Source organism: Cricetulus griseus, chromosome 2 (genome assembly GCF_003668045.3).
Source record: "Cricetulus griseus strain 17A/GY chromosome 2, alternate assembly CriGri-PICRH-1.0, whole genome shotgun sequence".
NCBI classification, from domain to species: Eukaryota; Metazoa; Chordata; class Mammalia; order Rodentia; family Cricetidae; genus Cricetulus; species Cricetulus griseus.
Genome location: NC_048595.1, coordinates 153,035,997 through 153,108,085, shown reverse-complemented (window position 1 = coordinate 153,108,085; position 72,089 = coordinate 153,035,997). Strand labels below are relative to the sequence as shown.

General features: G+C 37.1%; 1 long non-coding RNA gene across 8 annotated transcripts; it reads left to right on the top strand.

Moving 5' to 3' along the window:
- The first annotated feature begins 14,850 nt into the window (after positions 1-14,850).
- LOC103163356 lies at positions 14,851-45,411 on the top strand. 8 transcript variants are annotated; one of them, XR_004768307.1, is made up of 4 exons: positions 14,851-16,420; positions 27,603-27,721; positions 39,155-39,485; positions 42,575-45,411. It is a non-coding gene; the product is annotated as an uncharacterized LOC103163356 (long non-coding RNA). The 8 variants fall into 8 exon arrangements; XR_004768306.1 differs by having other exon boundaries at positions 37,247-39,485; XR_004768308.1 differs by lacking the exon at positions 14,851-16,420 and adding an exon at positions 16,431-21,495.
- The last annotated feature ends 26,678 nt before the right edge of the window (positions 45,412-72,089 follow it).

Genomic DNA, 72,089 nt, shown 5'->3' with positions numbered 1-72,089 from the left:
CTGCATATAAAAATCTTGATAGAAAAATATGATGGTACAAAAAGTCCCTGAGAGTTTTTAGTATTTAGACAATTAAAGAAAAGAATCATTAAAACGTTTTAATAAAATGTAATTAGTAATGGCAAAATATTTCGCTAATGATTGCCATATGATAACTGATGCAGAAGTACTGGGGCATATATTTTGAGAACAAAAACAGAGAAGGTAAATGAATAGTGTTAACACATGAAGCAGAAAAAAGACAGACATGGAAAAATATGCATCAGTGGCTAAGAACGATTTTAATGCTCAGATAAACCACACGACTATAACTTAGTAAATATGAAAGTCTTCCTAAGTAAACCATCTCATATTAAAATGCACTCTGATATTCCAAGAACTCAGCTATGGCTGAGAAAACTTTAGTGATATGTTACTGTTGCTGCTGTCAGGTGAGCTTTTAAAATGCTGAACTAAAATCATTTGTTTCTGACTCCAATTTTCCTGCTGTATGTATAGCTATAACGATGTCAGTGTGGTGATCTGAAAACCATACTTCACAGTATTAAAATTTCCAGGACAATATTAAAATGATAAAAAAGATCAATTCATTTACTAAAATATATACAAAAGCTAAAGTAGAAAATTGGACTTACCATCTATTAAAAATGAATAATAAAAAGTCACGATCTAGTAGAGCTTGTGATAAATCAAGAAGACATTAAATATAAGACATCTACTAGTAAAATTAATCATTTTAGTCCCAGCCTGGCCTTAAACTTGTGGTCTTTCTGCCCCAGCCTACCAAGTAGCTGGGATTACAAACACATACCAAAATACATGGCTTCTAGTAAACTATCATTTCTTACTATGTCATTATACTTCCTGAATATATTAAGTACTACTTTTCAAATCAATGATTTATCACAGAGTTAAATTTATATGTATCCTATTAAAGTAACATGATTGCATTTGATAGTCTTTAAAAGATTTGAAAGTATAAAAAGAAAATATGAAGATATACAAGTAAAAATATAACATGAGGAACAATAAAAGGGTAGAAACATAAAAGACCAAGGCTACTCCAAACAAGTACAAATATTTAGTGTTCAGAAAATGAAAAGTAAAAAATAGCAGACATGTTTGCTGGTAGTTTTAGGCCAATTTAACACAAACTACAGTCATTTTGGAAGAGGGAAGCTCAGTTGGAGAAAACGTCCTAACTAGATTGGCCTATGAGCAAGTCTGTGATATGATTTTTGATTCATTAAAAGTCAATGTGATATTGCTTTGCTCACTGTGGGTGACTCCACTCCTCGGCCGGTGGTCCTGGCAGTATAAGAAAGCAGACTAAGCAAGCCATGAGGAGTAAGCAAGTAATCAGCACTCCTCTATGGCAGTGTTCTCAACCATCTTAAAGTTGTGACAACCCTTTAATACAGTGCCTCATGTTGTGGTGACCCCCAACCCTAAAATTATTTTTTGTTGCTACTTCATAACTCTAATTTTGCTTCTGTTATGAATTGTATTGTAAACATTTGTGTTTTCTGATGGTTTTAGATGACCCCTGTGAATGGGTCATCCTACCCTTCAAGGGGTCATGATTGAGAAAGACTGCTCTTTGGCTTCTCCTTCAGTTCCTGTCTCCAGGCTCCCCTGCCTACCTTTGATGATGGGATTTGAATGTGGACATTTAATTAAAATAAATATTTTTCTTCTCATATTGCCTTTGAGCATGGTGTCTTATAGATGCAAATTGAAGCCCAATGAACACAATGTTACTGTTTTAAAAAACGGGAAATGCTATTGAAAAAATGCAATTCATAAGAGAAATGCAAGTATTCACTGCACTGTGTAAAGATACACAACTCAAGTAGTTACCCAAAACATACAAAAACAATAATTATTTTTACTTATAGTTTGAGTGAGAAATTAAAATAGAGAACAGGTCTACAATGTAAGTCTGGATACAGCTTCTCTGTAAGGCAGTGACCCAAATTCGAAGAATTTATTCTGAGAAAGTTTCATGAATCTAGGCAAGGATTTATCCAGAATTATTTTCTTAATTATTTAATCAAGAAGATGCAATGAGGTCTCACATGTGAGGCACAAGTAGGTTCAGTTCCATCAGCTACATTTTTTGTCTTGTTTTCTTTTGCTTTGCTTTTTGAAACAGGATTTCTCTATGTGTAGCCCTAGTTGTCCTGGAACTCACTCTGTAGACCTGGCTGGCTTCAAACTCACAGAAATCTGTCTGCCTCTGTCTTCCCAGTGCTAGGATTACGGGTGTGAGCCACCACTGTCTGGACTGTCTGGATTCCATCTGCCATGATTTTTTTTGCATTTTTTATTAAATTATTAATATTTTCACATATACTTTCCCTCTCCCTCTCCCTCCCCCCACCCCCATTCCTTCCGGGTGGATGGGGTGGGGGGTAGGTTGGAGCTGCCATGATTTTTTAATCCTCAGCCTTAACTATACCTTACTGCTTTGGCCACCTTTAGGTAGGAGTGGCATTGGTTTCAATAGCCTAATCAGCCACTTCCAGTTAGTTGGGATTTAACCCACAAAACAGACTACATTTGGAATGATAGCCAGTGTTTACTGTGTTAAGTGTTATGTGATAGGCACATATACTTCTGACACACTATAAGATTTAATAGGTAAAAATAACTCTATATGGGGCTACAGAGATGGCTCAGTGGTTAAAGTAAAAAGTAATAGTTTAAAATGACTGTATGGTATGTATTCCATTGGGGTGTGTGTGTGTGTGTGTGTGTGTGTGTGTGTGTGTGTGTGTAAGCAGAGGGCATCTTATTGCCTAGAGCAGGATCTCCAGGTGGTTATGACCTGCTTGACATGGGTACTGAGAACCAAACTCTGGTCCTGTGAAAGAGCAGTGAGTACTCTTAAGTGCTGAACCCTGTCTCCAGCCCTGGTAGGGATTTTTGTTATCCCTCAATTTGAAGATAGATAAGTCAGTAACTGTTCAAAGAGTACCTAGAAACCACAGCCCAGTCCATGCTGCTCCAATTCATCTTCTCAGGCAAAGGCACGTGTGGTTACTATTAGTGTACACAGTTTATCAAAGGATTTAAAAGTTTAAGGTCACACAGTGTGTTCTAAGCTAACCCAGAGCCCCCATACAAACACTTAATAGTTCTTGAAAAAAAAACATAAACAGAAAACCTCAGTAGGGACCATCATAAACCACCTGGCCTAATAATATTTACAGACAATATACAACATTTTCTTCCCAAGTGCACATACAACATTGACATCGTTTGGATCACAAGATAGATCTCACGTCAGTTAAAATCACGTCAAATTTATTTTCTCCAAATTCTTATAGAAGTATCTGGAAATTAAATTAATATTTGCAAACTTTTTTTAAAAAATTACTGGAAAACTTCAAAATATGAAAATTAAAAAATATATATTTCTAAATAATACCCACAGGTACAAGAACATCATTGTTAACAAAAATGAGTATGTGGTATACCGGCTGGTTTTCTGTCAACTTGACACAAACTAGTCTTCAGAGGAAGGAGCCACAGTTGAGGAAATGTCTCCAGGAGATACAGCTTTAAGACCTTTTCTCAATTAGTGATCAATTCAGGAGGTCCCAGCCCATGGAGGGCTGCTAGTCATAGGTTCCATACAAAGGCAGGTTGAGCAAGCCAGTGGAAGTAAGCCAGTAAGCGTCATCTCCATGGCCTCTGCCTTAGCTCCTGTATCCTGCATCCTGCCCTGTTTGAGTTCCTGTCCTGACTTCCTTCAATAATGAACAGATTTATGGAAGCATAAGCTGAATAAACCTCTTCCTCCCCCACTTGTTTTTTGATTACAGTGTTTCATAGCAGCAATAGAAATCCTAAGTAAGATATGTGTTATGGTGCTATATGGCTGTATTCACACCGATGAGTAGATAGCAGAAGGATGTTGAGTTCTAGACCACCTATCACTTAGTGGGACTTATCATAAAAAGGTGCAAAGCAGATCCTGAGGATATAGCCTAGATAGCAGATAACTTACTTAACTGTGCACCTGTGTTATATTCCCAGATTATCATCATCCCAGCACTTGATTGTCAGGAGGATGAGAAGTTCAAGGTCATCCTGGCTAATGAGTTCAGTGCCAGCCTCTGACACATGGGGCCATGTCTTGAGGGAAAAAATAAAAAGGAAAGGAAAGAGGATCACACCAAGAGATCTTGGCAAGGAGTAATATAATGTATTTCTTGGGCTATATGCCCTTCAAACAGTTCTTCTGAAGCACCTAAAGCCTTTCAAAACATAGTTTACTGATTCCCATGATTCCTTGGCACCCTGAGGAGTCCTGCAGGGATAATACCTTTGATATAGGTTTCCCCCCATTTTCCTGACATATTTCTGCTTAGAGGATATCCAGCCTTGACAATTTCAGCTGTCAAAAGAGATACCACAGAGGATGAGTAACAATTAAAATTTTTATGTCATTTGACACAGTACTGTAGAATTTACATATTCTAGACTCAACCAAGGCAGGAATTCCCTTAGCTCTACTGTAGCTTGCTGACTTATCAAGGCCTTCAACTTTGGTGAGTTTCATTTTTAAACCTATGAATTGGAATTTGTAAAATCTCATACTTTTCCTAAAGTCATAAGTACCCTATGAATCAAGTATAAGCTATAGATCATCTTGTGGTATCTGGCAAGCTATTTTTAGCAGCTATGAACTGACTCAACAGAGCTTAGTCTTAGTCTGTGTGAATCTGAGTAAGAATGGGAGAGACTGCCTCTGTCTGTACAACAATTTTCTTAGAGGTAAGAATTTCTCCCAACTTACATTTTTGTCCTGTGGGACTTGCTGACTCCACATTGTGCTAGATTCCAAATTTTCCTTCATAAAAAAAAAAAAAAACACCAAAAAGAGAGCAGGGTCTGGACTGGGGCCCTTTATTTACCTTCTGCTTGTGATTTTTAATGTCAATCTGTGCACAAGAGCCACATTTACTTCTTAGATCTAACTCTCTCTTGTTTCACCTTTTAACTGCTTTTTCCATAGAATGATTTTCTGGGGAGAGCTTTAGGTACATAAAACCACATGTAACTGATTTTATACATTTGCTTTTCAGACTAAAACAATAGTGCACGATGGGGGAAAAGGCAAATTAACAAATACAAACCCAGGGAGAATATGGAAGCGGATCACATAACTTTTAATGCAGCCTCACATAGACTTCCATTACTGTAATGGAAATTCCTTCAGAAATGTTAGTTTAGTTTGTTTAGATTATGTTATTTAAGAGTTTGAGGACAGTTCTAGTTTCATTTCAACTTAGAGCAGTGTTTATAAAATGTCTTTAGGCCTTAAAGAAACAACTGATGCATTTCCAGGACAGCCAATTTGGAATTAAAGACAGACCAGGCCCCTCACATCATTTGAGTAGATATTCTCCCCATGGGCAGAATCTCAGTAAGGATAGGCACATGGCTGTTATATATATATATATATATATATATATATATATATATATATATATATATCACCAAACACACCAAACAATATCACACACACATTAAAAAAAAACTGTGACAATTAAAATAGTAATTTTTTGGATCATAGAATGGGCCTAAGTAAAGGATTGATTTAACCTCCTTAAATCCCTCTTGGAACAATTAACAAAGGGACTTAGCCATTTCCTAGTAGAAGTAAGTTTCTTTTGGATTTTGGAAAAATTTTAAGTTCTTCAGCCAAAAACTTTTAAGTCCCTGGGTGCCACTGAGGAAATTATTGTAGTAGTTTCCTTAGTGACACCCTAAAGCCTAGAAGATTTAATGAGCCTTCAAAAGGCAAAGTTACTTTTGAGGAGGAACTGAAAACTGAATGAATTTAGCTAAGTACACTGGAAAGCTTCTCTACTGATCAGGGGCAGTTAAGAAGGGTGGGGTCTAAAAGGCGGAATGGCTGCTTCCTTAGAGGAGCATAGCTTTGTCTGAGGACGACAAACACGTAAGTGTCTTCTTGATGATTATCAGATGATTATTTTAGATTCTGGGAGGGGGAAAAAGAAAGCAATTTAAGTCATTCTGTTAATAAACTAGTATTTTGGTACTGAGAAATTAATGACATATTCCTTCGCTCTTTACAGCCTCTTCAGGACCTGTGTGTGCACCTGTGTCTTCTGTTTGTAGACCTGTCATCTGCAGTTAATACAAGCATCATCACTTTTTAAAAATTCCAAATCTGCACCCTTGGGCAGTGACTGCTAATCACATGGAAATCCTCAACACTTCCTCTAAACTATTCCTTTATAGTTCCATGTCAAATTATCAAAAAGAGCAATTTTGACTTACAATACATTCCTCTACAGCTTTCCTCAGCCCATCTCACTTTTTAAAATTGAAAATGGATTTTTATATGATACATTCTAATTGTGGTTTCCCTTCACCCAGCTTTTCCAAGATCCTTTCCTCCTTCCTCGCCCATCCAAATTCTTACCCTAGCTTTCTCTTCTCTTTCCTTAGGATATAAACAGGTAACTGAAATAGTAGCAATAATAAAATAAGTAAAATAAAAGCAAACAAACTAAAATAGGACAAAACAAGCTAACAAGAAACAAAAAAATGAGCCAAAGAAAAAGCAAAGGAAAGGCATAGACTCTCAGACACACAAGTTTGTACCTACAGAAAACCCATAAGAACAAAATCAGAAACCATAATGTTTGAGCAAAGATTTGGAAGGGAAAAAATGCCATGACGAAGGACTGTGAGACAAAGAACACCAAACAACTCCAGTGAGTTCCTTTGTGTTGGTTGTCTACTGCTGGGCATAGAGCCTGCACTTATGTGTACCTTGTGAGACTCCTTTGGTGAAAACTTATTTCCCTTTCTGAGAAATTGTCAATTCAAGATTGTTTCTGGGTTTTATTTATTTTTTAATTTTCTATTTGTTATTATATTCCTTTATTGAAAATAAATTTTGTTCTCACATAATATATCCTGATTGCAGTTTCTCCTCCATCTGCCCCTCCCAGTTCCTCCCCACCTTTCTTTGCTCCCATCAGGAGTCATCCTCTTTCTGTCTCTCATTAGAAAACAAATGGGATTCTGAGTCTGTGTTGTTAGGGGCTTCCCAGGAGCTAACATCTCAATTAGATGTAACCCAGTCGGTACTGGAAGCTTCATTTGGTGCCATCACCTTCGTGCTTGGGTGTATTTTAGGAAGCTTCGACTGTACTAGGCTTCCATCCTACCACTCAAATGTGCCTTAGTTTTATCTGTCCCTGCCTGTATGCCCCATCTCATGCCCACTCTGTCCTCCTCACCATTTGATCCTCACATTCCAGTCCCCCTGAATTCATCCATAACTATTTATTATATTTCCATTTTTAGAGAGATCTATCTGCCTCTCCCCACTGTTCCTTACTCTTTACCTAACCTCTGTGGTTTTTGCCTTTTGATTTGTTTATACAGTAAATTTCATTTATTGATTTACATATATAAAACAAATGGGCAATGTTTTCTCCATTTCTATTTTATGGAATAATTTGAGGAATATTGGCATTAATTCTTCTTCGAAAGTCTGATATAATTCTGCCGTATAACCATCTGTTCATCAGTCACTATACTTTTTGGGGGGGGGGCGCTTTTAATGAGTGCTTCCATTTCACTGGGTGTTAGAGGTCTGTTTAAATAGCTTATCTGTGGATTTAACATTGGTAAGTGGTATGAATCAAAAAATGACTCATTTCTTTTAGATTTCCCCATTAGGCGAGGTACAAAAACATAAAGCTTTTATGATTCTCTGGATTTCCTCAGTGTCTGATGTTATGTCCTCCATTTCATCTCTAGTTTTCTTTTTTTCCCACCTTTTTAATTTAAATTAGAAACAAGATTGTTTTACATGTCAATCCCAGTTCAATCTCCCTCCCATTCTCCCCTGCCTCCATTAACACTCTACTGATCCCATAACCTTTCTGCTCCCCAGGGAGGGAGAGGCTTTTCATGGGGGATTTTTCACAGTCTGTCATATCCTTTGGGATAGGGCCTAGGACCTCCCTGTGTGTCTAGGCTGAGGCAGTATCCCTGTGTATGGAATGGACTCCATTCCTATGTTAAGGGCCCCATAGATTTCCAAGGTCTCCTCACTGACACCTTACATTCATGGGGTCTGGATCTGTCCTATGCTGGTTTCCCAGCTATCAGTCTGGGAACCATGAGCTCCTCCCTGTTCAGGTCAGCTGTTTCTGTGGGTTTCACCAGCCTGGTCTTGACCCCTTTGTTCATCACTCCTCCCTCTCTACAACTGGATTCCAGTCCAGTTCAATGTTTAGCTGTGAGTGTCTATTTCTACTTCCATCAGCTACTGGATGAATACTCTAGGATAGCATATAAGGTAGTCATAAATATCATCTCATATATGGATTTTATATATAGAACAAAGGATTACAAGCCTGCAATACACACTGCCAGAAAAGCTTGGAAACAAGGAGGACCCTAAGAGAGACATACATGTTCCGCCAGAGAAGGGGAATGGGACAAGATCTCCTGAGCAAATTGGGAGCATGTTGGGAGGGGAGAGGGACCTAGGAGAATGAGGAGGGGAGAAGAGGAGGGGTGAGGAGGTCATGAGGGAGCAGGAAGGTGGAGTCAGGAGAAGAATAGAGGAGAGCAAGATAATAGATACCATAATAGAGGGAGCCATTATAGGTTTAAAGAGAAATCAAGCACTAAGGAAATGTCCAGAGATCTACAATGATGACAACAACTAACAATCTAAGCAACAGTTGGGAGGCTACCTTAAATGCCCTCCTCATATCTTGTTTTCTTACTCTGGAAATTGTCTTTCGACACTTCAGTTAATTTGGATAAGCTTTTGTCAATCAGTGATTTTCCAAAGAACCAGGTCTTAGTATTCAAGTCTCCCACTATCAGTGGGTGAGCGTCAGTATGCGATTGAATCTGTTTTAGTGTTTCATTTACGAACTTGGATGCCCTTGTTTTTGGTGCGTAGATGTTAAGAATTGCAATGCCCTCCTGGTGAATTTTTCCTTTTGATGAGCAAGTATTATACTTACATATCTCTTCTAATTATTTTTAATTTGAAGTCTATTTTGTTACATATTAAAATGTCCACACCAGCTTGCTTCTTAGATCCATTTGCTTAGAATATCTTTCTCCATGCTTTACACAGAGGTTGTATCTATTCTTGATGTTAAAGTATGTTTCTTGAATGTAGCAGAAGGATGGATCCTGTCTTCCCATCCACTCTGTTAGTCTGTGTCCTTTTGGGGGGGTGAGACCATTGATGTTCAGAGATATCAATGAGAAGTGTTTTCTGATTACTCTTATTTGTTTGTTGTTGATGGTGTTGGTGGTGTTGTGTGTTTCCCCTCCTTTGGTTGCTGGTCTGGATTATTTATTACTTATGGTTTCCTGGGTTTGGTTAATCACACTTGGCTGGAATGGAGCACTTTCTATAAGGCTAGACTTATAGATAGATATTGCTTAAATTTTGTTTTAACAAGGAATGTCTCATTTTCCCCATTTAATGTGATTGAAAGTTTTACTGTTTATAGTATTTTGGGGTGGCATCAGAATCTCTTAAGAGTTTGTAGAACATCTATTCATGGCCTTCTGGCTTTTAGAGTTTCCATTGAAAAGTCAGGTGTAATTTTAACAGGTCTGTATCTATAAGCTACATTTTCCCCTTGTAGTTTTTAATATCTCTTTGTTCTATATGTTTAGTGTTTTGATTATCCTGTGCTGAGGAACTTTCTTTTCTGGTCCAGTCTATTGGGTGTTCTGATGATTGTTGTACCCTGATAGGTGTCTCCTTTTTAAGTTAGGCAAGTTTTCTTCTATGATTTTGTTAAAAATATTTCTGAGCCTTTGACTTGGGTTTCTTCCTCCTCCTCCTTCTCCTCCTCCTCCTCTCCTCCTCCTCCTCCTCCTCTTCTTCTCCTCCTCCTCCTCCTCCTCCTCCTTCTCCTCCTCCTCCTCCTCCTCCTCCTCCTCCTCCTCCTCCTCCTCCTCCTCCTTCTATTAATATTATTCTTAGATTTGGTCTTTTCATAGGGCCCCAGATTTCCTGGATGTTTTGTGCCAGGTGTTTTGTTTGTTTGTTTGTTTGTTTGTTTTTTGTTGTTTTTTTTTAACAGAGGTATCCACTTTCCTCATTGTGTCTTTAATGACTGACATTCTTTCTTCCATCTCTTATATTCTGTTCACTTGTATCTGAGGTTTTTATTTCCAGATTACACTCAGTTTGGTTTTTCTTTTTTGATTCTATTTCCACTTTAGGGTCTTAAACTGTTTCATTCATTTCCTTTCACTGTTTACTTTTTCATAGATTTCTTCATCTTTTCTTTAATGAGGTTTATTATTTTCATAAAGTTTATTTTAAGGTCTGCTTCAGTTATACTATAATTCTCAGGGCCTACTGTTGTAAGAATGTTGGACTCTAGTGGATTCATATTTTCCCAAATGTTATTGTATTATTATGCTGTTGTCTAGGCATCTAGGCTTGGGAACTTTGTAATTCTAAGTGATGAATCCTGATCTTGTCTTTGTTGGGTAGGTGCTTTGTCTGTTAGCTTCTGTTGCCCTCTCTGGTTCTTAGGAGAATGTGGTGGCTGTGTGTTGCTTGGCAGCGGATTCTGGTGGTATTCTGCTAGATGTGGCTGCTGGGGGGTTCAAGGTATTATGTGTTTCTATGTATTGAGGGATAAAAGGAATAGAGATGGGCTTGAGGGGGACCACATGAGTTAAGAAAGCAGTCTTTCTCCTGGATCTGCTTAGTCCCCTGGGAATAGGGACAGAAAGGGAGGAGAGACCACAGCATGTAATCTGCTACAGAGCTGGGGATGAAATTGGGGGAGTGTGATGATATACATTTAGCCTATCTGCCTTCCTACCCAAAGTCTTAACATGACTTTTAAAATCAAAGTCAGTTGTCACTTGTCAGCAGCCTGCATGCCTCTAAAGTCTGGGCCTGAAGCACAGTGAAAACAATTTTTTCCATCTAACCATGCATTAAACATGTCATCAATATTCCATTGTGCTTATCACATATCTGAAGCAAGAAGCCCAAACTCTGAAGTTCTCCAGTATTCTCACACATTTCCAGCACCATTGGCAGTGGTCCCTGACCTTGACCCATCATGCTCCTAGAGATACTCTTTGATTCTCCAATGCCATGTATTCCTGTTTAAATACAGGGTGTATATTCTGTAGAAAGAAAGAAGCTTTAATTTCCTAAGAGTACAATTTCCTCCACATATGTTCATTTCAAGCTCATTTTCCATTAAATGAGGGAGAAAAGTCTAATTTATTTGTAATTTTAATTAGTATGTCAAATATTTGGAGGATTTATAGTTACTAAGTAAAATTGCTTCTCTAATATAAATTCAAGGCAATTTCTTCAGCATTTCCTGTATTAATGCTTCTAAAGCCTTAATATGCAACCAGATTACCTAGGAATTTTCCTAAAATAATGACCCTGATTAAATTTTGCATCTATCTGTATGGGGTATTCAGGGGACTCTGCTTTTCTTATGTAACCCCAAATGAAAGAATAGCCTGTGGTATAAACTCCCCTCAAAGACTACCCACAATCATCCTGTAAAATCTTCACTTTTATTGTGTAGATTAAATAATTTTATGGTTAAGTATAGGAAGCAATAGCCTGTATCAATGATGGTTATATTAACAGAGATAAATGGCTACCTACTTTTGTAATAAATTAATATTTATTATGAGTCCAGTGAGACTGGTAAGAGGACAGGAGGATAATCTTTTTTGTTGTTTTAATACAAAAAGCAATTTCAAACTATGAAAGATGAGTTTGGAGTGATTTATGACTTAAGACTTGAGGCAGTATAAGAGAACTAAAGAAGAGGATAGTCATGCCATGGGACACAGAACAAGATCTTATTTATATTTCTAGTCAGAGCTAAAATGTAAAGCATGATTGTAGAGGCACTTATAGCTTGGGATTGATGCATGGGCACCTAGTTGATGAAAACTGAAGCAGAGGCAGGATCAGGCCAGACATACGACAGATATACTGAGCCAGATGAAAGAGCCCTCCCGACTAAGGTTAAAGTGGATCACAAGGAGTCAGAACTAGTTTGAAAACAAATGGTTTATTAGGAAAGTACTCACACAACGGATCCAGTCCTTTTCAGCCAGGTGGGAGAGAGCATGCATGAGTCCCTGATATTTGAAGCCTTGCTACTTCACTCTGACCACTCCCAGTCGTGCATGGTCAGCAACACCTGTGCCAGCCCCCAAGTGGGCGTGGTTAGCATTTCCCACTACACACAGTGGCAACAAGTTTGACTCGGTAGGGAAATGGAGGGTTTGAGCTGTGATAGTTACAATCACAGAAATGGGAGCAGAAAGATGTCTCTCTCATTTTTTTTCAGTTTTCATTATTTATTTATTTTCTTTTTTAATTTAAATTAGAAACAAGCTTCTTTTACATGTCAAACTCAGTTCCCTCTCCATCCCCTGCCCCCCACTAATGCCCTGTCCCAACCCCTTTCTGCCCCCCAAGGACAGGAGGCCTTCTATGGGGGGGTCTTCAAAGTTTGTTATGTCATTTGGAGCAGGGCCTAGATCCTCCCAGGCTGAGAGACTATCCCAGACCAGGCTGGAGAAACCCACAGAAACAGCAGACCTGAACAAGGGGTTGCTCATGGACCCCAGACTGATAGCTGGGAAACCAGCATAGGACTGTTCCAGATCCCCTGAATAAGGAGGTCGGTTTGGAGGTCTGGAAAATCTATGGAGACTCTAGTAGTGGATCAGTATTTACCTCTAGTACACAAATGGACTTTGGGAGCCCTCTCCACAAACATGTCTCTTAAGCTTGGCTGTGGAAGATTGTTTAGAAAACCAGAATTTCAGCCCTGTCCTTATGTGTCAGTCACCTTTTGGAAGCATGTTCCTACCAGGAGTCTACCCTGAAAAGTCTGAGGTAATTGACCTGTGGTAAGGCTCCAGCAAAAGTTGTTTCAAGTTCCCAGGGTGATTACATCATGCACAGGGATCATATGCCATATGTTAAGCACCCCCAGGATAAAATTTCTCTTTGCAGACTTGGCAGAATGACTCCTTCCACAGCTGGGCCTCTTAATTCCAGTGTGCAGGTTTAGACAAATCCCTTTCTATATCATGATGATTGTTAAGTTCCATGGGCATCAGAGGTACGCTTAGAGCTTGTACAAACTTCAACTGTTGGAACTACATTTCATCCTCACCAATTCTGTGAAACAGGGGTGGTGAGCCAGTATGCAAGGATTCAGAAAGTCCTAAGGCACTGCTCATGTTGCTCTTCTGGGATCTGGTGTTTAAAGACCAGGGTAAATCTTACTCCTGTCAGAATGGCTAAAATAAAAAACATCAATGACAGTTTATGCTGGAGAGGATGTGGAGAAAGGGGAACACTTCTCCACTGCTGGTGCCAACTTGTATAGCAACTTTGGAAATCAGTAAGGCGACTCCTCAAGAAAATGGGAATGAGTTTACCACAAGATCCAGCAATTCCCCTCCTAGGCATATACCCAAAAGAAGTACATTTATACAACAAGGACATCTGTTCAAAGATGTTCATAGCAGCACTATTTGTAATAGCCAGAAACTGGAAGCAGCCTAGATGCCCCTAAACAGAAGAATGGATAGAGAAAATGTGGTACATTTACACAATGGAGCACTACTCAGCAGAAAAAAAAAACAACAGAATCTTGAAATTTGCAGGGGAAGAAACCATTTTGAGAGAGGTAACCCAATCACAAAAAGAAAAATATGGTATGTACTCACTCATATGTGGATTTTAGACATAGAGTAAAGGATTACCATCCTACAATCCACAATTCCAGAGAAACTAGTAGACAAGGAGGACCCTAAAAGAGACATCCATGGTCTCCTGGAGAGGGGGAAAGGGTCACGATCCCCTGAGAAAATTGAGAGCATGGAAAGAGGAGGGAGGGAGCTACGAAAATGAGAAGGGAAGAAGAGGAAGGATATAGGTCATGAGGGAGCAGAAAGTTTGATTCAGGTGTAGATTAGAAGAAAGGATATGTGATAGGCAGGGTTTTAGGAGGTGGTAGGGGAGGAAGGGAGGGAGAAGAGACCTGGGATTGTTATGTAATTCTTGTCTCTAATTCAAATAAAAAATGATAAAAAAAAAAGACCAGGGTAAGGTTGGAATCTGAATCTTAATACCACAGTAGTGTACAACTGAATTTGATTCTTTTATCTTCAGGATTTAGATACTAATTATGGCATCCAGACTTAGTTAACTCTATGACTCAGTCTGAAATTGTGTGCCAGTTTAAAGGACTGACTTTTTCGTATCTTCTTATTGTTTCCTAAGTTGGTGGTCCAAATGTGGTACTTTCTAATTCAGAAGAAGTCAGCTCATTTATTTCTCAAGGATGCTAAACAATGGATTAAGATAGATGTCATTTAGAAAAGCATCTTTGTTCCAATACTGAGTATGGAAAAGGGAATATGAAGGGTGATTGCAAAGCCTGGAGTCAGAGTATAAATAAAGAACAGCAGTGACATGATGGGGAATGTACTTCTTTGTATGTTTATCTTATTGATTGTTGAATAAAATACTGTTTGGCCAATGAGACAGCAAGTTAGACGGGACTAGAAGTCAAAGAGGATTCTGGGAAATGTAGTAGAGAAGTGCTGATCTAGGCAGGAAGTGACATAGCAAGGAGACTCTTTTAAGCGAAGGAGAAACAGGAAGGGGCCTCTTTTCCCCTCTGCTCCTGCTCTAGCAGCATGATGTGTTCCACCAGCAAGGAGGGATGCCAATAAGGAGTCCAATAAGATAAGTCTTATAAAATATGTGTTTATGATAGTTAAGACTGAGCTAACAGATGAGAATCCTAGTCATTGGCCAAGCAGCACTGTAACTAATATAAGTTTCTGTGTATTCATTTGGGCTCTAACTCAGGTGGGTGGCTGGCGTAAAGCTCACATGTGGTGGTGGGACTCAGGTGGCATTTGGCGGAAGGATTTATTGTAACAGTGGCATTTCACTGGAACTAAGAAAGTTTTAACATATTTACTAACCTATGGTTCTACACTAAGCTGAGGGGAAAATCAAAGTTTTCAGAACCTTTAACTTACTGGCATGGTAACAATGCAAAACTCCTATCACTAGTCTTGGATCAATAAGACATGTCCAATGCCTAAGCACTGGGAGTCATGGCAAGTGAGTCAAGTGTCTAAGCTTGATCCTGTCCCATTTTATCTTTGTGTAAAGGAACAGCTAGAAGCACAGATGGTTATCTAAGATTCCTCCATGTTCCTCAGCAGTCACTGTTATCACATTATAGCAAGTTAAATTTCTTGGGGGAAGTGCAGTAATTCTTCCATGACATGAAGGGACTTCTATGCACCTGAGATTAGAAAGCTATCAGCCCTCAGAGGAGAATTGCAGAGGGTTTCAGCAATGCATTCCAGAAGCCTAGGAGCTTATTTTAGGACAAGGTGATTTCTCACTTTTAGCAGTCCCTCCTAGCAAAATTTCAGACTGTCTTATTATTTTACATCTTGGAAATGAATTCAATAAAATAGGAAATATGCTTAGTGAGCCAAATAAAACATTGAAATTCAATTTTATGTTATTGGGCCTTCTTTCTTTGTTTTAATTGCTACCTGACTTCTTTGCCTTTAAAAATGAGATTGGTATTAAATTAATAGAATGATCTAATCTAGTATCCTTTGATAAGAGTTCAGAGTATGTTAAGCAATGAGTAGGCAGGGTTACAGTTGAGTTTTTTTGTTTTTTTGTTTTTTTTTACATGGCATGTATCATTGTAATTTCCTTTATGTTTTCTGGCCAGAAAAATAATACATGCCCAATAGCAACCCAAACTGAGGTGTCAAGGAAAAACAGGAGCATGAAAGTATGTAAAGTTTTATGGAGCAGTTTAGAAATCAAAGTTGTTTGTATAACTCTGAAGAAGTAATCTGACCTAGGATTCCTGAAATTCCTTAAGCTATACAGCCAGAAAGCAGCAGATTCAGCTGACATCTTGAAATACTTAATGTCTCATATGGCTATGCAGCCTCCAAGCCATGATCTGGACTGAAGCTCCATGAGAGTAAACGGATAACAGTTGGTGAAAAATAACAAGATAGGATGTACAGGACAGAAATACTCACCTTAAAACCCCACATGTCCAGAAGTCACTTGAAACTTCAGCAGTTATTATTAAATCTTGAGTTTAATTTTTCTCAATTTCTTAGAGTCATAAATGGCTGAGTGTTGTAAATGTTCTTAATAATAACTGCTTTCATGTTTCAGATGTGAAAGGCAAACATGAGAGGCTACGGGGAAGAGAAAGGGTGATTTCCATATAACTGCTATGATGACCTCTGAAGTATTTGTGTTTTTAAGATAGTTGCACTAAACTCTGGAAATTCAGAGGTCAGTGTCTATATCATGTAGCTTAGAGTTGAGGCTCTAAAATTGTGGTTTTCTTCTGTTGTTATTTATTTGCTTATTTATTTGAAACAAGGCATTGCAGTGTAGCCCAGATTGGCTCTGTACTTACAACTATCCTCCTGACTCAGCCTCTTGAGTGCTGGGCTCATAAGCATTCACAACTCTGCAAGGTTTAGGAGTTACAGGGTTTATAAAATTCATTTTAGCTATGTTTTTATTATTTAAAATAATTTTAAAATCAAATACATTTTATCATATTTTCTGCTTCCCAAGTCCTTCTAGATTTCTCTCCCTGTCTCTAACCAATCAACTTTAAATTCATTCTTTAAAAAACAAAAACCCAAAACAACAACAAACTTCTGAAAACCAAAAAAAAAAAAAAACAAAGTAAAATAACACCACCCCACCACCACCAAACTGTAGCTAAATAAAAGCACCACATAAGAAAACTCTGGCGTCCATTGTATATTGGTCAATTACTTTTGAACTTGAGTCCTGCTCTGGAGTTGTTGATATATCAAGTGTCACTCCATTGAAGAAAACTGGTTTTTCCTCTTACAACAGGTATAAATGACAGTTGAGTTGTTAAACTTTACCATATTGTCTAGGTTTTCTTCTATTCATTTTTCAAAAACTATATCAAAATAAAATTTAATAAGGTAAAACAAAACTATCACACCAAAGTTGGCCAGGATAAATCAACACAAGGAAAAGAGAACAAGAGAAGGCACAAAATCAGAGACCCACTCAGTCACACATTTAGGAATATACTAAAAACACTACACTGGAAACCATTATATAGATACAGAGGACATTGCACAGACCCTGGTAGACCGTGTGCATTCTGAAATATACAGGATTTGCAACAGATACTTACCTGCACAATTTTGAACTTTTGTAGGAAATTTTAATATAGGTTGAAGACTCCCTGATCTAAAATTTAAAAGTACATCATGTTCCAAAAATTTTAAAAGCGTGGCTTACTTAATCCACAGATGAAAAATTCCATCCCTGTTGGCTTCCAGTCACCATGCAAAAACACACAAGCTATGTGTACAAAATGATTATAAAAACCCTAATGAATTTCTTGTTAAGCCCTGGGCCCTAAAAAGATGCCTCAATGTAAATATTCAAATGCTCCAAAACCCTCAAATTTCAAATTCCAAAATGTTTTTGTCCTAAGCATTTCAAATAAGGAATTCTTATCCCACACCAGAAATCAGCTTCAAATGAATTTACATTATTTAGCTTTTTTCTTCATGAATAATGCACAAAATGAAATAGAGATGTGTTGAGATCAGAGCTAAAAATGGAGGCAACCACCTCAGTTTTCTTGGTAATAGTCATATGGGCTACAATGGTAACTCATAATGCTTACATTCACAGTCCACATCTTTATTACTATGGTTCCAGAAAGTCATGATTCTGCTTTGGGGCTGGTCAATGAAAACACTGACTTGAAAGTATTGTAAGATTCCCTGTCATTAAGAGTAATCACACATTGATGGAATTCAACTCACATCATTCCATCACATATTTTAGATGAATGAAACTGATAAATCTTTTGGCAAACAGGTTGTAAGTAAATCAGATATCTCAGAGTATTAATTACAGATGTTTCAGCATAGTGAATTATGCCTAAATCTCTCCAGGGATGTATAATATTCTAAAGAATAGATTCCCCAACACAAAGGGTGGGTGCAGATAGAAACTGGAGGAAAACACGAGATTTGAATATACATACTTAGAATGAAAGTTGGACCAAAGCTTATGAAATAATAACAATGGTTTCTCAGAAAATCTTTAAATATTTTCTGGCTAGTAAAGTAGAAAGCTTACCATCATAAAAAAGGAATGAAATCCTGTCACTCACAGCAACACACATAAAAACAGAGTACCTTTAATAAAATGGGCCAAACACACAAGGACAAGTGCAACACATTCTCTTTTGTAGAGGGAAGTGTTGAACTCACATGGATGGAGAGACAGAGAGGAGACAGGGTGGAGGAACCAAAGGAGGTTGATAAGACAGGAGTCAGATGTGTGGTGCAACAGAAATCAAAATCCCTTCCCTGGCTAGACTAAGTTCTAGTGTTTTATATTATAGATCAATAACCAGAGAAGATAAGTTTTAAGGATTTCAACCCAAAGATATGAGAATGTGGAAAGAGGGAAATAGTAATTTCTTTAACCATTAGACATGATGTCCTAAAAATATATGCAATTACAACTTGCAAGTTAAGGAAAAGCATATAAAATAATAAGAATATGAAAGGCAAAAAGAAAGCATGCAGGAAGCCTCCACTTGAATTGCAAGTTCCCTTTAACACAAGCCACAGCACACAGAATGACAATGAGACTCGGGAAATCACTGGGTCTCACTCTTAACTAGATGCATCTCCAGGTACCAGTTTCCACTGTTACAATTTTGGTTGCAGACTAAGAGATCACTTTATTTTCACATTCTTCAGCATGACTCATTTCTTATAATAACATTGTAATGAAGGATCATTACTTGAAGAGTTGCATTTCTGCTGGGTGTGTTTATTGTTATGCCTCATAGGATTTCATAGGCCCAAACCAGAAACTCTTATCTCTAAAATGAGACACCTTAGCTTTATTGATGATGTTGAAGTTCTATGACTTTCAGTGGTTCACACTCCTTGGCCACACAATTAGAAGGAGGATGACTGGGGCAAAAACAAAATGAAAACTGAGCACATTTTCGGAAAACAAACACACACACAATTACTTTGTAACTCTGTACATGTTTTGAGACAAGTGATTTCATTTTGAATTAATGGGCTGCCTTGGGTCTAAGTCATAAGATACACATATGTTGACATATGCACAAAGATCTGTGTCTACATGATAAAATACACAGGTTAGTGGGAATGGAAGCCTCACACCTGGGAACTGTTATGGAGAAAGAGAAAATATCATGAAACCAGCTTAAAGACAATTTAAGCAATTTTTATGACACTTTTATACAACCAATCAGAACTAAAGTCAACTATAAACCTGAAACTCTTAACAGAGAATAATTTTAGAAAAAAAAACAAAACAAGAAAACACCCTGCCCATTTGAACACAACATTCACATGTACTGAAACAAGATCATCTATGCCTTGTTCCAGTCAATTTCTTTTCTTCTTTTCTCCCTTTTGATTTTAGTGAACTGTAATATGAAGGATTAGGGTTATTGCTCTTTAGATACTAAATAAAGAACATCCCAGCAGTGCAGTTTTGTGAGTTACATACAATGGCATAACTATATATCAAAGCAATTCAAGCTAAGAAACACATTACTTCCTAGTACAGGACACTCTCTTACGATTATAGATAAAGAATTCTCTCTGGAGGGAAGAATTAAGGCCAACTTGACTTTGAACAATGGCAAGGATTCTTCCATAGGCTTTGAACATCCCCTCGATCTCAGACAAACCTATAGCTTTCTCTTTTCTGGACTTGGACCTTCCATTCCTTATTGTTTTAACAACCTTGTGTATATTTCAAGTTCCTCAACTCTGCTTTGGAAATAGCTTCCTGAGTGCTTGTCACTAATAAATGAGATGAATAACTGAGAGCATGAGATTCTTTGGCCCTGTGCTGAAAAAAATTATCATTTTCAATATAACAAACTTATGGTCTAGAGGAATTCCTTTCCTAGGCTAAATTTAAGGAATACTCTAAACAGTTGGTATACTTTAACAAAGGTGGCCCTCCTAGAGATAAACTCACTAGTGACTACTTGCTCAAGCAAGCATGTCCCACATGACTGTCACTTAGTGATCCACAGTCTACTTTGGGATAGAAATTCAATGCTACCAACCATGAAGTGTTCAGGTTGGATTATAGTTAATGCACAATACAATCTTATTTTTACACTGCTAAAATAATAATTTTGTAAATAATAACTGGAAAGAGTTCATGCATAAGCAATCTTTTTTAGGCTGTTTGTCTGATAGACAGTATCCTCTGGTTGAAGGGCAGGTGCAAACCCTGCCTTCTTTATTTCTTTGCCTCCCCACTTTACAAGCTCAGCCAGAGTTCTTGATGGCCCTTTATGTTCTCAACAGCTAAAGGTACCTGGAGGCTCATGGTAGGTGTGTCTTTGTTATTATATTGGACTGCTGCTAACTCTATAATGGGCATAAGTTCACATTGCATTCTTGCTTCCTGATCAAGAGGAAAAGGAAGTCACTTAAGACTTCTATTTCTAAATCCACAGACCTTACTTGTCCATAAACATTTAGAACAGATAACAGGAGCTCAGAACTGTAACATCGTCCATCTTGACATGGGGTTTTGTGCCTAGTCTTATTGTAATTTGTTATGCAATGTTCTTTTGCTATTCTTGGGAGACCTGCTCATTTCTAAAGGGAAATGAGGAGGAGTGGATCTGGAGAAGAGGGAGGTGAGAGTAAGAATTGGGGGGAGTAGAGGGAGAGGAAACTGCCCTCTGGATGTATTGTATGAGAGAATAAATTAAAAAGATAAAGAAGGGCTTCTGGAGTTCTAAAGTCTTTGCTTTGTGTTCTAACGTTAGAACTCTGACTAGACTGTGGCCTCATATTTCACCCATATAAACTTTTATAGCAGTCTAACTAAACCCAATTCTCTTAAAATGAAAAATACTGTAGGGGACAAATGAATAGTTGAAGGGGGGGCTTATCCTTGATGAATGGATGAAGGGGAGGGGTTATCCTTGAAAATTCTTTGTAGTCTTTGTATATTTCTAGAGAAACTGCCAGTGAACTCAAAACTTCCCTGATCATTGAAACTATCCAGTGAAGCAGAGTCAAGATTTTTAGTGTCTCACTTGATTTTCTGCAATCTCCTAATGAGGACTTTACAGGACTTCAATACATGTCAAGGTTGCAGATTCATATGATTGCTTGTGTTTTGGGATATCTTTCCTTTGAGACAAAGCCTATGGTAGTGGATTCTGTCATGTGTTTCCTTTACAGTTAAAAGAAAAGCTCATGAAAGATGTTAAGTCTGCATAATGATGGTCACGGCTGTCTCATGGTGGTGAATGATAACTTTTACACCATGTATGTGTCCTTTTGTGGTATTAGATAATTAAAGGTTTTCTTATCCAATTGATTACATGTAAACTCTTCATTTCTAATGCCATTTCATTGTTAATCTATCTTTGGCTATACCTTCAAAAAATGTTATCTTAAAATGTTCACACAGCGAGTTCTTAGGGCCATACACTCTAAATATTTTTCCAAACTATTTGAAAAGCAACTATGGTTTTAATTTTCTGTAACCATTTATCTTTTAGTTGTGCATAGTATTTCCTGCAGGTAGTTGATACTCTATCCAGATGAAGGGAGTTGCCAAATGCTGCGTCAAGAATGAACTTTGAAAAAGCTTAGCAAACAGACCGCTTGGAAAATATTCATTCGACCTTCAATGACAAAGCTTATGCCTTGCAAATTGATTAATACAGATACAATATCAAATCATTTTTCATACAATTTTTTAATGTTTGTTAAGTGCTGGTGCAGTATGTAAACAGAGTATTTGGCATTTTTATTAGACTGCGGAACTCAGTCATTTCCTTTGCAACAACATCTCATAAACTATTTTGACAGTCTAATAAACTATAAAAAGCTGTGGTAAAAACTGGCTCTGAATGTTATAACCGTACAAAATGGAAAGAGCAAGAGAAAACATCTATCACTGGGATTATTATCACTGTTGCTATGGCAACCTGGTTGCAATGGCAATATCTCCACGGTTCTGCTGTTTGTTATCATCTTTCTTGATTTTACATCATTGAAATTGTAGTAATTACACTGTGCCTGATGAAAAATGCATGCTGTCATGGCAACTAAGTCAAATATTCTTAATCATTTCACCTCTTCAATCTAAAATGTAATTGTTTGTCAGTAAAATAGGTTATACAGAAGGCTTCCATGGACTTACGATTGCTTTAAGTGTTTTGCAAAAAAAATAGAGCTTTTAGTCTCAAGACCTTAAGCTAAACTAATAGCCTGAGATGGTAAACAATGACTCACTAGAATAAGTAAGCATTATTAATTGAGGTATAGGGCAATTACAAAATGTAGTGACTTTAGTATTTAAAATTGAAGATATAAGATTTTTCAATTGCTCTGATAGCATCACAAAATCATTATATCAGATGTATTCATTCAGTAGGTGTCTTCTGGTGAATATGTTTCAGAATATTTTCTTCTCCTTGGATGTAACTAAGGTGGAAATAATCCTTTGAAAATGTGAAAATAAAATAATAAGAGAAATAATGTACTTTAAAATGGAACAGTTGGTTATGAGCCTACCAGCTATTCTTCAAACTAAATATTTTATAAGTACATACCATTATTATCATCAGTACTATTTTTTATTGTTGTTTATATTTTATCTTATATATCTGAATATGTGCATCCTATAAGAGCAGAATGTCAGAATCAATGTACAAATTTGTTCTACAAAATGACAAATTTATCTGAGTAGGAATCCAAACAATAATTATAAAATCCCAGTATTAACATAGTAACTGTGTTATACATTTATATAATTTCCTAAGACTTCTCCTTCCCCCAGAGGATGGAAATTTTGCTTGAATGGGAAAAGAAAACTGAATCAAAGTCCTTAGTTTTGCTAAGAACAGAATCTTCATGGACCAGTTCCTCCTTTCTTTTACTTTCTATTATAATGATGCTATACAAGAAAGCAGAAAAATATGTTATTTTATGCTTTGTCAAGAACATGAGTGGTATAATTACTTCATCAGTGTTCTTGGCTTTGTGTACTTTGCCTTTGGAACCCCAGGACAAGCTAAATGTCAGAAATTCTAGATTTTAGATCCATGAGAAAATTATATACCTCCTCCTCCTCAAGCAGACAGCCACAATTACCTATCACGGCCCTTATAGTTTTCATTTTTTGTTATCATTTTCATTATTTTTCCATGAGAAACAGGTATGTGCTGACTCTAATATGATTAATTTATTTCTGCCAAAACAGATGTCTTTGCTATTGTAAGCCTAGACTTTATCACTATGAGGCAGGGTTGAAACAACAAAAAGCAGGAATGTATTTTCAGGGAGCTCATGGACCAAAGTATTTATGAGGATTATAGTAATTTGAGTGTCATAGGGAAGGACTGATTGATTGCTCTTTAATATATTTAATAACAAAATTGCCTTAAAATTATTAATTACCAAACAGGAAAACAAAACATCACACAAATAAAATGAATATAAAGCATGGAAATAGAATTGCCACTAACATACTTTTGGCTAAATGTGTGTTTTTAGACAAAATATGAGAAATGTGCATGAAATGATAGAAGCTGAACATTTCTCCCATCTGTCCGAAGTTAACAAGGTTACACAGCCAGTCATTGCTAATGCGTGCTGTATTGTATAACTGAAAATAAGCAGTAGGCAATTATAGACCTTACGGATATTAAATACAGCATAATCAGAACACTTGAAATTATTAAGAATCGGTCATTTAAAAAGATATGATATGAAAATCTCTGTTCAGCTTATTGATTCTGAAGGTAGCTAGAGAGAAAAGCTTTGGTTGAGAATCCTAGTACTGATCCTAGTAAATATCATAAGGTGCCCCCACAGATACCCCTGTACTCTAGCTTCATGGAGAATATATCTGTGTCAGGGTGGATGGCAACTCATACATAACTGCCACAGTGGTCACATCCCCTGTCCTCTCTGCTACCTCCTTAGAGAGATGATACTAAAAACAAAAGAGAAAGAGAACAGAATGGGGAAAATGTTCTGGAGACTGTATTAACTTAAGGCACTTCTTAGACTTCTTTTCATATTGAGTCCACCCATATTATGAATCAATTCTTTATTTTCTAATTAAAATTCTTGTGGGAAATGATTTATCTCATCCTTGTGTCACATTTCCTGATGGCCTCCCTAACAGCTTCTTGACTGCTTCAGAACTTTCTGTACAGGGACAGATCATTGATTTAGTCCATCCTGTCCTGGCTAATGAGGGTAGGGTCATAGGAACAAAGTAGGATGACTGAGCAGTGGCTTTGCAGAAGGAAATAGATTATCAGGCTCTATCAAACCCATGTGCTCAGTGGTTGCCCTTCAGTGTTTGTGGCACTTATATCAGTGAACAAAAAGCCTCAGGCCCTGCTCAGAGAGGGCTGCCCCCCCACCACCACAGCACAGCTGTTTTCCTGTGGAGAAGCCAGGCCCTGTCAAATACCATTTGCTTTCCTAATGTATACAATTCTCTATCTGCCTCGTAGTGGTGGGGACTGACTTAGTGAAGAGAAACCAAATCACATTGCGAATGCTGAAGTGGTGTAGGAATACGAGTGATCATTATTATTTAATCTAATTTCTCCTTCCCTTCAGGAACATTTCTCCATTCTTCTCACTGTCAGTTGAGAGCTCAGGGAATTCAAATTAATTTAAAGATTAGACTGAGTAAAACATAATTAGGAAGGTAAATGTTCTAGGGGGGAAAGGACAGCAGAAAATGTATTCCAGACATAAATATAAATGATGTTGGTGTTATCTGCCACTTCTACATTGCCTTTTCCTTGGCATGGCTGATCTGAGGCCGAGAAACTTACAGGAGAAATCATGCTACATAAATGATAACAATAAGATATGAGGCTATCCAGAAAAAAATTCAGAACTGCCTGACATGGGGGGTATTTAAAAAGCATGTTGAATGTAGCTTCAGTGTTATACTAGATGTATTTGACTGAGTAGAGTCTTTTTTTTCTGGAAATAGAAATGCACTTTAAATTTCAGATACTTCTCAGGACCAGAGCTTCTTCCAATTGTTTTCTTAAAATATGTCAATACAGCCAGGTGATGTAAAATAAGATTTAGAAGCATTAAATAATTTAAATTGGGCACTTAATCTGTAACCATTCCTACTTTAAAAATCTCCATGTGATAATAAATTTCAAATGTCCTTTGATACCTCAAGGAAAAACTCCAAAGACAGTTTTCTATAAACTCCAGGGATGTCCCATTAGAATTCTAATTGGCCAATCTTTTAATTCCCCCTTTGAAACAATTAAAATAGACACAGTTAAAGAAAAATGAACTAGAAATGAGTTTCCAATATGCTGTTCATATTCTGCACATTTCTTACGAATACTTTCACAGAGTAATAGAGGTACCTGGAAAAAAGCAAAGGCCTTTGTGAATCATAAGTTAAATATTAAATATTTCTTATAACCTCTAAGACAAAAGACTGCCAAGGTATTGGAAATCTGAGCATCCCATCTTGCTACATTTAAACTTTACTGATGGAGCTTTTGTATCAAAACAAAATATGAAGATATTGTAATATGAATGTTAATGTGTAAGGTTCTTAGAACTGTCAAAAGGCTGAGACCAATAATATTTCTAATAAGAGACATATTTTATAAATGTATGAACTCAAATCCAGCATTTATTTTGAGAGTATGAAAACAAAATCTCATAGTTTTCTTAAACGTTTATACTTACTTATCTATATATTATATGAAAACAAAAAAATACTATGTAAACTTTCTTGCAAAATATTGAAGTTTACTTGGCTTTTAAAATAATATAAATGTTAGTAAATGACCACTCATAAATCAGTGAGCCAAGTTAGGAGTCTTGTGATTAATATCATTTCTAATAAATTATCACATTTGTCCCACTAAATAGAGCTAATGCTGTCAGGTGTTTTGTCAACAAAGCACAAAAAACATGGCTTCACTTAGCAAAGGGATTGACTCGATAAAAGCACCTGTCTCTAGAGAAGTATGAATCTCATCTTACACATAGAAGGAGTGGCAGTGTGGCTCAGCAGGGGAAAGTGCTTGTTGCCAAGCTTGGTGACACAAATCCCATTTTTTGGTACATGTAAGCTATAAAGAGAGAAAAGGCAAGCTGTCTTCTTCTTGACACACATATGTGTGGAGACAACATACTCATGTCCACTCATACATAATAAAAAGAAAAGAAAGGCAGGGTTTCTTTGGAAGGCACACATATTCATCACAGGAAATCAGTAAATGACTTTAAAATTAAAATGTAAAACAAGGAGAAGCCAGTCTATGTTTGCCATCTTGTATATCTTCACTTAGAAGAGTATTAGGGGACTAGTGGTGTTTTAATTGGAGGACCTTCTGTGCAGAAGATTTAGGGAAAAGCCAAAGCTGAGCACACAGAGAGGCACAGAAACAGGGTTCAGAGCACCTTTATAAAAAAATCAAAGTCAAAATGAATTTCTCTTCCTCTGACATGAAATGCCCTTCTTAAGCTGCCATTTTATGAGGTCAATGATTTGAACCCGATTGGGTCTTGTGTGGATGTGAAGAGTGACTAGGTGAGTGAGATCATAGCTTCAGGTTGTGTCCAAAAAAAATGATTAAGAAACAAAGCCTTCTAGGTTGACTGCCCTCTTCAGTGTCAACAGTCAACCAAGGAATGTTTCCATAAGCAATATTTGTCTTGGTAGAGGGAAGATTTCTTAACTTGAATGGGAAGAGTACATGATTCTCTCTCTTCTGAGTCTGTTATAAATATCTTCAACATACTATGTTGTCTGTGGTCTTTCTAGTTTTAAGTGTCTAGAAATAAAACCTAAAATAAATTAATGGAACAAAGGGAAATTAATTGTCAGGTCCCAGACATACAGTCTCTGGGCTTTAAGATGTCAGGCCTCTACTTCTAGCTTGCCTTGGATCTCAGTTTGGTCCAGTGGCCAAATGGCTGTCAACCTCAGCCTCAGTTTTCACTCCAGTAGAAGAGTAATTCTATCACTGGAAATTTTTTCCAGAAGGAGGAAGAAAGTTTTGAAATTCATTCTGCCTTTTTATTCTAAAGCTGCTTGTATCTCTGGACTGAAAGGAAACTGTTAGACTGATTTGGGTGTGAATGCCATTTCTGGATTCTAGTGCTATAACTGTCCTCAAATATGAGCATTAATCTGAGTCTTGTAGGAAATCTCTATCCCAGAATAAAAATTGGTCTGTTCCTAGAAGTATGGAAACACATGGGGGGAGTCACTGTGCATCTCCAACTTCACTACAAACAATTGCATTTGCCTTTCTCAATTCTTTGTTTTCTACCACAATGATATTCACACTCAGGAAAACACTGACTCCTTCTTTAAGACTGTATTCCACAAATGATTCTGTTTTGTGCAGAATCACCTGCTCTGAGGTTTAATGAAGCAAGTTAACTGTAAACGGATGGACTTCACAGGTCTGCCACAGGAAGGAAGGTATCATGCTCGCCAGCCCTCGGGTGTGCAGTATTCTCAAAGGTAATAATAGTAGAAGGGCTGTGGGTAGCTTCAAATTACATTTTCTTTCTAATTGGCAATTAGTTCTAATTAACTTTTAATTAATATTCAATGTTTTCTTTAACAAATGGAACCCTGGTGAGATCACATCTGTTAATACCACTTTGTTTCTATTTTGGTGTTCTACAATTTTCCATTATGACTACATGGAATACAATTTCAGGACGAAGTGGACACCATTCAACTAGGATGAGATGGTGCCTGACTTAACACCAATGCACTTTAAATGTAATTTTATCAAAAAAAAGAATGAAAAGAAAAAACTTTATGAAATTGAATTTTGCTGTACGGTCTTAAGAGATAGCACCAGAAATTAGAAGTTACAGCCTCTTGTTTTTTTGTGTGGTGAGTGAAAACTGTTCAAGAATTGAGAAGTCTCTGGAAATCTTCCTTTTCCAGTGACTAACACATGTAATTTAAGGAATAGAAAGATACTTAAAGATCACATCCATGTAGCTGGTTTAGCAATGACCTGCACAAATAATATTAATAATAATAAAAAACCTAGAAAGCTCTCTAGATTGGTTAAGGAAAGGTTAATTTTGCTGGCGAGGGTGTCTCATACCACTTTCCTGTGGGTTTAGCCCAGGTTCTGCCTCTCTAGGAATGCTGATGTGATTATGATTTCAGTTCAGTGTGTGTGTTTGTACTTTACTGTTTAGCCCAGCCCACACTCTGTACTATGCTTTGACAATATCCCATAATTATTACTCTTTTTTAGTAAATATTGGTCATGTCCTTTTGAATGATTTCACTCTTGCCTTTGCCAAACAGGGTAATTTTCAAATATCCTTCTGCAGTTGCTTATTATTAAACAAACCTGGAACCACTATTTAACATGATGAAGAGACTGAGCAGAATGACTGGGGTCCATCAAGTCATATCTCAATTTTATCCAAAGATCAGAGTGAACAAATCCGGATTAGCAGTTTATTAACACAAGACTTGAACATCCAGTTTCATTTTCCTTGATGAGAAGGCAATATGCAAAACTTTAGTTTAAAGAAACAAAATTTGAATGGGCTTCCCGTTCTCAATGTTTGATGCAGAGCTGTGGTTTAAGGACCAAATTATTTGAAGGATATTTTAGCCCCTTTGAAGTAACAGCTCAGATGTCGGTTTGGGTAAATAGACTATATTTATTGTTTTAAAATGAAAAATCATCCACCAAATTCCCTTTTCTTCAACTATCTTCTTACTTTGATAATTGAAAGTATTTTTCTTTAGCAAATAAATTACAATCATAAGACACAAATAATCTCTTAAGATTTAACAAAATAATAGTTTATGAGAATTGGTTCTTCCTTTGTACATACCTGCTTTGTCACTGTATTTCTTGGAAGACATTTGGTGCTGGGATAGACTCTCTTTTATCTATTTGAAAGACCAGATGCAGTTCCTGACTTGTTGTGTTTCACTACAAAATTCTAATAGAAATTTCTGTTGTGTCCTATATGACAAAATTGAGAAACCTGTCACCATGAGCTCTTCCAAGCTCCATTCTTCTGAGTATCCAGGATCAGTTTATAACTGTTTTGGATGTTCTCAATAATGTTACTGACATTTTATGTTGAATTTTTAAAGAAATCATTTTTATTGTTGTTGTTTATCCATACGCAGGCACTTGCAGTTCTTAGTGTCATGAACATAAAACATGGTACCAGTCCATTTTCAGTAGCTTATGACATAATCATTGTGAAACTTATTTTAAGTGGCCCAAGTGTGAAGTGTCTGAAGAGGGCTTTAGAGAACACATAGCCTTGATGGTAAACACAAAGTACCAAGAGTAAGAAGCCACTGTGAAAATAACCAAAGCTAGCAAATGTACATTTTGCAAATGTTAAAACCAGAAAATGATTTTAAATTGTGTCAGTCACACCAGCAAAGGAAAAAAGTCTTTTTCATAAACTATTTAAATCAAGCACAAGCTCATTTCAATCAAAGTGAAATTATATAAGTAAATGGAATTCAATATCAGAAAAATTTTAATTTCATTAGAAAATTAAAGTGAATGTCAAGATATTAAACATCACAAATAAAATGAAATGAAAACTCAAATCAAGGGACAATCCATTCACTTCTTTGCAACTTCTCAGATGGATACCATTAAATAAAACCTTACACGTAGAAGAATATCTATGGACTAGTTACTTATAGCAGCAACCTAGGAAGATGAGCCAGTCAACTGACAATGCAGAATGCAAAAGAAGATAATAGGGCTTCATTTCAGGGATCATCCTGCAGTTACTAGAGCTGCTAGCCAAAATTATATGTAACTGAGCTGTCATGTATGCATATGTGAACATTCAATAAAAATGAAATGAAATAAATTGAAGAGAAGTAAAAAAAAAAAAAAGTGGTTTAATTGTTCCAAAATAGCCTGATGTATACTCCTTTACTTCCTTAAGTAAATAATAGTCTTGAAAATATAATTTGATTGACAGACTTCAAAATGAAGTAGGTGTGTGTGTGTGTGTGTGTGTGTGTGTGTGTGTGTGTGTGTCTGTGTGTGTGTATATGTATGTCTGCACATGCAAGTGCCAACAGAGACCAGAAGAGGGCATTGGATCCCAGAAGCTGGACTCAGAGGTGAACGTGAGCCACCTGACATGGGTGCTGGGAACTATATTTCAGTTCTTTGCAAGAGCATTCTGAATCATTTCTCCAGACCTCTGGCCCAGAAGTTCCTATACAAGCTATTACATATTACAACAACCACATAATTTCAGATCAGAAGGTATTCTTGAAATCCATTTGTGAAACTTGTTTGAAATGAAAACAAACAAAAAAACCTGTGTTCCCTTAGGAAATATTTAATAATTAAAATACTGTACATGGGCCAGGCATTGGCAGTGAATGCCTTTAATTCCAGCACTCCAGAGGCAGAGGCAGGCAGATCTCTGTGAGTTTGAGGCCAGCCTGGTCTACAGAGCAAGTTCCAGTACAGACTCCAAAGCTATACAAAGAAACCCTGTCTCAAAAACAAAAACAAAAAAAGTCCTGTACATGAACTCTAAAAATTAATACTGTTGCAAATGTAATTAAAATAGACTATACTATGAGAAAAGATTTTTCTTTTGCCCTAAAGGCTGGGTTACTTATTTTAGTAGACAAAAATGAATGGGGTGAACAAAGCCTGAGCAACCTTCTACGTAGCATGCCATCAGACACATGCAAATCAGAACAAGACACTGCTACATCCTCTCAGAACGGGCAAAATCCCAGAGCCCCGACGACACTACATGCTGGCAAGGGTGCAGAAGAGCAGGAGCTTGCTTTTAAAGCCTAAGCGGAGGAACCAAACAGCCACTTTGTGTGACAGTTTGGCAGGTTCTTCAAAAGTTAAAATGATTGTCCCATATGATATATCCGTGGTGGGCCTAGATATTTACTAAAATGAGATAAAATCCTGCTTCCATATCCTCACAAAAACTTTTACACAAATGTTCAGATTAATTTTTTTCAATTACCAAAAATTTGGAAGCAAAACGGACATTCTTCAAGAGACTAGATAAACTGTAATACATCCAGGCGATAGAATAGTATTCATTGGTAAAATAAATAAATAGTATCAAAGGAAAACCACAGAAGAAATATTACAATGTGGAAGAAGCCAATGTGAAAAAACTTAAATTCAGTATGATTCTTACTTTATTAAGTTGTGGATGAGGCAGAGCTATCGAGTCTGTAATGAGATTACTGGTTGGAAGTGGTTAGATAAGAGGGAAAGGCAAAAGGCATGTGCAGGGCTTCTGGGGTAGCAGGACTCTATGCCATAGGTGGCTATTGAGGTGGTATGTTCGTCCCACCCACTGAATGCATCTACCATGAATGAACCATCTTTCCAGATGTAGACTTCAGTGATGATGGCCTGAAAACATCAGCTGATCAATGGTGACAGCACCAGATGTTTCACACTGGTGAAGATACCAAGGATGGGAGACTCTGTGTGGCTATCGGAGGCACTTGGGGAAACCCTTGGGCCTTTCAGTCAAGTTTGCTGTCCACCTAAAATTCTCTGAAAACAAAAAAAAATCTACAAAATTGGAGAAGATAGCCTAGTTTGGGATTTAATAAAAACTGTTATGATGGTATTGTTGATGATAAAGAAACCTTTCCAAGTCTCTCAAGTATTAAAATTTTTCTTTTAAATGTTTACTTTGTCTCTACAGGCACTGCTTTCTTATTTAGTGACATACATACATACATGGATACATACATACATACATACATACATATATACATACATACATACACACTCACAAGCATACATATATGAAAGAAGTCATTTAAGAATTCAGCATTATCATGTCTAGGGACTATGGGGGCATGCAGTCTTTGTATGTTTTGGAGGTCAGTACCTACTAAGATTGTTATTTTCCAGATAAATTGCTTCTCACACCAATCCATCTTGTGTTGGAAGTTGGCAGAGAGATATCTTTACTTGAAATAAATATTAAACTAAACATTTTCTTTTAATTCCAGAAATTCCTATTTTACCCTGAAAGCCATGCCAAGTGCAAGTGACCTCAGGGCAAACCCTGGCTAAGGATCAAGTACCATCTTGTTATTTCCTACAGATTTTTCCCACTAAAAAATGCTCATCTTTGCCAGCAAGTTCCAATGTATGGAAGAGGAAAATTAGGATTTATGTTCAACTGATTTATAATTGAAGGAGAATCATATTGCAAATTCCCTTTTGGATCAGTTCCCATTTTGTTAGGCAAACACAGATGAGCTGTCACTAACACACATTCAGGAAGTGATTTGATCTGTTTTGTGTCTATAAATCGAAGGTATTATATTCTCTAAATTTAAATGAAATTGTACATTATTCTATGTAATAAGCTACCTAATATAACCAATTTTGAGCCTGGAACCTCTCTTACCAATTGTCTGTGCAATGAAAAATAAGACATCTCTTTTATATTTGCCTGATTAAGGCAAAACATTCTTGTAAACATAACAAGCAAAAAAAAGTATGAGCTTTAAAATTCCCTTGGCAATACAAATTGAAGCTATATCTTGTTCATTAAACATGATATCACATTGCAATGTTAGTTGCATGGGTGTAGAAATGCATTTCTTTTTAAGTGTTGATACCATGCACCTCAGAAAACTTCTTAAATCACTGTTTTACAGAAGAGCCAAGTAATCAACAATTTCATAATTATTAGAGAAAAATCCACATTGGGTTCTAAAACACTTGGATATCAATAGATGACCTCAACCACAGCAGACTTTTGCTTATTTCCTGATTCTGTTTTTTACACTTACAGGCATTAGTATTTATTATCTTTTGTATTTTATATGCACACCTTTTAGTGTATATGTTCAATCACTGGAAAATGAAAAACCAAATGCTTAGGAAGAAAGACCCTTAGCTGAATTCTTCTGGGCATTGATTACATCAGCATCTCCATTGGTAAAGACAAAACAAATTATAAAATGAAATCAATATACTAAAGGAGCCCTCCTGTAAAAATAACCAGTGAGCCAATTGGCTTCAAAACTACATCCTCAAGAAGACTTTTAACATCTCTCTCTGTGTGACTTCTTCAGCATGTCACCAGTGCTGAGAAGTGCCCCTCCTCTTTGCCATCAGGACTGTTGATCATTGGCTCACTCTGCCACTATGTTTTGCATGTAACAAGGTCACCATTTCTTTTTCTTTCAACATAAAATCTCTACTGTGTTTATCACTGTTTTATTTACATTAAATACCAAGACAGGGTAGAATCATTAAAAGGTCAGATATAGAAAACATTCAAGACTTTTCTTTTGGGGATTTCCCCATTAGCCTGTACTTTTAATTTTAATGAAATGTCATCCCTGGAACCAGTAGGTGAAAAGACTGCAGTCCCATAGGTAATGTGCCAGAAGCTTTGCTTACTTGCCTTGAACTCATTCTTCTAACCTTGACTCTACCCTTGACCTCTCTGTGGGTTAATCTTGGTGCAGGGCCAAAGCCTTCATGGGAAATGTTAGGGCTGCAGCCCTCTCTACAGTTTTGCAGCTGTCATTGTGGCTATCTTTGGAATATCACATAGCTACGAACAAGGTGTTCCTATTGATCTCACTGGTCTATCTGGGGATTCTGATGCATCCTCAGGAAAATAAAACAGTCTGTTTTGGGCCAGATGTTTGACAAGCTCTGATCAGTGTATTCTGACATGGTAGCCTTGGTGCTTGGCTTGTTAGATCCCTGGGATCTACTAAAGTAGATGGAGACAGCAAAACCTTAATATTCTCCTGTGGAAGCTGTGAGGAGCTTCGTTCATGATGGTTCCTACAATCCTCAATCGATATTATCCTGCTGGAGTTAGTGTGACAATGAAAAGGAGCCGTCATTACTGTTTAATGGAATATTCTCTCTCTCTCTCTCTCTCTCTCTCTCTCTCTCTCTCTCTCTCTCTTTCTCTCTCTCTCTCTCTCTCTCTCTCTCTCTGTGTGTGGTGTGTGTGTGTGTGTGTGTGTGTGTGTGTGTGTGTAAATTATAAATATTACTTCCTCCCCACCTTCGGTTTTTAAAATGTGGTTTCACATTTCATTTAATGCTAAATGGTTCATTGCATAGAGTTGCAACTCAGTTCTCTTATTACAGTGTTATCTTTCACTTTGTCAAAATATGTCTACTTGATAAGAAATCTGACAGAAGTTGCTTATGATGGGATCACTAACAGCCATCAGTTTCTCTCTAGCAAATGAAACTGTAACCATGGTGACGGCCTTTTTTTTTTGCCAGAATGAAAATGAGACAGCACTCTGCTGCAGCCATTAGCAGAATACACAAATGTCCCTCAAGGCAAACATCTAAAGCAAATGGACTGCAAAGGAAGGAGCACTAATTTCTATTTATTTAGGATTTGTAAACCTAGCAGAGCAAGATATTAACAAAGGAACAAACAAAGACAGCTTTAAAACTCCCTGCTGCTTGCGTTTTCCTTTTGGTTTGTGAAACTCCTTGTTTCAAACCTAGAGTCCTTCAGTCTGCTTCTCCTACTCTGGTGCTGAATAATACCAACAATGTGCCTTTGATGCCACCCCTGGATATTTTGTGGGCTTTCATTCCCCCCTTGCATGAAGAGGGGAAGGGAACTTAATCAAGTAGAAAAAGTTCTCTAAATGATAAGGAGTTTCTCTTCTCTTTTTTTAAAGGTGCATTTTAAGGCAAACTATCAAAAAGTGAAATACAAGATGTCCTTTTTCATATACTTTAATTTTCAAAGAGGCATGTTCATTCTGATAAGGTGCATAGAAGCTGATAATAAGTCTATTCTAACGCTATCAGCAATCAGCCACAGACTGTCAGACCTTTCAAGTGTCACAGTCCTCTCACTGTCTTTTTATTCACCATTAGCCCATCTCACTCGAAACTCCACAGGGCACACAGATATTCTCCTGACAGGCCCAGGGTCGGTGAAGACGCTGCAGCCATCTGCAAGACCAGAATACCCTTTTTGGCTCTCTACCATCTAAAACAAAATATTACCTTAAAACAATGTTTAGTCTCTCTCTTGTTCTCTTCCTTAAGTTGTCTCTCCTCTTCAGCATTCTTGCCTTCTTTCCTCCTGAAATTATTTTAATGATAGACCAAAATTAGTGTTTTTCAATATTCAACTTAGTAAGCTTACTGATTCTGCTAAAATATTTTTACAATTTTAAAATCCTGCTTTGATCTACAGAACAATGCATGTTTTACAGAGTGGGAAAAGCTTCACAAAGGCCCGTTTGTGTAGATATTAGTCCAGAATCCCTGCTGCCACCCCAAGAGGGAACAAAGTACTAAGATCATAGGAAGCCATTTCTATCAGGTTCTCAGTGGCAATCAGAGGCAGCCATGCACTGAGATGGTGCAGTTGAAATCTGTATCCGCAGTTATGTAATTCACTTATGGAATTCACCTGGAGAATTGTCCTTCATCAACAGCAGTGTAGATTCTCATGAACCCATTCTTGGAACACCTAGTCCTTTGTGTTCAAGTTGTTAAAGCAGGTCTTGCCTGTAAATAGCTTGTCATGCTGAATTTGAGTATTTTCCTCAAGTCACTGTGAATTGAAGTTGAGATGTTCTAGACATACTTCTGGACATTCTGTAGACTCCAACATATGAAAGATGGTATGGTTTCTATAATATATAAATAGCTATGGTACCATAATAACTTCAGTTAGTATTTCTTAGGAGTTTTGCAGATGTCGGACATTGTGCTGTGGGAGAGGAACATTTAGGAACCTAGCGCAATTATCCAGAAGATGAATAATACTTGAGTAATGACAATAGGGACAGAAAAGACCAGCTGGAAGCTAGACATATCTAAAGAGTAAGAATAAAGAATCATTAAAAATAAGGGAGCAGAAAAATCAGATATGTTTGTTTTTTTCTGAATTAAACCTAAATTGCAATTAGTGACCTAGCTTTTGCTTTAGACATGCCCACATGGTGATCTGTCACCAAACATAGGCCTGCAATTCTGCCATGTAAGGATTTGTCTGCAGACACAGGCCTGCACAGGCAACATCCTGATCAGAGTGTTAGATCAACTCCTTGAGAATGTAGGTCTAGTTTAAACCAACTCATGGAAAAAAATAAAATTCCCAGTAATTCTTTGTGCCCCTTATTGTTAATGCGGGCATTAAAATTCCTGGCTGCTCATTTGAACCCACTGATATATAAAGTCTGTGTCTGATAGGACAAAGCTGTCTGGTGAAGATGAAAGACAGGAGGCCTTGTAGGCTGTTCTTCAAGTGTTCATGTTGCATCAGGGCACTTTTGAAGTGTTGTTGTAATAGGTGGCCTTGTAAGAAAGGTGGATAAGCCGGGAGTTGGTGTCGCATGCCTTTAATCCCAGCACTTGGGAGGCAGAGGCAGGCGGATCTCTGTGAGTTCAAGGCCAGCCTGGTCTACAAGAGCTAGTTCCAGGACAGCCTCCAAAGCAACAGAGAAACCCTGTCTCAAAAAAACCAAAAAAAAAAAAGAAAGGTGGATAAACATTAAAATGATTCAACCCATTCCAAAGTTCTTAAAGAATGTGATGTACTTTCTGAGAACGATCTAGTCCTTGGCTTCAGTGTGGGAAATTTCTAGAAGACCTCTCCTTGGAGGTTTTTCCTCCCAAGAGCCAACTTATGTGAAATTTTAAGTCAGCAACATTGTTTCAACCACACACCAATTTGCCCTTTATGTTACTTGCCCAGATTTTTGGCAACTCTGCCTGCTGGAACTACTTTCTTTAGACAGAACCTGAAGGTCATTTTACACATAAGTGTAACCGTTATACCTTATAGCACTCATTTAACTTATAACATTTATAGCTTACAGCATCAATAGAAATGATTTATTTTCTTTAAAAAACAAAAGAGTAACTACTAGGAGGAAGAAATAAAGATCTGAAGATGTTTCTGTATGTCCCACCATTAAAATATTTAAGACACAATCAATAAGTCAGTATCCCTAAAGAACTGTCTGTTTTTCCAAAACACAATACAGAGCTGACAATGTACATGCTGGAACTTCTCAGCCAAGCCAGATGCGTACAGAGAAGATAAACAGAAGCAGCAAATGTCTCAATGTATGCACTCGGTGAGCACTTGCTGATTTCTACTGTACCAAATTGACTAGCCATGCAAAAAATAGGATTAGCCGTCTAATTAGGAATTCAAGCATTTTTAAAATATCATTAAGACTGCCTTACAAGGAAGTTATTAATAAAATGAGTCATTAAATTCAAAATAGACAGTAGTTAAGTTGGAGACTTCCTTGTTCATAAAATCACATTTAACTCATTTAAAAGTGACACCAAGCTTGAAGATTCCAACATAAATTAGGGCTACTAAAGAAATGCCTAACACCCATGAAAATCTGAGCCAGGAGAGTGTTATTTTAAGCTGGTATTTATCCAAGGGGTACAGTTTTATAGGAAGCACATGAGAAACATGAGTGAGTTTCGATGCATATCATATTTATTAAAATATTTGTAGCATTCTCATGTTTTTCTTGGCAGCTTAAAAATTCATCCATCAAACCAATGAAGTTATAGTACTAAATCAATGCATGTTTAGTTTATTTAGTTTTATTAGTTTATTAGTTTATTAGTTTATTTTCTAATAGTGAATATTCTCTGTCAACAAATTATAATTCTTTATCATTTTTAACTATTTTTCTTTAATCCTAAAAGACTTACAACCTTTACCTCTGCATATTGTTTCACTAGTTGCAAATAGGCAGACAATGAGAATTTTAATGATCTCAATGAAGACAATGTGAGCCAAGATTTTTCAGGAAGCTTATGAGGCAGACCTTGGAGGCTTATGTTCTCCCTCTTTCTGACAGGTGTGAATCTTCTGAGTCACAAGGAAGATTAGAAATGTCTATATTTGTGGTGAAGTTCCAACCTCATCTTTCTACTTCCCACTACCATAGCTACAAGATTGCAACCAAGACTCCTCACTGGAGTTAATTTATATTTATTCCAGCCTATATTGGGCTTTGGTACTACCAAACATGAATTGTCTCAGCTGTGGAAGGATGGTCTCTACCCTTCAGCACTACTCATTTTAATGACTGAGGCTGAACAACATGCTCTTTAGAACTTTTCATAATCCTGTCACAGTGTCATTCAAAATGAATTCAAATTACACACAAAATATTTTATTTGGATTTAGAATTAATACAGTATGTCCTTATAATTTTAAAGACTCGTCGAGGATGCCATTGGTTTGAATCCATGAAATGCTTTAAATAGTAACAGAGGTCCCAGATGTGTGTATTTTGCTGATCCTCCTGTATATTTAGACACTTAGCATGAGAGGGCTTGACAGATGAAAATTAGATTGTTAAAATGTTCTTTTTCACTATAACAGGATTCAGTGTCAACTTGAGGCCACTATGCAGTTACCTATGTGAGCATGTTGCCCATCACAGGAATCCCAGTCAAGTCATCCTCTTCTATATGTTTCGTGCAACCTTGAAATAATTTTAAAAACAATGCAACAAACTGCAACTCTATTTGATCTGCTTCAGGCATTCTGAAGAAATTTGCTCTAGTGAAGAAGAAAAGTAATAAAAACAACTTTTGTCCATCAATATTCTTACCTGATAGCTATTCCTTGAGTGTTTTCTAGAGTATGCCATGACTATAACAATATAGGTAGCATATAATAAAAAGTATATATACATATCTCTGTATTTTCTTTAAACTGGTGCTTCTTGTGGGGAGTGGAAGAAAACCTGTGTAATGAGCTGATGAAATACTAAATGAATGAATGCTGTTGACATGAGCACAGGCACACAGAGGATGTCAATGCTCACAGCTATGGGAATGGCAAAGCCTTCCCTTGGTCTGTGTGTAGATGTTGACAGTATGCAGAAATGTTAACTGCAGCTTTCTCTTTCCAGATGTTACAGCCCAAGACTACACCTCCACAGAAGACCCTTCCTGAGATTTCCTTGTTCAGCTGTATATAATGAGCCTGACTCCTCATCCAGTTATATAAAATAACACCGTCTCTCCATTTAGCTATATACAAGAAGCCTGCCTCCTCAATTCAAATAAATAAAAAAACTTACCAAGTTTCTAGGTTGTTGATTGTATGTCTCTATCTCTCTATCACAGCATGAAGCCCATCTGATTCCAACTTTTCTGTATGTGTCTCCGAAATTTCTTCATTTCTGGTCACCCCAGTTAGGTCAGCCCTAAAGTTGTGCAGGTTGTGTCAATCTCTAAAAGGTAAGTGTTTTAATATCTAGATATGTGGGGCCAATAATTTGTTTCATGGACTTAAATTGTGAATATATATGATATATAATAGATAACAATATAAAATTTATACCACATAGAAATATATACTTATACAACACAATATATATGAATGCATATATAATTCCAATTTACCAAAAGCATTTCTAAAATATTAGTAACAAATGAATCAATAAATAATGAATGTACTTGCTTTAGAATTTAATGCATTAGTTTGTTATGGTAATAACCAGCCACTCTGTTATGGGATTTAAGGTCTACTTTACAAGTAGAAACTCATGTCTATTATTGTAAGTCTGGCCAAGAACTTGTGACTGAAAAACTCATAATAGGGTTAAACCACCTATTATTGTTTTTCTATGTGGAAATAGAGACAAACTGCCTTCTAAATAAAAGACTTATTTATGTTTATTTTATGCTCATTGTTTGCTGGTCTTTGTGTATGTCTGTATGAAGGTGTCGGATTCCTTTGGAACTGGAGTTATAGACTGTTGTGAGCTGCCTTGTGGGTACTGGGAACTGAGGTAGGGTCTTCTTGAAGGGCAACAAGCACTCTTAACCACTAAGCAGTCTCTCCAGCCCCCTAAAAAAAGCATCTTCATATCCATACACTCTTGTAGCTCTACCCTAATTAGGAAAGCATTTTTTGGTGCAGTGGACAGCAGTTAAAACAGTGACTAGTAACTGGTCAAAGTGCAGAGAATAAATGTGTATTCAGTGTTCACTCATAAATGAGACATCTGTATAATAAATACTCCTCCCCTTAAGGATCAAGGAACATTTTAAAACAGTGAGATTGTTGTATTTGGAGACCAGAAAGAATGAAGACAAATTAATGTCTCTCCAACAGGATAGACTGTTGCAGTCATGAATTCACCAGCAGCTGTGGTCACCTGCAAAAGACATACACAAGATCAGTCCAGTCAACACTCCAATATATATGAACAACAGGGACCTCTTGGTCCCATTACTGATAGCTGGGATACCAGCATGGGACTGATCCAGACCCCAGTAATGTGGGTTTCAGTAAGGAGACCTAGGAAATCTACTGGACCTCCTGTAGTAGTTCAGTATTTATCCCTAGCATAGGTGTAGACTTTGGAAGCCCAATCCACATAGAGGGATACTCCCTGAGCCAAGACACATAGGGGAGGGCCTAGTCCCTATCCCAAAGGATATGAAAGACTCTGATGACCCCCTTTGGAAGGCTTCACCCTCCCTTGGGAGCAGAAAGATTATGTGGTAGGTAGGGTTTTAGGTGGGGGGGTGGTAGGGGAGGAGAGGAGGGAGTGGGAACTGGTATTGACATGTAAAACAAACTTTTTTTCTAATTCAAATAAAAAATAATAGCAAAAAAAGAATAAGCCAAATAAAGATGAGAAACACCATAACACACACACACACACACACACACACACACACACACACACACACACACAATGTATGGGGAGAAAGGCTCCATGGAGATTAAAAAGAAGTAAAAGAAACCTATTTTGGAAAATGCAAATTATATGATGGTAATATATAATCTAATTTTTATCATATTTTCAGAATATTTTACACACATTTATGTGTAGGGTGTAGGGTGGGTGTAGAAGTATACATTCACATTTCATATAGCAAATGTAGAAGTCAATTTGCAGAGTCAGTTCTCTCCATGTGTGTCCTGGAGATGAAATTCTGGTACTAGAGCATGGGGACAAGTACTTCAGTTGTCTTTACCAACCAAGCCATCTTATCAGCTCCCTTTTCCTTACTCTTTAAAATCATTTAGTTACATTTACTTCCTTATTGTTGGTGGGCTTGCTCTCTCTGTCTCTCACACATGTGCATGAGTGTGTGTGTGTGTGTGTACATGTATGTATGTGTCTATACAGGTGTGTATGTGTGTTCATGCATACCAGCATGATTGCTCCAATCTATTTGTATAGGGCAGAAGATGACATGTGGGAATTTGTTCTCTTCTCCCACCAATCTGGTCTCATGGCTCAAGCTCAGATTGTCAGTCTCAGAGTGTGCCTTTACCCACTGAGGCATCTTTCAAGCTTAGTAGTAATAATTTAATAAAATGGAGTGGATGTAATGAGTTCATCAAATTTATTAATTTGTATTACTTTCTTTCAAAGGCATTTTCTAAGTGCTAGCTAGGTATTCCAGGAAGGTTTTTATTGTTCTGTCTTTGATTTCGTTAAAAACTGAAGGCAAATCTGTTACTTAAAATGCATTGCTTCAGAAAATGCCCTGAATTTCATCCTCCCCTGAGCTCCTTATTCACAATGATATAGCAGCAAACTTCTCCTCAACCAGCAACTCATTTTTGTTTCAATTTATCTACGTGTTTTTCTTAAAATGGGCTTTTCACAAAACTCTCAACTTTAGCATAATTGATGAAGATGCTGCTGTACTTGTATGGCAATCTGAATCAAGTGAGGTCTCTGGGCAAAGTTTACAAGTGATCCTTTCCTACCAGAAGAACGAAATGGCTCTGCATCACATAGTGTATCGAATATGTGTCACAAATCTTTAAAATGTAAGCACTTAGAAATTATTCTAGCTATTCTGATGCTCCTTAGCTTCTTTAGATAAAATGTGATCATCCACCTACAGTGTAGATTAAAATATCTGCATTCATGGTTAGTGATTCCATATTCTCCCCCTAGTAAATGGAAGAAAATGCACCAGTTACCTGATACTAAAATGTTGTATTTGATTTCACCAGGCTCACATAATGATAAATTCCTGTTAAAGGTTTTGAGCATTAAAATATTCCCATTGACCTTGCCCTGAGGGTCTTGGAGACTAGCCACTGTCCTTAGAGATGAAAAAGAGTTCTCTATTATGTTTTCTAATTCTGCCTACCTCTCTTCAAGGTAGATTTCTGTAGTATTTTAAATAAAAAATAGAGGGCCATGCATCTGAACACTTGGTCCCCAATTGGTGGCACTGCTTGGAGAGGTTATGAAATGGAACCTTTGTTACTAGAGGAAACAAGCCACTGGGGTGAGCTTTAATGACATAGCTAAGTCCTAATTCTTAACTCCTCTCTTTTCTTGTGAAAGGATGAACTCCTTGTGAATGCATCTATCTACTCCTGTGGCCATGTCATGCTTTCTCAGTTGTTATGGATGCTAGTCCTCTGGAATTTCAAACCAAAATACTCTTTCTTCTATACACTAATTTTTGTCATATTATTTCATCATGGCAATTCAAAAAAAACTTACCTACATGCTGGTAAAAGATTGGCAATGTTGCTGTAAATGGCCTGACGTTGCTCTTTCTTAAAGAATACTGAGGACCTTGGAAGTTTACTGATAAAAGCAGTTGGATGCCATAAGCAAGGTCTGGAAGTCTGGAAGACTTGACTCCTGAGATTGCAGAGAACAAAAATGTGATTGCCAACTGGGCTAGTGGCCATTCCTATGAGATATCAAAGAATACTACAGCTTCATTCTGCTTGTGTTCAAGAATTTGCTTTAGGTGAAATTTTTAAATAATGAACTAATTCCTTTGGTGAAGAAAATTTCATGGAAACATCAATGGATTCTGTGATTGGTTATTTCTGATTACTCCTATGCGGATCTATAAGGAAAAAGAGCAAATTGGTTAGAAAGAAACACAAAATGGGCATTTTGGTGAACAAAGAACACTAAGAAGCTTAAGGATGCCCACAAGGCATGTACTGAAAATGAGTCTATAACTATTAAGGAGATCAGCACCATTTAGTAAGAGCTTCCTGCTCTGCATCGAATGGATAAGAAAGGGAGCCTCAGGTAAAGACCCCATCCAGCTAATCTTCCAACTTGTGAATGAGAGGGCTTAAAATGTTTCTTACTCTTACACAGCAACAACATGAGGAAGGTGTTGCATATGTGATCTAACGGATCAAAGGGCCTTCTTAAGCAGACAGCCAAACTCATCAGAAACAAGAGATAGGAAAGGATATTGGTTGCTTAAACTCCATGGCTTCAGAGAGCCCCTGGTTCCCAGCAACGTGTGTCATGTTTGGAGTCCTGGCAGAGGACTAAAAAGACATTATATGAAGCTGTGAAGAAAAAGCTTGTGTTGAAGTAGAGGACCCCAGATGTTGGAGATGACAGAGTTATGAGACATCTACCAAGGAAAGTTGTACATAGGAAGTATAAACAGCTCCCCAAAATAAATGTATGTTTTAGGTAACAAAGCTGGAAGGGAGGAACCATTTACGTTCTCTCAAACTGAAACCCCTGATTTCAGATGTGGAACTATAGTGTTTGGTGTTTCCCCTGCAAGATTTTGTTCTTACTTTTGCCTAATCTTTCCTTATTATGTCCCTGTTCCTGGGAATGGGAATGTATATTCTGTATCATTATATGTTGGAACCATGTAATTATTTTTCTGATTTTATAGGTGGTCACAGGGATGCCTTTGAGTTTCAGAAGTGACTTTGGCAAAGGCCAAAGACTTAAAGACCATGGGGATTTCCAAAGTTAGACTAAATATATTTTGCATTATGAAATGGCCATGATCTTTTGGAATCTCAAGGTGACTTAAATGAGAATAATTCTCCATAGGCTTATGTTTTGGAATACTTGGTCCCCAGTTGGTGGTTGTTTGGGGAAACTGTGAAACATTTCAGACTTATAGCCTTCCTGAAGAAAATACATCATTGGGCATGGGCTTTATGGTTTCATAGTCTCTTCCCACTTCTGGCCTCTCTTCAGCTTTTTTGTAGATGAGATGTGGTGTGCCAGCTTTCTGATCTTGTGGTATGACATTTCTGCTTCCCTGCTATCTAGGCTAAACCCCTGGAACTGTAGCACCAAATAAACTCTTCTTTCAATTCTTTTTTGTTATGGTATTTCATCCCAGAAACAAGGTAGCTGATACAGTTTCTATGCCTTCCAAACAAAACTCAGCTGTGCTGTTGCCTGTGACTGTAGCTAGTGATCACATTCCCACTCACAATTGGTGCCAGAGACATAGAGAGGACAGAAGAGATTACTGCAGTTGTAATCCTACAGGGCTAGGGATTGCAGTCCCAGTCACAAATGGTTCTAGAGACATAGAGAAAACCTTAAGATATTACTGCAGCTTTCATTCAACAGGTCAAATAACTGAGAATGAATTCATATTTAGACACAAGGACCTATCAAGATTGAATAATAGAGAAATGGATGCTCCCTTTTCTCCTGTTCCTTTACATTGCCTATAGAATGACTTCTACCTTGTTTTCCTTGAAGGACTTGTGAATGTGTAACTGAATTGCTTTAACCTTGGTGGGGTCCTGGTATTGGGAAGCAGTTGTATTTTATTCAGTGTGAAAATGTATAATTGAAGTACTGTATGAACATTATTTGGAAACTAAAGAAATGGTTAACTTCTGGTATAGAAATATATGAAAAAATCTAAGACTTTTGGCAGAAAATTAAATTCCAGCAAATATTAAGTGTCCCTTTAAGAATTATGTAATTCAGTGGCTATCAATGACCAGCAGAACTCTCAAGGTGAATTTTTACTTTTTTATGGTGAGATTTGTAGAACTGTGGTGGTTTATGGTTTTAAATAAGAAAAGGCTTATGAAGTCTCCTGGATGGAAATAAAGTACCTTGAAGGTCATATGTAGTAAAGAAGAACTGAAGCACAGCTCTCCACTCTTGTGATTGCTAATATAGTAGCATGGTTGACCATGAAATCAGGTATGCTTTTGTCTTTCAAATCCCAGGTCACCCCAAACAATGGCTCATTGAAGTCAGTCATGATACAATTCTCTGTTTACCAGTTTCATGAGTACATTGCAATAGTGTTATTGGGTAACATGTAATTATCTTTAACTGTTTTCACTATGAAAATCAGAGATTTTCTCTATATGAAAACAACAATAAAGTGGATTGGCCTTTGAGATTTGGATGGGGCAAAGCACATGCCACTCTTGTTTGAAGATACTTTCTAACTGCTAGCTAGACATCATATTATGTAGATAATTGTGTTCCAGGATATAATTGTTGTTGCTATATTTTTCAAATGCATCAAGAGAAGGCAACAAATCATTATTTTCAATGGATTTCCAAGGGGGGGACAGTGTCTATATATGTATATTACAGTGTTTTTATTATTATCACTACAGATAGAGTGCCAAACTAATCCTAATATAGTATTTTCTTACTGACTTATTTGTATATTTTTCTAAGAGTGGATTTTCTAACAGATTACAACAGAAATATGAAAATTAACTCCAGGCTATGAGATGAATCCTGGGGAAGAAAGGGGATACAGAACCAGCTGAACATATTTGGCAATGTGCACAGGACTCCAGAACCAGCTCAACATGCTGTGCCCACAATCACTTTGGAGGGCAGCACTCACCAGTGTGATCCCCACCTTTCCACCAGGAACTCAGAGGCATTAGGTCACCATTTCTTATGGGATAACATCCATCCTAATCCCTTAGGGGCATTGTGAACACTCAGATTTCTGGGATCAACAGAGTTTCTATTTCTGTGCATTATGGCTCAAGAACTTACATGTTGACCAATTTCCCCAGCTTTGTTGAATGTTCTGGCCCTAGAGCCATAGCCTCATAACCACTGCTTTACATCAGAAGAAACTTCTGATAATGAGCACCTTAATGGAATAAGTATCTCTCAGCTTATTTATTCATTTTCTCCAATGTCCAAAAAGAATAAAACCTTCCAGGCACGGCAATGTCAGTTTTCACTCAGTGTTTATACTCAGCATGACAGAATTCTCTGATTTCCTGGATTAATGTTTCCATATTCTGAGCAGGCCATATCTTTTTTTCTAAGGTTTGAGTTCATGCAGTTTAGTGAGAAAGCTCTGGAAAGAAATGAATAAAAATACCAAATAACACTTTAGTTACCAAAGCATTTATCTACAAGATAAACACTAACAAATTATGATTGAAACCCATTTGTGATTCCACCCAGCATTGTGACATCCAAAACATGAATCAGCTATTTTCTTCTGTGTATGCTTAGCTGTGTAGTCACTGCATGCTTATGTACTAGCATTGTAGCAAAAACATGACAACCCAGAGATTCAGCCACTACACTTGAATCATGAAGCCAACTGATTCAGGTGGGGGGTGGGAGGGTTGTACAGGTTACCACTGAAAGCTATTTAGACAGCTAGCAGTGACAAAGAAGAAGCTGTGACAAACTGCCTTCAAATATTCAAATGTAGCCATACAAAGTATGTTCCCAATTCAGATTCTCCTCTATTTTTCCCAGATTCTGGAATAATTCTAATGCAATTTTAAGAATTAGGAAGTTTAGTTGGAAGGAACAGCAGACATAACCAACCTGAGTGAATGTCTAAATACATGGAGCTTAAATTTCCAGCAAATACACGAGAACAAAACCGAAGAAAGGGCCAAATCCATTCAGGTGAATGATTTTGAGAATGTCTGGGGGCCAATTTTATACAGCCACCAATTGGAAATTGCTAGGCTTGGAGTCAAAGATAAATACTATTGGAAGCACACCTGTACTCCAAGCCCTTTATGCCAACATTTGAGCAATTTCAGTGACCTTTGGCCTTCTGTAGCTGGGACATGTCCCCACAGCCTACTATCCTTCTGCACCCACTTTTCTATGGATAGAAAGGAGCATGAAGACCAGAAGGCCAAAAGAGGAAGCTTTTGGAACTGGCTCCATAGGTGGATGTAGAGGTATATTAGAAGACACCCAGACTGTGGGGTCATGTTACCACTATAGGAAGACACATAGATATATCAGAAGACACCCAGGCTGTGGAATCATGTTACCTCCATTTTTGTTCTTCAGGAGCTGTAATCCCTTAGCCATGTCGATCACTGCGTGCTGGGGCTTCATTAGTTTAAAATAGGAACAAGACTGCTTCCACGTTTTTCAGGTTTCACTGAAGACTGAGTTAATATACACAAGTGCTGGGGACACAGTGAGCACTCAAGGAAACCTAGCCATTACCATTCGGAAAGTCACAGGCGCTTAGAAATGTAGTTTTTGAAGCTATAGCAGAGAGTCTTGGCCTTATTTCCACTCTCCTTTTTAACACTAAAGTTAGCATCCTTCTGAGTCCAGTTCCTGGGTAACTGCTGCCGCTATTCTTGGCCATCTGTGATCTTCAATAGGACCAAGTTTGGCGTTTCCAAACCACAACTAGACTCCGTCACAACTCACAGTGATCTGTTGTCTGTTTATTTGAAGAATTGGTCATAATTTAGTCCTTTCTGTATAAATTGTCTACATTAGCTCTTAAAACTCTGCAGTTGTCTACTGGGGCGCCAGCATTTGGATGGGTGTTATAACACTACATTTTCTCTTCATTACAAGTCCTAAAAATAGGGTGCAACTGACTAACGTTTTCAGCCTTCGCAGCAAGATTTGGTTCGTCAGGAAATGGTGTGGGAGTAGTTCCCGTATTCACTGAAGGTGCAAAGTGCAAAACAAAAATAACTCAACAAGAGTTTAACAGCCCTTCTTTATGTACGTTATTTACAAAGGCCACAATCTGGAGTTCCAGGCACAGCCTTGGGAAGCTCAGAAGACCCTTCTGGAAGGGGAAAATATGCCAATACAGAGTGCAGAAAGGGGAAAACAGATGAAGACAGACAAGGTTGAAGCTGCTGTCTCTGCCCTCTCCATCAGTACTGTCTTCATGCATGTTCAAGTGTCAATAGGACTTTAAATTTAGCTAAATTAGAAGATAGCTTCAATAATGCAATTCATCAACAGATCTCCATTTCCATCCACTTCATCCTTTCTCGTGAGCATCTTCTTTTAGTTGTCTTATTTTCCTCGGCAAAGCAAGACACATTCTATTAGTGAATCTTAATTGCCTTTTCACTTTCTATGGCTTCATAATGTTTAGGAAAAATATTTTGCAAACATGGAGACACTTCAGAATTACCCCTCCTACCCTTCAATGGAAATTCTAAATATAGGCAGAAGAAAACATTTTTCTTCATTAATGTGACTTCCATGGCAAACAGAAAGCACTGATGTTTGCTTTATCTCATTTCCCTGCTCTAACAAACACCATATTCTTCATGTACCAGAATTCTCAGATAAATATAATTAATTTGCTGATTTTTTTGTTTCATATATTTTTCTTACACTGCTGTTACTCTTTCCCTTACAAACTTAGAAGAAAATTCTAGTGTGTAGCATAACATTGGGGATGAATTCTTTATTTTCATGCAAAAAAATACTGCAATAAACACCATTCTCAGGCAAAAGATGTAGAATGACTGTGATCTGTCACAGCCTGTGGTGTACTTCGGGAGTTAATACAGTCACACAAGTGAAAGCAGGGATTTCCTGTTTTCATTCTGAGCTACTTTCTCATTAAAAGGCACCTTTTCAGGTTTATAATATGGAAAACCTTTTCTCTATACTTAAAAATCAGAAAGGGAAGGAGAGAGGCAGGAAGAGGGAGCAAGAAACCCTCCTTTTCTTTCTGTAAGAGGTGGAGAGGATGACGGATTAAAGCAAATGCAGAGTGTTTTCAGTTATATAAGACTATTAGAGACCTCTGCTTGGTCTGGTTTTTGTAATTTGTCCATGTCCTACTTTATATAACTCAATCCATTGTGAGCCAAACATGGAATAAGTGAACACAGTATTCCATATTTCATTTTGTCAGCATTTTTTTAAGTGTAGAACAAACACAGGAGTCATCATGGTTCTTGAATAGAGAACGAAGCATTTTTCAAATCCCAGAGACTGCTAAGAAACACAGGTTAAGGAGACTAAAAGCAAAACAACAGCAATGAACAGATGTGTTTGTGGCTGCTGATGGACAAGCTTATCCATTTACTTCAATTAATGACAAGAGTGAGCACATCGATGCATAAGCTTGTCTGATGCCTTGATTTTTTTTTCCAATCTGACAGGTAATAGTGGGGCTGGGAAAATGTCACAGAAAGTTAGTGCTGCTTCACTGACCTTAACCAGCTCAGTGACAATGTGAACACATTTTTACAGAGATTCCTTGTGATTCATAATTATGCTGTGTCTGTCTGCTTTTAGGAAGGGTTTAAAACTCAGTGGCAATTAAAGGTTTAAAATCGAGGCCTTTCATGGGTTGTTCATTTGGGTGCTAAGTAAAATCAAGTTCAAATATTTATGAGCAGTGTGAAAACGTGGAAACTTTCTTTAGGGACATGTCTTTCCACATTGATTCCTAAATGAAACCAACTATGTTTGACAAAGAAAGTCCATTTCATCATGCATCCAAGATGCTAACCTTTCCTGCACTTTAGAACATCTTTGCTAAAATTGAGCAGATCATGCCACAGAAATTTAAGTATATTTAAAAAGCTCATGATTGTACAAGTTTTTATCATGTAAGGGAAATGATTCCTTCGGCAAAACTGACAGTCTGACAGTTGTATCCAAATACAATAGGATCGGCAAATAACATCAGTGCCAGCCTGCCCAATAAATAAATGCTTTCCTTTTGACAGAATAGCAAGGCTACTAACCACATGGAAAAAGAGAAGGAAAATACAACTGTAAAGCGAAAAATAATATTCCATTTTTATAATTCTAAGAGTTACTTCAGGAACCTGCCTTGGAGGCTCTATGGAGTTATCACAGAACTCAGACAAAGCCAAGTCCATGCATGAATCTCTCTCTTCATCAAAGGACTATCCAGTTACTTTTTATCATCTCCACAGCTTCCAGAAATACCATCTAAACACGAGGAGATCAGTTGAGGTTTTCTGAGGGGCAGCAGGTTTCTAGACTCTCGGCAGCTAACAGAATGTCTCCAAGACAACATACACAAAGTAAGAGAAGTGGTAGAGAAGTGTTCCTTCAGCCACCTCAAAGCTAATCTTCACATCACTGTGCACACCCCAGTTTACTTCCATGCTCTCAATTCTGTGAGGCCTTCCTGCTTATCTCAGCACTCACAAAATGTGTCACCTGTTCTTGTGTCTATGTTGCCACTGTACTTATCCACAATGATTCTTCTCATTTCTACATTCATAGGCAAGGTCTACAGAATATTTTTCTTATTTGTCTTTGAATCACTTGATTTGGAAAACCAGAATGTCTCTAGACTCGCATAAATACTCAATAAGTGTTTGAATTGCCTTGATTGTGGATGCCATATCTAAGTCCTTTGGCAATTCTGTCATGGAGTAGCTAACATTTAGTTATAAGGAGACAAGACAAAATAGAATAAACAACTGTTAGGCATTGTGTTATGCCCTGCCCCCATGGCAGGAAAAATATAATAAAATAACCACAGTGTGGAAGTCCTAAGCCCCAGGTCCTTAGGGGATGTCCTTCTTTGAAAATAGAGCCTCCATAGAGAGACTCAAGCAAAAAGATCATTAGTGTGAAGTTAATCTAATGTGAGCAATATCCTTTAAGAAGGGACAATTTGAACAGATGTGTAGAAAGAGGGTAAAGTTATTGAACAATGAGAAGTCTCAGAGCCAAGGAGAAAAGCTTAGAAAAGGTCTCTCTTTCTCTTCTCAGAAGGAAGCAGCCCTAGGGCAGCTGTATCACAGATTTCAAGTTCCTAGAATTTTGAAGAGAGATATTTTCTTGGTCTAAGAATCCTTGTTTGTTATATTTTCTAGTCATAGCCCTAAAATGAAGACAAGTGTCTCATTTTTATCTGCATACTATTAAGACTAGCTAAAAGAAAGCAATGTGCAATATTATTATGGCATTTATCACATCAGGTAGATGACATAAAGACTTAAATGTGACCTCCACAGAGCATGATGAAAATGGGACGCCTGCTTTTTTCCTTCCCATGGAAAATATTATCTCTGCACCATGACTATTCTGTCCCTGCACAGTGTTTAAATGCTTTGTGTAATGTGAAAATGGACCTCAAGTAAGATGGGAAATTATATTTTCTATAATCAATCAGCTCCCTCTGAAAAACAGATTATTAAAAAAAGATACCTTCATTTGATTAACAGGGTTAAAATATAAATGGGAAAGAACAATTCTCAGTACAGTGTATGTATTGATAATGCGGTGACTGAAGGAACTATATTCATTCCTAACATGAATATATTTTTATGCTTTATTAATAACCACAATAATATAGGCTTGTTACACTAACCATGATTTACTTAGCCTTATCAGCACAATGACTATAGGTTATGATAAAGGCACTGCTATTTTCTGAAATGAAAATAGAGACAGAGGAGCAAAGAGAGGCACATTTACTGTGATAATACATCAGGTGTCAGGGGGAAGCAAAGCACATAAAATGCAAATGCAGAACTTACTCATTTACATTGTCTGAGGGAATTCTCCTAAGAAGGCAAGACCTTTGATTGGTTGGCCAGCTTTTTTTTTTAAGATTTGTTTTTGATTTCAAGATCAGTGAGCATAATATTCCTTTCATTCAGAGAAAAGAGTAGTTCCTGTTCTATGGAAACATAGTTAAGGGTAAAATAATTATTTAAGAGCTGAATGGGGGGGTAGAAATCTTGGTTTTAAAATTGCACATAGAAACCAGCATCACGTTAAAACAAAGAAATCACAAGCACACATGTTCTATTGCCTTGGTATATATTTCTAACCAAGGAAACAAGGTCCCAATGTTAGAGCCACATTCACTACTCAAGGGACAGAACAGGGAAATAAAGATTGGTAAAAGAAACCTATGTGAACAGAAAAAATAGGGTAAAATATAAAAATATTTAAAATATTGATTTGATCAAAAATACAGTAATAAGCTTTATATAGTCTAGCTTTCTGCATCCTAATATACATTCTCGTATGGTCAAAGAATTGTTATTGATTGTCCAGGGTGACAGTGCATGCCTTTAACCCCAGCAATTGGGAAGCAGAAGCAGGAGAATCTCTGAGTTCGAGGCCAGCCTGGTCTGCAAAGCGAGTTCCAGGACAGCCAGGGCTACACAGAGAAACCCTGTCTAAAAAACAAAACATAACAAAAATTAAAAATCCATATTGATCATTGAGTGAGTTAGGTGGATATTTGGCCAAATATTGTGTTTGTGTGTGCATGAAAGTATACTACTTAAGCTCTTAGTTGATTCTAAAATAGAGGCATGCTGAGCCCTCACCACCATGAGTGGGACCTTAGTGAACATTTCAGAGCTAGAAGCCAAGATGGCTCCAACTCAGAACACGGCCCCAGCACATCACCTCAGACTGCTTACAGCTTCCTTGATAAGCTACCAAGACAATTCATCACCCTGAAAGGTGGTAATAGTAGTGGGCCAGGAGAAGGTTTTGATGTGGCAAAGACAGGTGATGCTCAGTTGGGTTTGTGGGTTTCCCATCTGTGGGGAAGTCAACTCTGCTAAGTAACCTACTAGGAGAATGTTCTGAAGTAGCAGACTGTGAATTCATTACTCTGCCCACTGTCCCTGGTATCATCAGGTATAAAGGTATCAAGGTCCAGCCCATGGATCTACCTGTAATCATTGAAGTTGCCAAAGTCCAGCTCCTATATTTCCAGGTATCATTGAAGGTGTCAAGGTCCAGCCCCTGTATCTCCTGGATATCACTGAAGATGTCAATGTCCATTCATAAGTCTCCTGGGTGTCACTAAAGGTGCCAAGGTCCAGGCCATGGGTCTCTTGGGTGCCACAGTAGATAGCTTCTGGTGGGGGTGGGAAAGGAATCAGTTTTCTTTAAGGGTCTAGCTACTGGGAGTTTGACTATGCACCAGTGTTGTTCACTGGAGCATGGACAACACATTTTTTCTTTCCTTTTCTTTTCTTCTTTTTTGTGGAGGCAATCACAATGGTGGGAGCTGGAGAAGACTGGGAAGTGAGTTTGATTGGGGTGCATTATGTATTCCCAAATAATCAATAAAAATATTATGTCAGAAAATGTAAAAAAATAAAATAGAGGCACACTGCAAGACACACTCAAACATTTCTCAAAGTAAATACAATTTGTTTAGAAAGAGAGATCCCTTCAAACTACTTATGTATATTTACAAAATCAATCTACAACTACTTTGAAAGAACAAATGGCTCACATCATAACACTCTAAGTAAGAGACAAGAGAGAATGCACAGAAATAATTTGGATAAGCTATGCAGAATCTGTCATTAAAATTTTCCTAGAAAAGTGTCACAAGTGATTTGCTTGCCTCAGTATCCATAATTTTTGAAAGGATGGATATGTTGCCCTACAATGATGAGAAATTAAACTAATGGCAGTTGTAGGGATTAAATAGACAGTGGGTTGGAGGGAAACTCAACAGGACTCCATTAAAGTACTCTTTTGTACTCTTCTTTTTGACTCATCTCTGAGGGCACACCAACTTTGAATCAGTCTAAAGTCTAACTACAGCTTTACTCTCTGTAAAGTAAAGGATGGGTAGGGATCTACCACAGGACCAAAAGGACAGAAGCATCTGTCTAAAGCTGGGTGTTAACACTGCCAGTTCTTTCTGCAAGTTCTTTCTCAGCTGCTTTGCCCTATTGATTTTCCAAGATTTGGTTTCTCCCCTCTATCCCTGTCACTCTCAGGTGACCTAGTCTCTGTTTCCATGAGCCAAAAAAAAAAGAACAAGAACTTTGGGGAATAAGATTGAATTGCTTTACCCACAACTTCTAAGCAAGGCATATATTTGTGTGTCTTTTCCCTCTGTGCTAAAGGTTCTGAAGGCCAGTTTTAGGACCAATAATTTGCTCCAAAGACTCTGGGAACTGAAGAAAACTGCTCTTCTCATACTTGATAAGAGTAAGATAGTACAGACTAAAATATGCCAAGGGAATGTAAGGCAAAACAGGTACTAGGTTTCAGCTGTCTTCTAGGAAGTCACCAAGGATACTTGTAAATCTTCCTGCAACATTGTAGAGCATTTCCTGTAAACCACCCCAGATGCTTACTTGAGCCTTGGTATCCAGTGTTTTTACTGGGAAAACACATACAGACCTGCAGAGACACGTCACTCATCTTAAAAAAACTCCTCAGAATCCAGCACCACCTTGTCAAATCAAAGTCATTATGTTAACAATAAATCAAATTGCCAAGACACTTATCTGTTTAAACTAGTCCAACATGACCCAAGCATGAGGCATATAAACACACAGTTACAGAATTGTGATATTCCAAGACAGAGTGTTTCCCTAGCATGTGAAAGGCCCTGATTTTGGCCCAAACACTGTTACTGGGAAAGGTATTTTAAGATCTCACATGCTATCCCCCAGGAACTGAATTTGAATGCCAGTCTTGAAAGTAGGGTTTTCAATGGAAACTGAAGAGGTTGAGCCAACAGGGCATGAGAAGTTAACCTTCCCTACTATCTTAGTTAATGTTTTCATTGCTGTGAAGAGACACCATGACTACAGTAACAGTTATAAAGGAAAATATTTCATTGGAGTGGCAGCTGACAGTTTCAGAATTTCACTCCATTATCATCATGATGAGGAGCATGGTGGTTTGCAGGAAGATGATGTGCTAGATCTCAGAGTCCCACTTCTTGCAAGCAACTGGAAGTTGACTGACACTCTGAGGGAAATTTGAGCAAAGAGACCTCAAAGCCCATCCCCAATGTAGCACACTTCCTCTAACAAGGCCACATCTTTTAATATGACCACTGGCTTTGGGGGCCATTTTCTTTCAAACCACCACACCTGCCCATATGCCTTTCCTTTTATACTCTCTCACTTTTCACTTTTCTGTTCAAGTGTAATATTTCTTCCTGTTTCAATCCCTTATGCTTAGTCATGCATTTTAGACTAGCTATAATTTTATGTGAAATCACAGAAGGGCTTCCCTTTCAATCAATTGTGTATATGCTAAGGATTCTCCTTTAAAAATTAATCACAGAGACACTTCGCTCCCCTCCCCAAATGGAACACACTTCTATTTCATCTAACTTACAAGCCTTGGAGAGACCCCCAACAAGCAATACAGAGAATTTCTAAACATCCCATGGAAGCTGAATAAAGGGCAGTGTCAGCCTAGGGACATCAATACTTGGGAAACCCTATGCCTATCTCAGTGTTTTCTTATTGCCTTCTATATATCTCTGAGCTGTGTACATTACTAGTCAAAAGTATCCCAAGAACATCTGATGTCCAGAAGCCATGGGCCTCATTAAAATGTGGCCTAATAACAGAAATTCTTGGTTTTAGCAGCACCCACCCTACTTTCTACCAAAGACCAAGGCAAAAGACCCCTTTCCCTACCCCATCCCTAGCATTGTTAGGGTTTCAGGAAAATTCAGCTGGAATATGGATAGAAATGCTCCAAACAACCTCTAGCACAGGGGGAAACAGCAGGAACATGAAGGGATCACCTCAAAATGGTGTCCATGTGCACAGAAAGACAACTGGTCATCTAGTTTTCTCCTGGTAATCAATTGTGCTTCAAAAACACAGTGAATGTCTGGAGATAAGCAGAGGATCCTCCGGCCTTAATGGTAAAGTGATCAGTGAGGCAATAGGGCAGAGATGCATTTATCACTGGACTGTGTTCTCTATCTGAGAATAAAACTACCAATTAATCGTAGAATAATGGAAAATTAAACAGAAAACATCTAAACAATCAGTGGTCACACAGAAGACCTCAGCATTCGTTATCATATCACCTGATAGTGAGAGGCAGCTTCTTAGCTGATAGTGGCACACGCCTTTATTCCCAATATTCGGGAGGCAAAGGCAGGGGGATCTCTGTGAGTTTGAGGCCAGCCTGGTCTACAGAGTGAAATCCAGGACAGACAGGATTGTTAAACAGAGAAACCCTGCTCGAAAAACAACAACAGCAAAACAAACAAAAACACACAAAAAAAACCAAAAAAGAATATAATGGAACAAAAAGCTGCTTCTTCATAAAGGCCAGTAAAATTGGCCAGCCTCTGGCTAGACTGATGACACACAGACAGATGGCATGGAGTCTGAGAGTGAAAAGTAAACAGAGGATCACTGCAGATTCTTCACCTATTAAAGAAGTGATCAGTGAATGTGATGAATGCCTCACAGTAATAAATGCATCAATTTAGGATAATGGGCCGAGTTCTTAAAAAGAACAATGTATGAAAATTCAGTCAAGATGAATTAGACATCTTGAACAGCCTGGCATTTCAAAAAAGTGAATTTATATGTTAAAATAAAGCTCTCAGAAATATTCTAGAGTAAAAGATTTCCCTATAAAAACCTCTTTTACAAATGGATAGAAAGACTATTGCCAGAGAGTTTCATGGAATCAATACTACAATCAGACAAGAAGAGGACAAAGATGAAAAGTACAGACAAATAGCTGCCACCAATTTAAACACAAACTTCACAACACAGTATCAGCAAATCTTGCTCAGCTATGTAGACAACAGATCATACATCATGACCCAAATGAGATGTATTCAGTTATTCAGACTAGTTTAATGCTGAAACATTCACCAATGCAATGTGCATATCAGCAGAGGGAGGAAACACCAAATCATTGGCATAGTAGTTGACCCAGAAGAAAACCTATAGAGCCACCCTCTTCATGATTGAAGAATCAAGACCTCTGCAAATCGGAGATCTGATTTTTCAGTATTTAAAAAATCATATTGAAAATTTAAAATTTCTGCCTGAAATCGGGAACATATTATTCAGTATACAATAAAAATTCATACAGTACTAAAAAGAAAACATCCGATGTACATAGATTAGAAAAATTGGGGAAAAGTTTTCCTATTATCAGCTGATTGGCCCATTTCTCACTCAACCAACGAATAAGAACAACAACAACAAAACAACAACAACAAAAAAACTAAATTGAGAAAGGTCAGAGAACACAAAACGAGATAGTGAATAATTGTCAATCTAACTTCTCTTAATAGTCATCCCTCGTGATTAATTCTTTCCCTAAGTGGCTGTGTGTGTGTGTGTGTGTGTGTGTGTGTGTGTGTGTGTGTGTGTGTGTCCATCCTTTAATTCTATCGAAATTCTAGCATTTTGGATGATAAACGTGATTTTATTTATAAGCATTTATGGAAAGTCATTAGTAATAGAATTCATAAAATGGCAACAAAATAAACTTAAGGCTGACTGCTTGGCAATCAAGATAGTGTGCTATCTGAACAAGAATGAAGACATAGGTCAATGGAACTGGATAGAACTGATAAAGGTTCCCACTTAATTGTGTTCTAGTTTCTGACAAGCTGCGAAAACACTTAGAAGAAAAAGGGGGGATCCTATATTAATAATGCTAATGTGAGACAACTGGACAAAAAAAATGTCCTTGAGTTACACCCCACATCTTTTGTAAAAGTCAGCCCAGAATGTATCCATGACTTCAGGGTAAAATGTAAAACTATAAAACTTTGTTTCACATAGAACAGAACAGTTTGTGATTTGAGGCTAAGCCAAAAATTCTTAACTTAGCCCTAAACAATGTGATTGCTAAAAGAAGAGTTTATAAATCGTGTTTCTTTTAAGCATGGGAAGATGTGAAACACTATCTAGAAACAGGAACAAAGTGTTTTTAAACCTTGGGTGCTATGGAAGAGTAGTACAGAAAGCATTTAAATAACTCGCTGAGGTGAATACTCAAATACAACTTTGAAGAAGTGTAAATTAAGCTGGGCATTGATGGCACACGCCTTTAATCCCAGAACTTGGGAGTCAGAGGCAGGTGGATCTCTGTGAGTTTGAGGCCAGCTTGGTCTCCAGAGCAAGTGCCAGGATAGGCTCCAAAGCTACACAAGGAAACTTGTCTCAAAAAACCAAAAAGAAGAAAAGTGTAAATTAGGACTATAATATATACTAAATACCTATTTAAATGGTATCATGAAAAAAAAACGTAACAAAATGTTGGCAAGGAGGAAGAAAACCTGGATTATTTGTTTAAGACAGATGGAAATAAAAATACTGAAGATATTTGGAAAAACAGCCAGTAGTTTCCTCTAAATCTAACTCAGAAACTACCATATAACCCAATAAATAATTCCTGGGCATTTATTCTAAAAAATTGATATTTCAGATGTACACATAAAAGTACTGAACATGAATGTTTATAAAATACTTAGCCCCAAACCAGGAAAACATTAAAATATTCAATACTCAAAGTATGCATATTTACACAAACTGATACACTCAGACTAAATAATCACCAATGAATTCCTTACTTAGCTAATGTCTTGTATACTATTCCAAGGAATCGCCCTGTGTCAATAAATAAATAAATAAATAAATAAATAAATAAATAAAACAGAAATATAAAATACCCCCTGGAACAGCTTTCTCTCACCTACAAACAATTTACAAAACACTAATTTGATCACATTACACTATGGTCTTAGTAGTCCAGTGGTCCAATGACTCCTTTGGAATTAATTTTCTAATTCTTAGTTTGGTATCTGAAAGCCTTTGCAGTATGTTCACTAGCTTCCTCCAGATTTCCAAGTTCTAAAGAACCTGTGTTGTCTTCATACACAGTTATAGTACTGGAATTCCACCACCAAGTTTTGCTAACCATTCCTTTTCAGGTTATATACTCATTTACTTCTTCATTGAAAACTCTCATTTGTCCTGTAACAATGTTCAAGTATCATCTTTCTAAATAACTTTGTAGTTCATGGCTCCATTTTAGTATCTTCAGTGGTATTCACTGCCATTTTTGAGTGAGAATAAAATAACTACAGACAGTTTCACTTTCTTCAGAGACAAGATGTTCAAGTCAGAATTAGCAATGTGATTTAACCTTCATTTCCTCAAAGAAATAAAACCCAAACTCATGCAGTATGCACAGGTATAACCCAGATGAGGTCCCAGCAATGAGAGGGGTAGTGGACACTAGAATACACCAGAAGCAAATCCACTGATAACAACACATAAGTGAAAAAGTTCGTTTTCTCCAATCAGGTCTCATTGAGTGTGCAAAACACACTTAAGGGCAAGCCCTGCCTAGCAATAAATGGTCAACACAAAACAACGTCAACATTATTTTTGGAGGGCTTGTTTTATTTTGTTTTTTGTTTTGCCTCACAATGCCTTATCTGGGCTTTTTGTATTTTTAACCTTATAGATCTTTTACTTATATAATATAGATTTTAAGTTTGTTTTATGGTTTTTCTTATGTGCTAATGTTTGTTTCAGCATCTGAATATGTTTCTTATGCTTTTTTGCCCTTTTTCTGTGTTTTCCTATTCTAGTTTGTTTTTATGTTATTATTATTATTTATTAATTGTTACTTACTATTATTATTTTAGATTTTTGTTTGTATTATAATGAAAGAGAGGAAGAAAGGAGTTGAATTTGGGTGGGTGGGGAAGTGTGGAGGATCTTGGAGAAGCTGGATAAGGCTGTAATCAGAATATATTGTATGAAAACAAACCCTTTTTGTTTTTTGTTTTTGAGATAGGGTTTCTCTGTGTATCCCTGGCTGTCCTGGAACATGATCTGTAGACCAGGCTGGCCTCAAACTCAGAGATCATCCTTCCTCTGCTTCCCAAGTGCTGCAACTAAAGGCATGCACCACCATCAAATAGCAGATATATATTTAAAATAATAATAAAATTACTGTGCATTTAATCCCACCCAAGAAATGTCTCCTCTGATGTCATGTGCGCACAGCCTGATTCTGAGGTTTCATGTCATAGTACTTTGCTCAGTATTCTCCTCAGGAGAAACTGTTTAACCACCTTGGTACTATAAGTCCTTTTTCTCCAAAACTACACTTTATAAGTCTTGATTTAGAAAAGCCTTTATTTTCCATCACCAGGACTGGTTCTCACATTGACAACTGCCCAGAACACCTGCCTGGCTGTTTGCTGTGTCCTACTGACTCTATTAGACAAGCAGTCATGGCCTTCCTAAGGATGAATTGGGGTAATGGACCAGTATGACACCCATCTAAAGGAAGCATGTACAGTCTCCATTAGATACCATTATCTTTGAGCTAGTGTAGTTTAATCCAGAACTATAGAAAATAGTTCTCCCTCACACCTCTGTTCCAGTAACAGAGGGATCACATCAGGACCCTCTCAACCATCACCTCCAGAGCAGACCCTTCAAGAGGCAAAAGTGGAGGCACAAATGCATTATTCTCTAGGTATACTTTTATCTCAACTAGTGTAATTAAGCATAATGGTCATAGAAAGATATGTAATTCAATCATGAAACAGGTATTCATTGAGTACTGAATTTTGCCATCTTCACATCTACCCAGCATCATTCACATACAAGCACTTTAATATACATAGAGGTTTATAGTTTTATACATATCATAATTTTATCTATTTGAAAGACTACAAATTTCATTTGATATAGCAAATTGTGTAATGTTTTACTTAAATTAACTACATTGAGCAAATCTAGGGCAGATTTTTACCTTTTGTTCATGTGTTTCAATACGTTCTATTTTCTGCCAGTCTCATTGGTGTAAATTAAAAAATAAAATGTTTTTTGTCAAAATGTGCTTTCCATTTGAACTATTTTCCACTTATAATTACTTAAGAGATTAATGTTTCATCTTGCCCATTAAACCACATTAGTAAAAAAGTCAATCAACTAAAAATTACCAGTGATCTCTCTTGCCAATAAGTTTTGATGTAGTTGTAAAAATGTTTATCGCAAAAGAAATGTTGAAGCCAGGTGTTGGTGGTGCACGCCTTTAATCCCAGCACTCGGGAGGCAGAGGCAGGCAGATCTCTGTGAGTTCAAGGCCAGCCTGGTCTCCAGAGCGAGTGCCAGGATAGGCTCCAAAGCTACACAGAGAAACCCTGTCTCGAAAAACCAAAAAAAAAAAAAAGTGTTGATCCTTACTAAAGGAAATGTATAGTCATAAAATCTATTTGTGATGAAGAGTATATATAAACAATAAAAACACTTTCATGTTTATTAAAGGAAATCTACCATATTCCTTATTAAAACATGAAATTAAAAGTAGATCTTAACAAAAGTTATTTATTTAAGAGTATTATTTACCAAGGATAAAATCATTCTCTTTTTCTAGACTGTATAGGCCAAGATATTTGGAAACATTAAAACCAATAAGCATTTTAATTCTAATTTTCTGTAACTATAATAATAGCACTACAAATCAAGTATAAGTGGAAAATTAAGAGAAAATAAAAGCAAGACTTAGAAGTTAACTTGTTTTAATCTCTCCCAATGTCATTAATGCACAACAGACTGGTAATAAGCTAAGAATACAGGGCAATAAAAATCCTACTTGATTTCACAGGGCTTAACCCTTACCAATTACATCAGATTCATTCACCTCAGAGAATTCTTAATGCTAAGGAATAGGTTTAAGAACATAAAAGGCAAAAATTAGCATTTAGTCATGCATTTAATTTCCCATTCATGAGTGTAGTTTCTATTATTTGCAAGCTATATAAGAGGTGAAAAAACAGATAAAGTAATAGAAGTGAAAAATTGAGAGATATGTCTCCTCACAGAAGACTAAGGTCACAGGAAATAATCTGAAAACTAGAACAAAACAGAGAATGGTGCCCATTGATATAGCATCTGAACTCTCTGTGGCCTGTCAATCCATGTCTGCTATTGGAACATGGTTGCAGCTGGTCCCTGCTTTCTCAGTCTGGTTTCCTCTAGACCAGTGGTTCCTAACCTTCCTAAGGCTGCAACCCTTTAATACATTCCTCATGTTGTGGTGGCCCCAATCATAAAATTATTTCATTGCTGCTTTATAACTATAATTTTGCTACTGCTACAAATCATAATGTAAATATCTGGCATGTGACTGCTGGAGGGGTCATGGCTTCTGGGTTGAAAAAAACTGCTCTAGATTATTGGTTTTGATTGTACTAAGGTTATCCATGAGATCCAGTGAATAATTAGTAAACTTCTGTATTGCATGACATTTGATTACACTATGCAAAGATATCACTATGATTGGTTTAATAAAGAGCTGAATGACCAATAGCTAGCCAGGATTAAAAGGCACAGAGGATGCTGGGAAGAAAGGGGTGTAACCAATGGATACAGAGGGAACAGAATATGCAGGAAAAGAAGAGCCATGAGTCACATAAATGAATAGAAATGTGTTGATTTAAGTTAAAAGAGCTAGTTGGAAACAAACCTAAGCCATCAGGCAAAATTTCATAACTAATAAGCCTTCATGTCATTTATTTGGGATTTAGCTGGAAGGACAGAGAAAGACTCTAAATAAATGGTGCCCAGCTTCTAGATACATATTTCTACATAAGGCCTGAGAAAGCTTTTTAAAGGGTTTAAAACACAATAACGAAGCCTAAATATGACTTTCTAGAACCAGTCTTTCAAGTGGGCTACGAAACAGAGAAGCCTTCCCAGTCACTGCCTGTAAGCAGCACACTATGAGCTAAGGGACACAGTGGTTTAAGGTTTTGCTCAAGCAGACAAAAAAGTTACAGATACACAGGGAGCTGTTTCAGATGAAAAAAATTATAAATAGGTTAAAATGTTTAACCATGTGCATAAGCCTAAGAAAAAAAGAAATAGGGTATTCACAGGCAAATGGTTGGAACTAGAAGAAGCCAACCTGAGTGAGGTAACCCACTCACAAAAAGACAAAAATGATATGTACTCACTCATATATAGATTTTAGACATAGAGCAAAGGAGTACCAGCCTACAATCTACACCACCAGAGAAGCCAGAAAACAAGGAGGACCCTAAGAAAGATATAGTCCCCAGAGAAGGGGAAAGTCACAAGATCTCCTGAGCTAATTGGGAGCATGGGCAGAGAGGAGTGGAAGCTAGAAGAAAGAAAGGGGAGACAGGAGAGAGAAGGAAGATTTAGTCAGGGGAAGAATTGAGGAGAGAAAGAAAAGAGAAACCACGATAGAGGGAGCCATTAAGGTTTAAAGAGAATTCTGACACTAGGGAAATGTCCAGGGATCTACAAGTTTGGCCCCCATCTAACAATCTATGCAGTGGTTGAGAGGCTTCCTTAAATGTTCTTCTCCAATAATGAGATTGATGACTACCTTATACACCATCCTAGAGACTTCATCCAGTAGCTGATGGAAGCAGAGGCAGACACCCACAGCTAAATACTGAGCTGAACTCAGGAATCCAGTTGCAGAGAGGGAGAACTGATGATCAAAGTGGTCAGAACCAGATTGGAGAACCCCACAGGGACAGCTGACCTGTACATGGAGTTGCTAATGGACCCCAGACTGATAGCTGGGAAACCAGCATCAGGACTGTTCCAGACCCCCTGAGCAAGAATGTCGGTTTGGAGGTCTGGGAAATCTATGGGGTCTCTGGTAGTGGATCAGTATTTATCCCCAGTATACAAATGGATTTGGGAGCCTGCTCCACATGGAGGGATACTCTCTCAGCCTAGATAAACAGGGGAGGGTCTAGGCCCTGCTCCAAATGATATGACAGACTGTAAGATCCCCCATGGGCTCCCTGCCTGGGGAGCAGAAAGGGATTGGGATGGGTGTGGGGAGCAGAGGAGGAGGGGAGGGGAGAAAACTGGATTGACATGTAAAGAAACTTGTTTCTAATAAAAAACAAAACAAAAAAGAAATAGGGTATAGAGAGTCATATAGAAAATAAAGTTTATAAATAAAAATTAAGTCTTTAAAGAGAGTATAAAATAAAAAGGATAAGCTACTTAGAGATGGAAAACACAAAGAGTATAGATGCTATATGCTGTCTTGTTGACTTTAAAATTTTTGATTGCTGATGAGCAAACAAAGACTGATGAGAGACATTGGATTATGGAAACTAAAAATTAAACCAATCTATATAGTTTAAAAATGTCTTAACTTCAAAATGGAAGTCAAAAGCATATTGCTTTGGGGAAGAGGTTATGCTTTCGTTTACACAGAAATCAAAAGACTGTGGATTCTTTCCATGTTAATAGAGATCAGATTTGACCAAGGGAGAACTCCTGAGTATCTTGGCTCTATAGACATGTGGAAGAGAGTCAAGAAAGACTATATGACAGGTGGCATGTAAATATATATATATATATATATATATATATATATATTTCAAAGATGTGATGAGACATGATAAATATTGTTGGCTACAGAGTTCTTGTGACTTACTATTACATGCCATCCTTTTATATGACATGGATACAGTGTTATGTTACAGTTTGGTTATATAGTCCAAATTGACTTGTAAAGTTAACAGATGAATTTTACCTGCTCAAACATAGAATAAAAAATCATCTTTAACTGACTTGTGCACACTGCACATTCTATACTTGTGTTAATTTTAAAAGTTTCTGTATTTTCAGAGCAAGGACACCAATGAAAATAGGTAGTCCAAGTGATCTGGCCTCTCACAGTGCCTCTGTTGCAGTTTTCTAGTAGTTCTACATGAAGAACAGCTTCAGGACTGCTGGCTGAGATGGTAGAGCCTCACAGACTATTCTAACCAGGACTTGAATGTGGGTAGATTAATGAAGTCCATTATTGCCCGAATAAAAAAATAACAGATATTTATTTGGTGAACACTCACACATTGAAGGTAAATAGCTGCCATGCTCTTCTGCCCTTGAAGGCACAAGATATTGTGATGCAGGATGATGATCAAGCCTCAGACCATAACCCAAGAAAGAGCAAGCTTGACCCCTCCTCTTCTTTATAAGGGATCATATTAATACACTGAAGCCATGCCCTGAGACTCCAAAGTTATTGGTGGAAACAAATTTCTACTACACTTCCCATTTTTGTCTAAATAAAAGTGTGATAAACCTGATATAAAAACTATATACAACAGAAACAGATATCAAGTATTTTCTGGGAAAAAAAGGTAAAACTTACACAAACTTAGACCTAAAACCATCAAGAACAACATAAAGCAAGAGACACATACTAAATGTCTAAACTATAGTTAATTGGCAAAAATATAGATTATTCCAACAGCTGTCCTATCCTGAGGAGTTTAAGTCTTGTATCTATAATGTCTTAGACAAGATGCAAGAAGATATTGTCTGTGACTATCTAGTCTTTAACCTCATCAAATACTCGAGAATGAAAATAATATTACCTGGGTAAGTATAAGCAAGTAACCACTAGTAGTGTAAGAAATGACAGAAATAGCTTCCTGGAAAAATCACAAAAGTTGTCACAGTAATGTCTGGGTGACCAACTTTACCTAAGGCCTAGAAAATCTGGCAGACCATTATCAGAAGCAGTAGAATTCAATAGACTGTCCTACCTTGTCTTGACAAGCTTTAGCAGTCACTTACCTTTGTAACCTACTTGTCCGGTTTGGACAACATGTTTACTGTCAGCAGCTGAGATAAGGGAACTTTTTGCCCAATAGACCAGTTGTTCCAAGAAGCAAGCAAACTCCTAACGGTTTGTCTCTGGTGCTCAACAGTCTCTCAGAAAAAGCTCAGTGTTGTGAGGTATAGTCATGCCTCATGTCAACAGAGTTTTAAACTATTAAAATATTCAAATGCCATATTTTGTAGGTCTTTGAAATGTTTCAAGATCAAGCATACATGCTGAATACTTCTGTGTATCCAGAGAACCTGACTAAAATAACTAGGTGTGGAAAACATGGGTGACTATAATCTGTAATTCTCAATAACATATATTGTTTATGAACTGAAGCTTAACATATAAAAATAAACAATCTTTAAACAGATGTGTAGCATGAGAATAATGACCATGAAATTGTAACCATTTACATATATATGTGACTATCTTGATCAGAGGTATAACTAGAACTGTATAGTGAAATATGACAAAAATCCTTACATTGTATCAATATACAAAATATCTTAAGCATATGTAGAAACATACATACATACAAAATGATAAATTAACTTTACATTAGTGTAGAAAATATTATAAAGAGAAAATGAACCTATACAATATGACAAATATAATTTTAAGTTTGTAAAAATATGCAAATTATCTAAGACAGGAATACTAAATAATTTTGCATAAGTATCAATATACAAGAACCTATATCAATGTAAGTTGGCTGTACCTAAAATAGTTTATAGGTTGCTAAAATAGTTTATAAGTAGATACATTAATCTTTTATATTATTACACCCATTCTCCTTTTTTGCTTTTCCAAAAGAGATTAGTGAGTCTGGACTTCATATTCCATCCCCAACACTATAAAACTTATAACCCAACCCTAAACACATAACAATTATCCGTAACCATGAGAAAAAAAAAAACCTATCCATCCTACCTATTTGGAGAGGAGTGTCAATATCTTAGAATTACCTAAAAATGAATTACCTGAAAACAAATTCCCACTACAGTTGGCCATTATTCTAATTTTCACTTGGTCCCCCAAATATTCCAGTGCCACAGAAAACAGGAAGCAGTCTAGAGAATACAACACTCACATTCACAAGAGACAGGGTGGGTGGTTTTTAGTGATTCAATGGGTTGTGGATATTTGTCATTGTTTAGGGAGGATATAGAAATATAGGATAAAAAGACAAGTACTACCCTCAAATATCTTACATTGGTATGGAGTTTTTCATATTGATACAAATATAAAGTTATTTTTGTTATGCTGAATGTATGTTTCTACTCTTTTTTGGGCTATTATGCTCATGCAGCTCATTTACAAATGTAACTTGTAATTAAGAAACGCCATTTAGGAGTTTGTCATCTATAACAACCAAACTTATAGTCATGTTAGGTATCTTTTCAAGATCAAACAGAGATGTGTTTTAGATAAATAAGTGATCTTTAACATTTCAAAGACCTACAGAGTAGGTCATTTAAAATGTTTTAATAACACAAGGCTTTACATAACACTGTGATACATCTGCTTCTGGGAGCACCAATATACATCAGAGAAGATTATGGGCATAGAAGAACCTCAATATGGAGTTTGCTTTCAATATGGCAATGCTAGCCACTAAGGCAAGAAACTGTTCTTGACTTCTGACAATATGCTGTACAAACCGGACAAGCAGGACATAAAAGAAAAAGACTGTCAAATTTTGCCAAAACTATATAGGATCCTCCTTTAATATTCCTGCTTCATAGAAAAGTTTGCCTGGTATTCTAGACCTGTAGGCCAAAGACAGATGCCCCAACATTGCAGAAAAACATTGGGTGACTGTGCAGGCAACCAGATGTCTGTTGTTTACATAGGTTTGGAAGTGGCTTGAACTACACTTCCTGTTTACAAAGATAATATTATATCCTTCTAGGATTTTGATGATATTGAAGACTAGATAGTTATACATTTCCTTAGTTATGATAGAAAGTAAATTAGGGACAAAACTTTGGACTCCACCAAGATAGGATAAATAATGGAGTATTACTTTGAATCTGCCAAATACAAATGGATATTGTAAATGAAATAGTTGATAATTTTTCTTATTGTATATAGTTTTACTATGTTATAGTTAAACACTTTCCTTTTTATTTAGACAAAAGAGGGAAACTGTTGCAAGATATTTGATTACACTGTGTAAAGCTATATCACTCTGGTTTAATAAAGAAATGAACTGCCAATAGCTAGGCAGGATTTCCAGGCACAGAGTATACTGTGAAGAAAAAGGGAGTCACCAATGGACAGAGAGGGGACAGGCATACAGGAAAATAGGTAAAAACTATGAGTTATATAACAACACATAGATGAATAGATTTGTTAGTTTAAGTTATAAGAAGTAGATAGAAACAAGCCTACGTTTTAGGCTGAATTTTCATAGTTAATAAGAAGCCTCTGTGCCATTTATTTGGGAGCTGGTTGGTGGGACAGAGAAAGACTACACTTTTGGCTATTGCATTTACAAATTCACAAATGCCCCCCCTCTCTCTCTCTCTCTCTCTCTCTCTCTCTCTCTCTCTCTCTCTCATGGGTCAGTTGCTCAGATCCCAAAAGCTTAATTTTTTACCATTACTAAACACCATTTAGAAAAACAAACTGCTCTGTAGCTATATGAACTTCAGTCAATACTCTTTTGGAAGTTGCTTTCGCATTTTGTGAACACAGGTGAAGTGACAGTGTAATTGAAAATCAGTGATTGCATATTTGTTCCTCCACTCAATCTCCATCTGATACCTGCAGGTAACTTAACAGGCAGGAGAGAAAGAGTATAAATAACATAAGGGGAGACATGCAATACCAGCCATCAATAAACAATGCCTTAAAATGTAAAATACAGTGAAATTATCTTCACTGACAATATTAAAAATAGAAAGCCTTTCGTTCATTGGTTTTAGGTAAGATGGTTGTGAATGCAGAGGCATGGATTAGTCAGTTACTCTTTTCACTATAAGGTAAATCTTGGATCAAGAACTCAAGTGCTCTAAGACACAGATACTGAGTGCTGTTGTCATTAGAACCCAAGAAATAACTGATACCAGTAAAAGACTTTGTAGCACATGCTTGCATTTTCTAAGTTTTGTGCCTAAAAGCCATTGCAGACATATTAAATTTAGTTTTTCAGACCAATAAACAGAAGTTTGAGTAATTTCAAACTTTGTAGTGTAACATATTGGGTCAGTAAAATTAATCCAGAGAGCAAGAAAGTCACCATATTGTTTCTTTGTGAAAGATGTACCTAAAATATAATCAATACAGTTTATACAACACACATAGCATATGGGACCACAAAAAAGTAGAAATTATCAAAAAGGCAGATATTGTAATTTCTAATAATTTTTCTTTGAATGTTGTTACATAGCAAAATCTATAGCAGGAAAAATAACTAATTTTAAAGAAAAACTAAGTTTAGTAAAATGGAACACAGTATTTATAGAACACTTAAACAGAACCATATTCATGGAGAAAATAAACATTATCAAGGAAAATCATTAGAAACACCCCTCCCTAAGAAAGTAAGCAATTAAAAAAATATCCAGGTTGTTTTATAGGGAATTCTAATAATATTTTACAGAACTAGAAAACCTAGTCTGTTTTACTGCAGTAAAATGTGTAGACGATTTGTTCTTGCCTGATGCCATCCATGTATCTAAGGTACATAATATGTTCCTATTACTGGAACTCTCACCTCAGATCTACATAGATCTACATGTCCCCTTCTCATATCCATGTTCTTTTATTTAATCTTGAGAATCAATTAGTTTAACCAAGTTCATCTGTGCAATCATGGGTTTGGAACTATCCATTGGTGCCTAAAAACTTCTAAGTGTAATGCATATAAAACTGAAATCAATAACTGCTTCTGTCTCAGAGTTTATCAATAGCTAATACTTCATCAGGGATCTATGGGACTCCATTGGCCCATTCCCATCCATTATTGATTATTGACAGGCTGAGTCCTACTCATGCCTATTGCAACAAGTTTTCTGACCTGGGTTTGTAACTACCACCCACACTAATGATTCACAATGGTCAGTAACTCCAGATCCAGTGCTCTCTTTTGATTTCCATAGGCATCAAGCACATGTGATACACACACACACACACACACACACACACACACACACACACACACATATATATTATATATATATATATATTCAGACAAACATTCATATACATAAATAAAAACAAATATATTTTTAATTCTGTGTAAAATATCAACAAAGGTTGAAAAATAACCATGTGAGATTTACTCTCAAATGGCAATGATAATGTTATTAGGAAATAAATGCAAAACTCACAAGTAATGGGTGAAGTTTCCTTAGAGAAACAACTGATTCTGGAATTAGTTAGAGAAAATAAAAGGAAATCAGGTAGAAAATAGTGAAGAATTAATAGTGCTATCTTATAAGGACTTGGAAGATGGTTGCTGGAGATCTCCGGGCCAAATTTGGAGGAATATAAGCATCAAAATGATAATGACAGTGATAAATGGAATCTATTAAATAAAAATGGATCCATGTGTTTCTAGTAATATTCATTAGACATGTATTTTGATATTTGGAGAGGTAATAAATCACTTTCACACTGAAGAATCGCAAATAAATAGAGAATGAATGGCAGGAGTAAGAAGTTATATTTTGCAAACAGGTTTAGGGTAGATTACAGACAAATGCTAAAATGATTAGGTAGAATTTAGTTGGTGAAAGGACAGTTAATTGGCCCCACTATTTATGAGTAGTTTTGTTGGTGGGTGTGTTAACTGGTAAAGCCATTATGAAAATTGGTGTAGAGGTTTTCAAAAAACTAAAAAACAGAATTATCATAATATTCAGATATACCCTCCTGGCATTTCTATATCCTACCACTGAGATATTCAAATACACATGTATATAACATTTCTATTCATAACAGGAAGAATACAGAATCATTCTTGATGTTCTTCAACAGCTGAGTGTCTAAAACATGTGATATATATATATATATATATATATATATATATATATATATATAATCAAGTATTATTTGGCCATTAAGAAATGTAAAATTATGAAATCTGCCAGAAAATGGTTGGACATGGAAAATATCTTGTGAAATTATGTAACCCAAGTTCAGAAAGACTATACTATGCATTCTCCCCTCTATACGGATCCTACATTTTATGTGGACTATAGTGTGGCTAGTAGCCAGAAAACTAGGAGGGATCCATGAAAGGAGGAAAAGAAGCTTAAAGGGAAGAAAGTGAGGAAGATAATTGAGTACAAGTGATATGAGAGTGGGAAATGAATGGAGTAGGTGGAAGAATACAAACAGGGAGGGGCCTCAGAGAGACGGAAGAGAGTAGGGTGGGACAGGATCAACTAGAACTAGGTATTATGAAAATGACATAAGGAAACATAATAAAAGATCTTTACCAAATTAAATAAAATGCCCTTCACACCATATCAACTTACTTATACAGAATACGTTTTTGTTATAAAATGAAAATACATCACCCTGAGCAGGTGATATTGTGGTAATATACTATATATGATTTATTAAAGCTTGCCTGAGGATTCAGAAACAAAGTCAGCCACAAGCCATAGAAGCCAGGCACATATCTTTAATCTCAGCAGGAAGAAGGTAGGAAGTGGTGGTACACACCTTTAATCCTGGGACTCAGGTAGCTGGATCTATCTGAGTTCAAGGCCACCCAGAGGTACATGAGATTGAATCAGTCTAAAACAGTAACAGAGCTCACACCTTTAATACCAGCACTAGAGAAGTAATAAGACAGTGGCAAAGATTCAGTTGGAGGTATTCATTCTCCAGCCATAAGGAGGAGAGGTTATAGTCTGAAGTTTGGTGACAGCTTGTGGAGATCAGTACATTCAACATGAGGTAGAGGTAAGAAGGTAGTGGCCAGCTGCTTTGATTTTCTGATATTCAGCTTGAAATTTGAACCCCAATATCAATCTCTGGGTCTTTTTTTTTCCTGTTACATATTGGTGCCCAACATAGGGCTTGAACCCATGACCCTGGGATTACAAGTCCCATGCTCTACAAACTTGTCAATAACAGGACAAACTAGTGTTTGATTCTGCAGTAGAACTAGTGTACCATTGCTATTGTATGAGCTTGTACCCAATATAGATGATGACAAAGAGAAAGGACAATGAAACACCATTTTTCAAGATTTGTATACAGCTTGTCTCCAAGCTAAGAGAGTTCAAAATGAGAATATATGATTGATCTCTGGGTTAGAACTTCTGTGAAACCAAATCCCCTTAGAATTCAAGACATAACACTTGAGCTATATGGGAGCAGTTAATGCTTGATAGCCCCAACAATGGACACTGATGCCTTTCTTACCCTGTATACTCATTTAGAACCCATGCTTCCAAATGTCCCCATCATCTGCCCAGACATACAGGGA